The 60,948-nt window shown below is 39.1% G+C and overlaps 1 protein-coding gene across 2 annotated transcripts; it reads left to right on the top strand.

The window, feature by feature from the left end:
- The first annotated feature begins 18,398 nt into the window (after window positions 1–18,398).
- LOC137284660 (voltage-dependent calcium channel gamma-1 subunit-like) lies at window positions 18,399–57,893 on the top strand. 2 transcript variants are annotated; one of them, XM_067816557.1, is made up of 5 exons: window positions 18,526–18,997; window positions 49,250–49,330; window positions 50,930–50,956; window positions 52,879–53,016; window positions 53,589–57,893. In XM_067816557.1, exons 1-5 carry the CDS (start codon window positions 18,754–18,756, stop codon window positions 53,843–53,845), a joined length of 747 nt encoding a protein of 248 aa, XP_067672658.1. In that variant the 5' UTR covers window positions 18,526–18,753; the 3' UTR covers window positions 53,846–57,893. The 2 variants fall into 2 exon arrangements, with proteins under 2 accessions (XP_067672659.1, XP_067672658.1); XM_067816558.1 differs by lacking the exon at window positions 50,930–50,956 and having other exon boundaries at window positions 18,399–18,997.
- Window positions 57,894–60,948: the final 3,055 nt, after the last annotated feature.

The raw sequence follows: 60,948 nt of genomic DNA on the forward strand, positions 1-60,948 counted from the left end.
AATAAAAAAGACTTACACATATATACAGATATACGGATAAAACGATTTTGGGTTTACCCGTAGGTTTACATAAACCTACAAATATTCACAAAGACACACATATTTACTGACTAAAGTCTCCACACTTTAAACGTGGCGGGGCGATTGAGTAGCTTAGTGATTAAAGCGTTTGCTCATCACGCCGTGGACCTGGGTTCGATTCCTCTCATGGGCACACTCCGTGAAGCCTGATTTCTGGTGTTCCCCACAGTGATATTGCTTGAAGTTTTAGATAATTGTTAAAATAAAACGCTAAAATAAAAGTTAACTTAATTCAAACCTGACAGGCGGGTGATGAAGACCGCCGTGCAGAGTGAAGCACTACCGTCTCCTAACGTCTTTTGATAGAACGCGGAACCTCAGACCTATCGTTCACGGGCAGACTCGGTATCTACTACACCACGGAGAAAGAAAACAGCGCTTACAATGCAGAAGGACTTGCAAAGACGGTCAACGAATTTCAAAGATGTGTTAGGATAGCAGTGAGATGTAAGTTCAGTTTTAAGCCGCGTTCGTCAATATTCTAGTTATATGTAGGCGGTCTGTAAATAATCGCATCTGGACCAGACAACCCAGTGATTAACAGCATGAGCATCGGCCTACGAAACTGTAAACCGTCATGTTTCAAGCAAGTCAGCGAGCCTGACCACCCGATTCCGTTAGTTTTATGACAAGTGTGAGTTACTGAAATGTGTTTGGAAGCATAGACAGCTATGTCTGGATCATGTGATCTTAGGTTACGATTACTTGTGAGCAGGGTCACCGAGGTTGTAAGTGTGGGACGGTGCGGTAACCTTGATTTTTAGTGGTTAAAGCATTTGCCCGTCACGACCCAAATATGAACAATGCGTGAAGCCCATGTCTAGTGTCCCCCGCCGTGATATTACTGAAATATTGCTAAAATCGGCCCAACACTAAACTCACTCAGACGTGAATGTCAACAAGGAGAGTGTAAACGAAACGGGAAAACCGAAGGACGTACTACGCCACTTTAAGAGACATACCTGCAATATCACATAGGTTGACACTACAAACGGAATTCACTCACTGCACCCACGTGAGGATACAGACCTATGTACTATTTAACCCACACCGAAATGAGGCAACCACTCCAGGATCTAGCTGATATAAGAAAACTTTTCTAAGCGTCCATAATTCCATGTACGAAAGTGGCCGGTCACACTGTGTATTATCGATACTACGAAAATGTAAAGATTTAATGTGTTACTGCGAGTAACTCCATGTAATGTTATGTTATGCAATGTAACTGTACTTGTAATTCAGCTGTATTATCTTGCAGGGTGAGTTTGATATCTAGCACGGCTACAGTGTTACTCGGTATAAGCATAACCTCGTATAGGATGCTGGGGTAGTGTCGTGGTTTAAGCGCTCGATCACCACGTCCGAGATCCCGGAACTGTCTCTATTGTTAACGTATTTGTTCGATCGAATTGGTATCGGTGGCATTTTTGCCTTTCTTCGGGTGTAAACTTAAACATATATATTTTGTGTAAATTAGCTGGAATATATCAAAGAAGGGGTTTGAACATAAATTAAGACAAGATTAAAAGCGATTGTTCGGAGAAAGTTGTGTTTACAGGAGTAGGGGAGACAACTCATGAATGTCTATCGGTTTCAGGAAACGTTCAGCTGTTATAAGCATTTCCTAAGTTTTGATAGTTATTAGTTATTAGTCTCACAAACTTTCCCACACAAATACAAAATGTGTGTTTTACAACGGTTAATGACCAATTAATACCTGTCAAACTTATTTGTTTGTTGGCTTTTTTTCAAATCATTAATGTATGTATCATAAAGTTGTTTTTAGAGATATGATGACAAATTGAGTTGAGTTACAGCTGTTCTGATCTTAATGTAAAAGCAAAACATAACATAGCAGCATCGCTGTATGGGATGAAAATGTTAGTTGTAAGGTTGAATGTGTGGGGATTGTTTATTAATTACAGAGTAAGTCGTAATGAAGAATAAATAATAATAATAATAAGTAATAAATATATGAAAACATAAATAAATATGCCGATCTATCTGCATGCACCACTGGAGCCGGATGCGTTTTGTTTTCGCATTGACATATGACATTAATTCTTCAGCCGATTAAAACAATTCCGATCCTAGGAAAAGCGCACATAAAATGTTTACTACACCCTTCCATTGTTGAGGATCGATAAAAAGACGTTCTCACTATACAAATATTTAGAGCATTACAGAACAACGAATAAGTGCACTTTGTATATTTGTTCATGGACTGTGTTTTGAGCATTTGTTTATCAGTCGTGATATTTCTATTATCTTATCAACGTTACTCAATTACGTAGTTTTTAATGTATCAAAAGTTTGCAAAAACAATATTTACAGCTGGTAACCAGGTACGACGTGGCTGGGCTGATCAATACATTTTAGCTTGTACATGTAACTCTACCATGAATATACAGTATCAAAAGAAAGCACTGAGTATTGTGTGGATATACATATTTGTTCTAGCAAAATATGAAAAAACACATTAATATTTATTAATCCTTTTACGCTTGCAGATTACTGTAGATCGATATTACTGTAGAACTGTACTGTTAGCCACTTAAGATAAGAATAATTCTTCGTATGTCTGATATACTGTAACACTGTATTTTCAGGGTTTCGCATTAACGTTAGAATAATATACGATAAATTGAAGAGATCTGTTCCATGAAAATTTTGTGCGTAATGTTTTATTTTATTTCCTTAATTTTTATCCATCAGTTTTGACTTCAGGATTTAATTCAAGACCGCCTATGTAACATTTACGTTACTTTACATCATGGATTTACTATTTATAGAAGTATACTTATACTCTTCAAACGCACTCGAGACTATCCCGTGTAAGGGGGGTAACTCTTGTTGTCAAATATACCCGCCAACATACGCACAACATGGAACATGCAGTGATTCATTCCCAAATCCCTGAAAATGTAAGATTTCTTCTAAAACACCCGAGGCATGTGCTTACACACTCACTTACTGATGTTGCAGGAAACCCGCCATCTTTCAGAGATATCACAAATATCATTATCATGAAATCCATTCAATGTGATGCTGACAAGCCTTGCAACAAATGGCATCATAAGCGCGATCATTTGATTCTGACACAAGGGAGGTAACTCCGAGTATATGCCGGCGCACAGGACCACGTTTAGACACACAGAGAACATCTCCAAAGGGGTGTCCCTTTTGTAATATACTCAAGTGACTATGTGTTTCGAGGTAGTATGCACATTACTAAATGAACTTATTGACTATTACCTCTGTCAAAATGCCCAGTGTATTAACTGTATCGGTACTAATACATCAGTGGTGGTGCAATGGGGTAGTCTAGTGGTGAAGGCGTTCGCTCGCCACGAGAAAAACCGGGTTAGATTCCCAACATAGGTAAAATGAGTGTCACCCACAGTGATGTTGCTGTAATATTGCTAAAAGCGGCGTAAAACTAAACTCACTCACTATAATCAGTGATGTCTCTTTCGCATTTAGAACCGTTCAGGATGCTGTGCTATTGTCCTGATGAGAGTCAGTATTTCATTCAGGTCATGTGGTCAGCATTATGTGGGAGGTAAGCAGATGCAGACTGTCCACGCAAGAAACTTCAGTGAAATGCATGAGCACGGGTAGTGTATTGATCGATCAAAAAACATAACCGGACAACATTTGAAATCTGAGGAAATGACAGCTTTTCACCAGTGGATTTCTACAAAAATGCCAGCATTAGTCCTCGGACAGACTGCGCTCTGTGCGCCCCGTGACTGCCATAAGAAAACATAATAATTTAATGTTTTATGGTCAAAGAATCGATCGTTGGAATTTTAGATCCAGACGCCTTTGAATTATGCAACGGTGGATTTGCAAAGCGCCATTCGTGTCTCAGAAATGAGGGGACTAAGAAAAGGAAGGGTACTATGTGACATAATTGCCGGAGTTCATTACATCAGCCACGGGTTTGTCTGGCATGATGTCGTCCTGCTAGAGGACACAATACGGCGTAAAACAATATCCACTGATCCATGAATTCTGATATCATTCAGCGTCACGCTCTACAATAGTCTTATTGTATGCAGAATACTAATTAATCTGTTATCAAATATTTCGACTGCAACGCAATATTACAGAGATATGAATAATGCAGCCCCCAGCAAATGTCAGTTTCACCAACTAATGATATATTGACTGACAGGCGGATACACGGTGAATATGATACATGTCATGCATTTCATGCAGCAGTCAAAGGGATCAGGTTGCCACAGAAATCAATCACATTCCGGTTCTGCCTACTCACACAATACTTAACTACAGAGTACCTACGAATTAGATTCTCTTGTACATTTTCTGCAAATATTGACACCAAGTAACTCTATACGCACACTAATGTACTTCTATTGTCAACGTCCACTGCCGTAATCACACGATACAAACGGCTATATTGGGTTTCAGAAGAGACACGTTTCATGCGAACGTATCTGGTGTTTGCTCTGTTTCCTTGTTTGGTTGTTCTTTAGAGCCACGCTTAATATTAATCTAGCAATATGATGGTTGTTGTATATAGGCGTGTTTGGATTACACAAACCGGTGGTTGATATAATGAGCATCGATCTACATGAACACCCCCAAATCAGCAGCCTGTCCACCCTACTAATCGCACAGATTGCTCAAGGGGATCTTCACAGGTATATGGTGACTGTGAAACCCGTTGGCACCACGGCACACGTTATCTCTATGGATAGGGTTGAATATTTTGTCTGTTTGTTTGCTGCAGCAATATTCCAGCTATATGACAGCAGTCTGTAAATAATCGAATCTGGAACAGATACGTCAGTGATCTACAGCGTGAACGTCAGTGATCTACAGCGTGAACGCCAGTGATCTACAGCGTGAACGTCAGTGATCTATAGCGTGAACGTCAGTCTATGTTGTTGGGATACGATGTGAACTAAGTCGAAGTGTATGTCAACTCAAGTCTGTTTGTCGCTTCTTACAAGCATACGTAACCCACGACCAAGTCCTGATTCCAATTCTGACTGTCCGTCCGTCACAGCAATAGGACACACCCCAACATCCCTCTATCATCACAATCCAATTATTAATATAAACTAGCCAGTTGAAGGTTTACTCATCTGGCCCCTCCCTTCATAAAACTTTCGTAAGCCTAAGGTCTCGTACGTTTTCTCGTATCATTTCTACTTCCTATGTTACAGTGTAGCAGGTACGAATGTTACGAGAAAAGTTACGAGACCTTCGGCTTAAGAGAGCTTTGTGAAACGGGGCCCTGAACTACGTTTAAATAGAAATAATTTGCATATGCAGTGTGATGTAATACGTCAGTGACATCTGTATATAATATTTGTAGAACATAAAGCATTAACCTCGATGAATTATGATGTATGTAAATACTGTCAGAGATAGGCGTTGAAACTGTTAGGAAATTACAAAGAAATCGAAATTTGTACGTTTACCGTCACTTATTGCATTAATCAAAGACTAATTGTTCAAAACTTTTTAAAAATTGACAAACTTATCTCAGTCAGATATTTTTCAGCGCATCTGACGTTCCTGTTATTAACGGTATGTTTATTAAATGTTTATTTGTCCATGGCCGGCTGTACTCTGACTCAAGCGTATTTCTGTTTAGAATAACGAAATTACACATTGGACTCAATAATTATAGCTTTCCAGCCTCATGTATTGGATTTAATTGTCAGTAACAAGAATTGACTCAAACGTCATCGCGAGTACCTCCAAAGCATGTCATTATGTTACACGCCAAGGTAAATGAGTGGACTTTGACAAGGTCATCAGAAACGGATCAGTCAGCCAAGTCACCACGCCCATGTAGGAAGCTCAAGGGATTAACAATGATTCATATAATTCGACTGGATACTGTTCATGATTATCGCACATAGTCTCTTTAGTCTGCAGTGCAGTTTCTGAACACTTGCGTTCCGACTTTCAGTTTCTTCCTGTTTCTGACTGAGTGACCGTATTCTAACCGAATCAATGTTTAATACTTTTACATACATGTTTATAATCTTCATGAATTGCTTAATAATACAATTTGATATTTGTCTAATTTCAAAGTGTTTGATTACAACATAAACATGGCAACCTTGCATCTCATCGTTCCAGTCAGAACAATTTGCGTGTGTTTGTATTCGATTGTCACTGGCAGAGAGGGTCACGACTGAAATATATACATAAATATACTGAACAGCAAAAGAAACCCGATTTTTGAAAAACTGAACTCTCATAAAAGTAAGTGTTCATGTTTATGTCTTCTATTTAAATACTTGACAAAAAGCCAGGTTTGCTTTTCTTTTGCTGTTTAGTACAGCTATTCTACAGCTAGAACATAATATGTTTTTTTTTTAAATCTTACAAGGTCAAAGATTCTTATGACAGTAGAAGGCTTTGTCCCTTTCATTCATATGTTTAACCTGAAGATTCTTGTGGCTAGTGTCATTAATGCTGTGGCTGGTATTGAAACAGCTGCAGTCATCTCGACACAAGTAAATTACAGGGAAATAAATTACCCCCGCCAATGTCCTCGCTGTCTTGTACGTGCGAGTAATCTGTTTACAGTTACTTTCCCCATGCATAAATAACAATTACCTCTGAGACTTGTGTCAGAAACTCACACTCCCCAGTTACCTCGTACTGTTTTCAATTTGACCGCGGTAAATACGAGGTAAATATTGTATTTTCAGATGTTATATTTTTACCAGACGCTTACGGAAACTGTAAATAATTTGTTCAAATGTGAAAAATGTGTGCTCAACATATTTCCGACAACATATTTAGAAATATTTACTCAGGACTTCCATGTTGTCAAGAAACGTCTGGTCCTTGTTTGAAATCTTCAAGATAGTGGTCAAATTGGTAAACAGTAGCTACACATCTTTAAAGCGCTAGTTTGTAGCATACATGCGCATGTCAACTTGCAGTATAATGGGGACGTTAGTCGCTTGTACAAATTGTACAGGTTTTAGAGCAACTGCATTGAATGGTTAACCTGTTTATTTGATGTTTCTAAAAGCAACACACGTCTTGAAATACCCACATGCATTTATCACTATACACTGATCGATAAAATGGCTTCTTGAGACAGAGAAGGTGTTTGAAAGTAGGGGCTATGGATAGTTTAGATTGTGTGTAAATAAAGAATAGGGGGCAGATGGATTTTAGAATTAGCGTAGGTTTTAAAAAAATGTTGGGTTGCGATTCCATTTGTCAACCAGGTCAGCAAGCCTGACCGCCCAGTCCCGTCAGTCACCTACGCTATACATGGTTGGTGAAGATCATTATTAACCCTCATCTTCACGCGTACGATTCAGAAGAGAACCACGCATGATGATGTTGGGAAAATGGTGTAGTCTGCAATGAATGGAGATGCTCAGTATGGAGAAACTGAAAGACTTTAAAAGTGTCTGAATGTACAGATCAGGCAGTCTACGGCCATTTGCTCAAGGTTCATCACTTCGTTACAGACGGTGCACTTACAATACCTCATTGACTGAGATGTTGAGAAACGCATGCGTACAATATAAAGTCTAATGTCTGATATGAAACCTTTGATTACCCGAAAACAGTTTTTAGGAGTATTGTCGCATCGTGCACGTGGTTGTGCCTGTGACGATTAGGGAAGGGACTGATCTTCAGCAGCCCATGCCTGTCGTAAGAGAAGATTAATCCGATCAGCTGGTCGAGCTCGTTGACGTGGTTGGTGGAAGTCATCGTGACACAAATGAGTAGATCGATGTTCATTAAGTCAACCACTGGATTGTCTAGTGCTGACTCATTTACAAACGAAGTTAATAAAGAGGCGCTCGATTTCCTTCCAAACAACAAACAACATCCATCCTCATAATATACAAGTTCAACAATCCAACAAGGTTTATGAAGAAGGTATTAAACATGACTTGAGGCAAATGCTGAATGAGGATGACAGAAGATTCATACGTGATTCAGAAGAGAAGACAGGAAGTTTAGGGTCAACAGGAAAGCAGACGGAATGATTCAGAAATTAACTTGATCGTGTTAAGGCCAACGTATACAGAGGATGTGATGGGCTAATTGGGAAGGCATTAAGACATCTGAGGCTAATGTCAAATTAAGATGGTTGGAGTCCAGGTGTTCATGATAAAGAGACACCTCGAATCTATCTCAAGTCAGTGAAGTAAGTAGGTCGATTTAGAAATACCTGAACTGTTTAAACTACATTTTAGCGGTAGCAAGCACATGACTGACAAATACAGTAGCTGTGATATGAATGAGGTGCTGTCGGAGTTACAGTCGACGAATGCTAAGCCATAGTTCTTCGCACTGACCAACATATCTGTGACATTCCACTGGCTCGTTCTCGCTCGACTGTTGACAATCATTACTTGTACTTGACACATGACATACACATCAGGGGCAGTAGGATAGCCTAATGATTAAAGCGTTCGCTAGCCACGTTGAAGACCCGGGTTCGGTTTCCCACATTGGTACAATGTGTGAAACCCATTCCTGGTGTCAACTGTAGTGGTTTTGCTGGAATATATTGCTAGAAGTGGTGTAAAAGCATACTTATTCGCATACACATCAAATTCAAGGAAATCATTATTTTCATATGTTTCACGCACCGTGTTGTAAAGGCTACCTATGGTGTCTTGGAAACATGAAGACAAAGTTTGTGACCGTGGGGTCACTATGAAACGCTTTTCAAATATTTACGTAGTTTTTCTTGAGTGATCTGAAATCAGGTGGGAACGTTTTTTATTCATCATTTATGTTTGCATTTAAATGTTTTTCAATACCTATGGCTCAATCGCAGATAAACAGGAAGAGTGGAAATGGGACTTCAAGTTCACAGAGCTATAGCACACTGGCCTCTGATCACGATGCCATTGTAAACCTGAGCCATACAAACAGACAATGAAGCGTCCTGCAAACGAGCCATCGCGAACAAAATGTTTGCCTTAATTGATTCCGAGACAGAAATAGCCCCACAGCTAAAAGAGTGAGACCTGCTCCCTCGAAGGTGTCATTAAGGAGACGGTTCTGTAGAAATGCCAAAGGTCAAAATACGGTTTCAAAGTCACGTGACCCAAGGAAGCACCTGGCATGTCCTTTATGATAATCAGTCGATAATGAATGAATGGTCCTAAACGTCTACGATTCATTATTTCAAGAGACCGTAATGATTCATATGTTATCCCCATCCTCTCAAGCCATCAGATTGTGTATCAATCGGGTGATGTTACGATTAATTCAAATAATCAAAGATTGGTCGCAATATCTAAACGACAGAGCAATCGATCATGTTTTCTGATATTCGAACACACACAATTAGAACACCTGTTAGCTTTAACTATATTTTTTGCAAGGTTGGTTTTGTCTGTTACATTTCTATCCTAGGTAGCAGCCCGTTCCAGGTCAGGGTTGAGTTTTTGTTTGTTTGTTTGTTTGTTTATCTATTTATTTAACTAATAATAAATTATGGTATTTTAATCAATCCCCAACACTGGTGAACATGAACCCGCATGGACCCACATGTTCTTTTAATTGCCCTGAGGTATAACAGATGTATTGGAATCAATAGTAATCAGAAATAGTTATCTGGTAGTTCACCACTCTCCCTGGTCAGTCCTGGTCAATTACAATGTGCTATGCATATTTTTCATGAATGGTTTGCTTCAGAAACAGAATAGGCCGACTGATGCTGCTACTTTTGTCCTCTGACTCTGACCCGGTCCATGTTACGCAGTCATTTTGGCAGATTGTTGCACCATAATACAACATAAGTGTTACCGTCACAATAATTTTGCATTAATGACCCAAGATACTTTCCCCGTTTGGTGATCACCAGGCTAGCCATTCTCGGATCTCGGATCTCGGATCTCGGAACGGTCGTAGCCCAACTAACTTCTTAAACCCATTATTAAGGCATTGGCTGTGATCAAAGTTCTTAGGGTTACGAACGTTTCGAGAATGGCTAGCCTGGTGATCGACAAACGGGGAAGGAGACTACCGGCTGTGGTGTGACTGACCTATTCTATATGTTATCCTATGTATACAGAGGTTTGTCTGTATGTTACCATATGTATACAGAGGTTTGTCTTGACCCAAATTGAGTTTTATCACGGTGCGTCACAGTTTTGAGGGCATTTATAATGAAGAGTGAGTAAGTGCGTTTGGGGTCGCTTTTAACAATATTCCAGCAATATTGCGGTGGGGGACAACAGAAATGGGCTTCACATATTGTACCAATGTGGGGAATCGAACCCGGGTCTAGTGGGTGACGAGTGAACGCTTTAACCACTAGACTACCCTACCGCCCTTAATGATGAAGATGACAAATAGACCACAGTTGAGGTATATGGGAAGTTACACCACAATCAACGGACTGTGGCCAATGAATGATGAAACTACGTACTGTAACTGTAACCTTGACATGACATGAATTCTACTTTTTCCTCGTAAATAGAGCTTTCAAAATGGAAATGCATAATGGATGCCCATAAGTGATTTTAAGTGTCGTAAACATTAGATATGTACTTTATTAAATGTTAACTAACTGAAATTTAATGATCACTATAAATTCGGCATCTGTTTTACCACAGTAGTTGTTGGATTTATTTGACCGATTCTTAATAAACAACTGACATTGATCTTTTTACAATATAAACAACAGGCTGTATTGACGACCAAGCTAGAACATATCAGACTGGAACACTTAATTATCCAGAATGCCATATAACTGCTATGTATTCAGATATAACGACGTTGACGTTTTGAATAACGTCCTTGACTTTGTCAGCGGCGTTCTGTTCGTTCGCAGGAGGTCGACACTTAAGGGAAAATAATTAAGACTTTTGGGGCACATCATGTCAGTTCTTGTGACATATGTGTGGCATCTCGTCACTTACTGACTGTAAACTTTCAAACATTGAAAATGGCTTTTCATTGGCGGATGGTATTGTTTCCAGGTCGGAATCTGTGGTCACAAGAACAAAACGCCTACATCAACATAGGATTGTGCAGACATCATTCAATTGGATGTGATGAAATATACTGAAACTAACTGAGGTTCACCATTTACCAATATGTCTGACAATGGATATGACATTAGAGTGACCTCCCTTGGTTCCCAAGCGATGACCGCCATGCAGTCCACATGGAAAGGTTCAGAATTAAAGGGCATTAGTGTCCTGACAATGCGATCATTGTGTGGTGACGTTATTAAATTTTCTCTACGTGATTGTCATCGGCAGGGACTCCCCCTCACGTCAGGGAAACAGCCTGATTTTGAGTCCGCGTGAGTTCTCTGCCAGTGGTGAGAGCTGTGTGCGTTTGCCACATGTTTTTGAAAAGGTACCTTACAGCTGCTCTTAGCAGATATTTCTTATGGATTTAGAGGGTTGTGTCGTTTCTATTCTAATTATATTAAACCTTCTCTATCTAATCTTTGGATGTGGGATTAATTGTAGCCATGATCGTTTTGAAAGTCTAGACCTTGACTATTTCATCCAGGTATTAGCTGGTACGACATTTCGCTTTTGGAATGTAAGCGGAATAATGCATCTGTTGCCAGATGCTAAGAATGGCTCTATATCATTCGGTTATTAATCCATTCGCCAGCAAATGTCAGAAGTGATCATAATGATATATTGACTGACAAGCGGACAGGCGGTAAATACAGATATCAGATTAGATTCACATGTACCCTTACAGCAAATATCAATACCAAGCACATCTATCTATACACTGATGTAATAATATATTCCATTGTACTGTCCCTTCACAACATATCGCAGAATACGTTTGGTTACAGAAGGATAAATGTCCATGTGATGGCAACTGTAGACAAGGGCCATGTTTGGTTAGTTTTGGTCACGTGATGAAGTTTGTTTGTTTATTTGTTGTTTAGGTTATGTTCCAGTTTTATAACTGATGTCTCCAAATTGTAGCTTCAGAATCACACAAACCAGTGATTGACATCATGACCATCAATTTTTCTACTGGATTTCCGTGAAGACAAATGTACCAGATGTAACGAAAGATCAGGTGTTTTAGCACACACATCTGCAACTGGACTCTCTTATATATACTAGACAATCCATTTGTTTCTAGTTTATGTGCACCAAAGATGTACAAAAGCATAATAATCTCAACTACGTACAAACAAATGAAAACTGTGGCATAAACGGAAAAGTATGAATTTACAATATCTAACTCAACTATAATCTAAACGAAACCTGTAATAATTGTGAATGCACGCATTGCAAAATACTTGTGTTTCTCTGGTTCAAACAAACTTGTGATAGCACTAAATAAATTATACTTTGCACTCAACGATTACTAATACCACGCCTCATGTAGTGAATTTAGTTATGAATGAAAAAGACGGACTCAGACCTCATCCTTATCATGTTAAGTTCATGTCAGGTTGTAGGCCGGTTAACAAACTGAACGTGAAACTGTCGTCATCAGAAACGGATCAGTCAGTGAAGTCACCACGCCCATGTAGGAAGCTCAAGGGATTAACAATGATTCATAATTCACATGGCCATCAGAACAAACCTTACCAGCATAGACAAAACAATCAATAGACATCGTGGAACTACACAAACCTCATACTGTAGTCGCATTGTGGTTGATGTCAGTGAAATATTAACTACAGCTCTCGCCTGTACAAACCACGATTTATGCGGTGATCGATTAAACGCGATAGCTCCATTCGTGCTAACATTTAGAAATATTTGGAAGGTGGTTCTCCTGAATTAGACACTGTAACAGTAGTGTTCGCCATGTCATGTCATGTCATGTCATGTATAACATAAATCATGTATAACAAGTTATATGTCCTTCACAACTGCAACACTAATTATGTGTTCATTGATGTGAAGGAAACAGCACGAATCGTACTTATAACTAATTATACCAAGTTATGTGTACAGAAATACAATTCCGTTCAGAAAATATGTGAAAATATCTGTCTAAGTTACGAATTCCGGTAGAGGAAAAACCCCAAGCCATGTCCACACCTCACCACGCTGTGCTGCATTTCATATGTTTGGTTAACTATTGATGTATCACAAACAAACAGGAAGTGATGAAAATGGGATTCTGTGCAATTCTCAAAACTGGCCTCTGATCACGATGGCATTATTAACTTGGGCCACACAAACAGACAATGAAACGTCCTGCAAACGAGCCTTCGGAAACAAAATCTTCGTCTTAATTGATTTCGCAACAGAAATAGCCCCACAACTAGAATAGGACTTGCTTCCACGTGCCTGTCATTAAGGATACGGTTCTGCGGAAATGCCAAACGTCAAATTACGCTTTCAAAGTCATGTGACCTAAGGAGGCACCTGCCGTACCCTTGATGAAAATCGATCGATGATAAATGGATTGTGTTAAACGTCAACAATTCATTAATTTCCACCACTGCTCTGGATTCTCCATCATCTCATGACGTCACTGTGGGTAACATTCGAGTGAGCATGGATCCACATTTTGTCATGTTGTCCTCAGATATAACGGATGGACTGATCAATACAAATCTTCATCAGCTGTCTTCTAGAGAACTACTTCTCCCTGGTCGTCTTTGGAGCTCAATATTAGATTGATTCGAATAGTGTCATGCATGTTTCACAGAAATCACTGGTTGGCTGGTGCTCTAGTGCTATTTAATCTCTGTGTTACCAAAGGAACGATTTCTTGGAGACAGTAGTTCCGTTATCATGGAGTGTCTGGTGTGTTTGATGACATTCATGCAAATCAATGACAGATTTATTTCTCTGTCTGGAATTGGTTCATAATTAGGTTATCGGGGTATTTGAAGCATGACCAACAGATTCCTGGGCCTGAAGGGTGTAGCTCTGTGACACATTTATGTTGCCATCAACATGTCACGTCATCATAATGGTTGCTTACAATTCCGTACATAACGCTAGAGACCAGTACGTTCAAGCTTTCACGTGTTCTCGTACATTTGGAACTTGGAATAATTAAGGTAAATGCAGAATGATTTACCTTTAGATCAAATTAAATAGTAAAATCATCTGCACTAAGTAACTGCATGGTCAAATCCCCGTCAAGCCAATGACTATGAACTTACATTTGTTAACCAGGCAGATACTCCGATATTCCGACCTCCAAGTAGGAAGCCCCCCCTGTATATATACAGAAGGAAAAAAGTAACGGATCACACGAAAGGACAAATGTTCCTATTTTTCCAAGGTTTCATCACATGTATTGTATCGCACAGCTTCTGAGGAAACCAGGAACAAAATAAAGGAACACTTGTGCTTTCATGTGATCCCTCATTTTGTTCCCTCAGAATATATATTACATGTTGTCATCGACGTATTGTCACGTTTGGGATGACAATGAACATTCAAGGAAGGCTGTCTGAATGAAATATTTATGGTGATGTCATAAAAATATGACAAATTGAAAAATGATCAAGTCTTACCTTGTTGCTCCGAAACAATGTTTGTGTGTTCATTTATATATTTGTGTCTCTCTTCGATGTTTAACGCGCATATTGTTTTAGCCATATGACCACTATCTGTACTCATGGACTCTATCCAGAGATTCCTCTGATTGAAACCACGAGCATTAATTTATTAAAATGAGTATGACGCATGATATCATACACTAGCTATTGTAGACACGTCATTCAGTACATCACTTCCAAGGACAAGCATCGGTTAAAGAATGAAACAAGGTCCTTTAAGACTGCTAAACACTGCTTTATCTCTTTCGCACCAAGGCAGCGTGATATGGGAAGACACTCCAAAAAATTATAGGTTTGACTAACACCTTAAACCGTAGGGTGTGTAATGGTTAGAGGTGGAAGATATGTAGATAGTACCAATACGAATCACACTGTGATAATGTCTGGGAAATGTGTTCCGGAACCATGACTATTTTCTTTGGCATCAGTCTGATTTATTCACCACTTCACTAATATTCCCACTTTTCATCAGTGACATGTACCGGAACCTTCCCCGTGTTTCCATTCTTCCAGAAAGAAAAAACGTCAGACTGATGTTACCAATGACAGATATATGCAACGCCACATTAAGTTCTTTCCAGGACATATTACAAAATCGACACATGCCCACTAAGCACTACCATCGTGACGGGCGTTTCCATGGAGCCCCTTAGTCTTGTTTAGTGATCCCATAGGCATCGTCAATGTCCAGTCGTGACAAATCTACTGTCTGCCTAAATATGTGCACACCGTTTGTTTGGATTATATAAAATGGAAAAATCGATTCAGCCTCTGGAATGTCTCTTTGGTACAAAAATAGCTGTATCTTTATTTTCTCAAGGTTATCGCAGTGTTGTATACTTCCGATGGTGAAGGATCTGTCACATATGCTTATAAATATATATCCGTTAGACGTTTCGCTCCGCTTATAATTAAACTGTAATATATCTCCGACACAACTTTCTTTCAACCTGTTAAAAGAGACGAAATGTGAGCATGCGTTACTTCGTTGGCTACAGCACCGTGCAGGGATACGTCATTACGCCACGCCAGGTACTGCTGGCAGAGATTACCAACCCTATTATAAGGAAGAGTGAGTGATTTGGGTATAACGCCGCTTTGAACAGTATTCCAATAACATCCCTGCGTATCCCCTGCAGCTGTACTTGGGATGAAAGTCGAAATGACACATGGCGCTGTGATCGAGGAGAATAGGAATCGAACCAACGGTGATAGGTGTACGGGGTGCTAAAGGGAGACAACTGCAAAGAATATTGCGCTCCTTGGACGACTGGGCAAATCGTGTTCCCTGAAATGAGAAAAAGGAGGAGAAGAATTGTATTAAGAACGCATCTTTCCTGACAGTGTCTAGACTGCAGTCGCACTCGGACCAAATACACGTAACAGCATCAATATAAGTGCTGTTGCTACCTCTTTCTAGGACCCTTTGATTCATTGCTTGTCATATGAGATGTTGAGAAGATACATCATCGTAGGCTACAGATTTTCTGGCAGTGTCCAACTACTTCCGGGGTCCAAGACAAAACACGACGTCAAGTATCAAATAGCAGCGATCATGCAGATTTGTTGTTAAATGTTGAAGATAGTAATGTTGAAGAGAGTTGGGGTGTAAATTGACAGTAAACGTTTAAGGATGAAGGGATGTTGGCTGACATTTGCTGAATGTAATAAAAGAACATAGGATTTCAGTGCGTTCTATAAACCTAACAACTGGGTATATTCATGAAGCACGTTTTTCAGTGTAAATGTTGTTTCAACGGTCACAGTAGCAGAGTTAAAGAGTTAAAGTGTTAATCCTTGAGGAAAATAATTCATGTGACATCATGATACTTTCGAATTAGTTCACCATCAACCTATAACCTACGAACCTGTAATTCACTAAATATAGTTGCGACAGCAATCTAAAATCGACAGTTCGAATCCTAGATTTGCGTGATTCTATTTCACGCAACGGCAAAATCACACCGAGTGTGTTGGTTTAAACATGACAAACGCCCTGCATCATCTTCAGGTGTTTGTTTGTTTGTTCATTGTTTAACGCCGCATTCCACAATCGCCCAGCTATATGGCAGTGGTCCGAAAATAACCCAGTTTGGACTAGACAGGCCAGTGCATGAGCACTTGGATACGATGACATGTGTGCATAAGGTCTGCGCGTCTGACCACTCGATCCCGTTTAACCACTTCTTACGACATGCATTGCTGTAGACCAAGACCAGGATCTCATCACATCATTCTGTTGCGTTCCATTGCGTTCTATTGCGTCGTTGTTGTTGTTTTATTTATTTATTACATTTTGTTTATTTTTATTATTTTTTTCCATTTTTAATTTTTGTTATTTATTATCTGAGTTCTCAAACTGACCTCCCACATCTAACTGCATCATCTCAACCCAGACTAACTTCCTCATCCATGTTATTATGACAAATGCATCTCAAAATAGAAGACTATGTTCCCAATCCAGGGCATAACTCAATTTTCAAAACATTTATTTTTCATAAATACCTCAGCCCGACTCCCCTAATGGATGAGAAATTATTTTATCTGTTTCAGTTTTGAAGCCTACTTGGCGCTAATTTTTGCATCCCCAAGGAACAATCGTTTACACCAATAATTAAACTTTGCAACCTTCGATCCTAAAATAGAATCAAAACGATGCCGAAGATTGGCTGAGATCAATATGCTTCCCTCAAGCAGCGTTCCTCTAGGATCTGTGAGAAATCTAATCATACACGAGTTGTTGATGGAAAATAACATCAGAGGAAAAATTCAGTTATTCGCCTCAAAGAGGACCGACGTTTTCTTTTCCAAAAATATTTTAATTCGTATTTTTCGTGTCTGTTTGTCGTTCTAGCACCTGCGTTTCTTAATACGGAAATTGAAACAGGTCGTACTGAAAATATTATTATTAAATTTAGATACACAAAATTCAGTCTCCTTTCCCGAGCTGCGTCCTGTTTGTTTGTCCAGGAGGGAAGCGTGGTCGACAAAACCGGAAGATGTGATTCATCAATAAATAGAAAGTGATCAGTTAATGTTCAAGCCACACGTACGTATGTTTGAACTTATCAGAGTATATTTTTAAATACCAAATACCAAGCTTTTTTAAAGAAGAATGCGTAATTAAAAGGAAATATTTGCAGTAAGCGCAGTTTAATTGTACAATGCATTAATTGTGTAATGGGTGAGTGAGTGAGTGAGTGACTCGCCTGTTTCCAGCAAACACGTTAATTGTGCCCAAAGTGCACCAGAGGTTCTCCAATGATGCCACTCTTGTGTCAAATCTCTGCATGAAAAGTATCAGTGCTCCTCTCGGGAAAGAACTCAAAGCAGCGTACAAAATACTAGTCACTTTATAAAGGTGTCTTAATTTCAACCATACACAAGTCAGCAGAGACCATGTAATATAACATTATATGGTCTCTGATATCAGCGCAAGATTATATGTTTTCAATTTCCAATGATGGCAGCAGCTGCCATATTCAACATCGTCATGGCACTTTCAATCAACACACACGAACGATTTAATTAATCATTTACACTGACAATAATGTAGGACTCTTTCGGCTTTAACCCGCCTACTTATGTACCCCGACGTATGTTCATCCCACAGATACATATCAGTGTGCACTGAGGGCTTAGAGGGGCGGATCGATACCTTTAAATGGTGTATACCTGGAACCCACATGGTCTTAACGAGCGCTGGGCTGGTCATCGTTTGTCTTCTGCACGTGTGTCAGTTATATCACCACATCTGGTCAGTGGGGGTGCAAAGATGTAACCAGTCTGGAGAATGGAGGAATTTACCCTCCCAATGTTCACGTGAAGCAAATCAGGCAGCATATTTCCGGTGGACGAGCCCGATCGATGCACAGTAAACACATGAGCGACCATGCACTCGGACGACCGAACCAGGAACCCCAGCATTGACTTCCGATGAAAACCCAGCTCGGCGCTTAACTAGAAACGGCATATTTTCAAAAACATGAATTATAAGTTTTAAATGGATGACTGTCACTGGCAGCCGAGGAACCAAACTGGCCTTTGCATTCCCACAGCGTGCTTCCTACCGATTCTGGCCTAGCCGTGACTCTAAGCGGACGTATAGGGCAGACAAATCCTTTGTCGTCTGCTAACAGATCGGTTTACGCTGAGGATCTTACAAAATGGCGGCGCAGGCCTCGTTCGAGCGTAGAGCGCTCATAGTAGCCACTGTGTGTACCGTTGTAGGTTTTCTTTTTCAAATTGTGGCAATTTGCACGAATAACTGGCTAGTTATATCAATACCAGGAGGTGTATATCGCAATGCAAGCCGCAGGTACCTTGTTCAAGCTTTCTCCGGCCTCTGGCGAATCTGTCGGGTTGAAGTTTCGCGACTTGTGGCAGAAGGCAAAACTGTTGAGACGAGACGTGAGTACCAGTTTTCATCGCTACCCCCATATCTATAAGGCACTTTTACATCCCTGATAGCGAATTAATTCACACAGGGGGGCTGTATCGTTCTTATGTCCTCATTTGACTTCATGTTATTCACGTATTCCCTGTTACAAAAACAAAAACAATCTGATGTTGGTCTAATAATTTCAAGTTTACAACTTATTAATAGATCTCGTGCTGAAATAACCTATGACAATGCGTGTTCTGGTCAACAGTCGAAAAAGTAATTGTCTGTTACCTGTTTTGAAACTTATGACACAGTAGTTGTGTCATAAGTCCATTGAACTGATGAGTCTAATATGGGCTGTGGTAGGTATAGTCCCTCCTATCTTTTAACTCATTTACATGAAATTTCGCCAATCGTTAGACGGATTTCAGCGCTTGCAAATACATACTAATCATATACGACTATTGGCTGCATGTTTGACAGTGGGGACAGTGTGACACGTTGGTTTTAGGTTCCTATAGGTTTAATTATCTTTGCATTTCAACCAGGTTGTAATCACGTCTCCAGTCGATGTAAACAAACCTGTAGGCTTAATAAAATATTAACCATTTGTGCATTCCGTAACTCCCGCGACCGATATTTGTTTTGATCTTATCGGTACAATGCAACTAGGCACGAGCATCGTTCGAGCTCTGAACGTTGTAGTGTGTGCAGACGACCAGTTTATTGTTAGATATGTGAGAAGTTTCATTGCAGGATAGTCTAAACAGCTGTATTTACTATCAACCATACATAGCTTCAGAGGAGCATTGCTGATAGCCGGGAATTACTTTAAAAAGGGATATTGGTGATGATGTCATAGCATGTATTCCAGTGCGTTGTGACGTAACAAAAAGACTTGCCGCGTAGAAGAATCCAATTAACATAAAACCATTAACACCACCTTAAGATATTTACGGATCATGTCAAACTATCCTTGAAATTGCTATCATTAGACTGAGAGGAACAGAGAATGAAATAACATCCTAGAACGCCCCTTTCTTCCCATTAACGTCCCTGCTCTTAGCCCTGTCCATTCCTCTTGCTTCACCCAACACATAGGAAGTATCTATCAGTGTCCATGCGTCCATTACTGTGAGTAATTATATAAAAGGTACGCGGTGATATCCTTTAAAGAACTAGTTCCACTATCAGATGGACATAAATCAATAGAGACTGACGAAAGCTGAATGTAGACAGACGAAACTGAGCATTCATTGTCCAGATTCTTGTGGACTGCGACAGATGTGTGTGTCAGTGTGTCTCCCCATGGAACTACTGGTGTTATATCGGGTTACAGAACACGTGCGAGCGTGGTATGCAGCGTCTGAGGGATGCTTCAAGGAAGGGGATATGCGCTGGAGTGACGTGGGGAGGGGATGGGGCCCGCACGACGCATAACTTTGTTTTTTGCCTTAACATATCTTGCGAATATGCGTTACGTTATCGTAACCGATAACTTTCTTCTAGGAGATGTTTCAGTACGAACGGGTTTTAGAAATCTGAGTTCGCGGGTACAGTTGCATCACACGGCTCTCCCTCCCCCACCCTCTCATTCACACCATCTATCGCCTCTCCCTCCGTTCACTCCACTCCCCATCCCCCTCTCTCTCTCTCTCTCTCTCTCCCCCCTCTCTCTCTCTCCACAGACTTATCACAGAATTATCACATGTACAGTTCACACTCTTTTCTGCACCCCGCATCCCACCCCCCCACCCCCCCACCACCCCCATCCACACACACACACACACACACACACACACACACACACACACACACACACACACACACACACACACACACACACACACACCACGGCACCCTGTTCTTATTTGTCTCTTTCACCCCACGCAACTCAATACGCCCCTAAATTCTTCCTGGGACACTCCCCTCCCCTCCCCCCAACCCCCTTCCCCAACTTACTGACCCCACACCTCAATTTATGTCTCTCTTAATTATCGTCTCTAACACGTGGATGTTGATATCAAGTGAAATGTACCACACCACCTATTGCACGTAACAACATATGCACTCCATTAGATGATCACAGGAGATCATGAAGTTGTACATGTCTATTTCAGTGGTATCATATTACTAATGCACAAGAGGCAACATATGTTTATGAACCCTCACCACAATACTGCCTGATGAGTGATAGATGTGTAATCAATCGGGGGTGGTATATGTCATATGCATTTCATGACTGTTAAATGTCTGTCGTGCATTATAAATGACACTCGGTATTTCGTGCCTTAATGACGGGCGTTAACGTGTGGTATGTGGTATGACCCATTTACTGATTATCATGATTGCGACCATTTAGAGCCAAAGCGTACAACTTGTGGGGTAATTGTTCTGTAACACTTGACGTGGACAAACACTGACTTTTTTCAGCGCAACTTTAAAATCCCATGTCAGGCATAAAACCAGGTGAATACGTTAGCCATGAAGTATGTATTTCATTGCAACAAAATACGAGAAAGTAGATTCGGTTAATTTGTTAGTAAGCGAATTAGCATATGCATGTGATTAATGTATCAGAAACTAGATACTTGTACAAAAGTTTGGACAGTGTGTCAGAAACTAGATGTCAGGATAATTAAATAATGTATGATCCGCGAAGAACATGTACAGTATTACTTTTCATATACACGGCAACTACATCAGTACTGAGGGAAAGTAGCTCTCACTCACATGAGAACTGGTGCGTGGTCTTGTGAATATAACGCAGGTCACAAACTCAGCAGATTTCAGTACTGAGAGTCCTTGGGTGGAAGGCCAAGTATTTCATATTTCTTTTGTCGATTCCAGTTTAAAATGTCACAGCTGTGGGTCTCAGAACACAACCAAAAGTGACGTCATAATGCATATCTTGCGTATTTTCTTACGATAATGTATTTAATGTATATACAACCCACGTATCGTGTCAATCAGCCCAGTCATGTACGATAATGGCGGCAGTTTACTAGCTATTCCACACCACGTTCGCTCGCAGAAGTTGGTCACTTAATGTTAAATACACTCCTACCGTTAGAGCTTTAAACGTCGTTGTGGCTGTCGTGTTTGTTGAAGCAGAGATTCTAGGTGATTCTGATTATATTAATATCGTATCAAGCCTTTGTGAGAGATATAACATGTTCCATTAGGCTCGGTTCTACAGTCTGTTATATCCATGATACTCTTAACATGCAAGGTAATGAGCTTTTTCATGTACGTTTTGTATTATGTAACAAACAAGTATGTAGTTTTAACTGTTACACCTTCTCTTGCTCTCAAAATATATACATAACGATTATTGTGGATGTGGAAGTTCCATGAAGATGGGATTATACAATTGTAGCAGTTCCAGGGGATGGGTGGGGGGTGGTGGTATTTTTTAATTATATTGTTACGCAATTTCAGTTGTTCCCTATTTTAGATAATTTTGTCCGGAAATTCAGAAAATTATACAATACAACCTGTGAAATACAAACCAGTATAGACGTCGGGGGAGTTGAGTTGAAGGTATACGATGCATCTATTTCATCTCCAACAAAAAACATTGTCCGTTACACATTCTACCACACCATAGTATCTGTCATCGACCACCTATGGATTTGGCTGGCATTTTTTTAATGAACCGTTGTTAATCATTGTAATTTATGAGATAATTAGTTACCTATTACAGTCTGTCTGTACTAGGCTGTACAAATGTGCCTAGTAATGGTTTTACAACATTATCGTAAAACTGTACTCGTGTATGGGAGCTCAGACATGTCAATGGTGTCTCTCTGAATTAGATCAAATTATTTCAGTCATGATGACGAGCAAGACAGACTGCATCCCTAATTGTAGGAAGGTATTTTAGCTCAAAGCGACAATAATCTGTTCCAAATCACGTCAAGGGACATGTAAAGAGATATTATTGACAGTCACTAATATCTAACAATTCTGCAAATGCGTCTTGTAATTGCGCTTTGTGAATACTAGAAGATATTTCATATTGTGAAGATATTTCATATTATGAAGACTAGAAGATATTTCATATCGTGCATTTTTCAGTAGTCCGAATAACAAAACACTATTCATTCTGTTATTTTGTAGGCTTCACCAGAGGGAGTGAGTCAGTGAGTTGTGATTATATGCCGGCAGTATGTTAGCCCTTGTCCCGACGAGACAAAAACTTTCACCAGAATTATAAGATCCTTATAATTATAATTAAATAAGAAATATTGTTTCAAGGGCGTCCTCCCTATCTCGGCTTGGGCATTAGCGATTGTATCACAATGCAAATGGCACCTTAGGTGATCACAAGATCAGAATTTTAGATGACAATACTACATATTTAATCACCATCGATAAATGTCAGCTGAAATTTCTGTTGATACCAGAGTCACCTTCATGCTACTCTCTGAGTGCGTATTTTGTTTTCCCTAATATAACAATGATTGGTGAGTTTATAATGTCCATTTCATTTCTCCTTTATCTACTTTGTAAATGTCTTTGATGTGTATATAGACTTTTTGTCTACAGTTTGTGATTGTATGTTTCTTTACAGTAGTATTACCCGCCCTAATTAATCAAATTTAGGCACGTGCATTAGATTCCCATGTTAATTTTTTCTGTGTTGTATTTTATATCGAATTTGAATAAGACACTTCAGTGTGAAATCCAGTGATCAATCACTCTGGCGACTTGTAACTTTATTGTGTTCTTAATATGACGAACAGATGAAAGAATATTTGCAAATAGTTATGCAAATATTTAATCGAATTTCTCAAATGTATCTAAAATGCATTAGGTTTTAAATCGCTCCTTTAATTTGAATAATGTGTTTTAGGTTTTATAAAAGACGTTTAACCTTTGTAGAAAATTACTAGCAGAGTTTTAGCTGCTGTTTAAATTTAAAGGATACGTTTTTGCATATTGCGGTAAAAATCACAAGTTATTTGTGAAGCTGCAAGATTGAGTAGTTTAGTTTTCAGAATTTTGACTATTACTCCAGAGATCCCAAAATTATACAGCCTAAATTATGCAAAATTAACTGACATAAGAGCTTGAAATGAAAGTGAAATGAAGTTTGTCTTGTTTTTTGTTAAAGTGTTGTTTTATATAATATGTAGCCTAGAGAATCTTGGAGTCAAGCAATACTGGAAAACACAAAGTGTGACAGATTTGGTTAGGACTTTAAACACACTGAGAGTCGCCGTCGTTGAATCACATTATTTTCCTTACTGCCTTGCTCTACCTGTTAAGGTAAAGTCCGAAACGAAGTCTAGATTTGCTCAAGTAACTGGTTTATTTGTTACTAACAAAATAACATATGTTCAGAGATGAAACGATAGTCTAACGGCACAGTTGCACATTGAACTCCATATTAAAGCCTCTGTGCCAACACTGTGTCCAAAACATTTAGTGCAAATATTTCACATTTGAAAGGACCAATATTCTCCAAAGTATGCTACAAATAGAAAATTGCACTTTAGAGTGAGGAGTTGCTGTTTTCTGTCCTCAGAGTCCTCGAAATGACAATCAATTCTGCTGAGACTGTGTCGTCGCGAGCGAGGAACCTTGTTCCAGTTCATGTTGGCTCTGTGTATTTAACACGGTGACAATGTCTTTACTGGATATCTCGATACTACACTAACTCGGATGTCTCGAATGTGGAGTGGATCCATGTATCTGGATGCATGTTGTATTGCGAATGGCGATAGCTTCCAATGTCCCATCTCTTAGATAAGTTAACAAACATGACTAAAACCACAGACAGTTGTATAAACGAAAGAGGGCATGTAAAATTCAGGAAGACACCATTACCAGATTGTTAGCTCAAGTGAAGGCACTCCAATCTGAATATGTAATAAATGTATCTTGAAATAAAGTCACTATTGAAAGAAAGCTTATTTACTAACACAAAAGACATAATGTTCAATCTATGTTCTGAAACGGCAGAATTCACACCAACGCATTATGCCCACTAAATAGTGTCCATCACGTCATCTGATATGGCGGCTAGGCGTCCCAACTTGACGAGATGGCGTCCGTTCGTATGATGCTAAAACTGCGTCCCGGCACAGTAGCCATCCACCATCTTATACTCTGAGAGCTGCAGCAACAGGGGCCCTCTTCCCCCGAGCACCTAAATTACCACTTCATAAAACATACCCGCAGGTGGTATGCGTGTGGCCTCCGCGCAAGGGACGTTGGGAAATACAGTGTATAATGGACAATGCATATTTCATCGAGCTGTTACTCAATGTGTGCAGGCGCCCAGACCACGTGTTGTGTATACGATGTAATCCTAGATGGGTTAAATGTAATGCACATCATTGTAAATGTTGTCTTTGACGTCACAGGAACTGGATTTTCAGTAAGATCCTAATATCGATTAGTTTTTGAAAGGGGTCTTGTAGATCCCCGGTCAATCAAGTCGTGTTCATGTCTGTTTCCTATGAATCACATATATTCAAAGACTTGAAAAGACACTTCAGCTCCTTTGCATATAAATGTAAATATAAATGGCAAAATTGTGATGACACCACGTGTTCTCGAAAAGGATAAGCATTTCGACACATATATTGCGTGTTACTCCCATTGAACAGTACTACAGATATATCAGGACATGTCTGCTTAACCGGGGAAGAAATCCCGGAGTTACAGATGCGACTGATACATTAAGCCTTACAAGATATATATTGGTGGAACCCACAACACGGATATGGCGCTTACAAACCTAGAAACATAAATAATAAAACCACAATCACTGACTTTCCAAGAGGGACTCATGTTTGGGCCGTTCTACGGATAATCATTAATGATAAACCTGTACAAGGTAATTACAAATAATTTGTCTTCGAAGAGTAAAATGCATTCGAAGAGATAATGTTCCTCCATGCATTTCATACTTCAAGAAGCGAGGACTGTGAAGTGTTAGAATCAGTATGGATATTTTATACAGCAAATTAGAGAACTACTTAATGCCCAACATGTCAATATCATTGATGGACAAAGAGGTGTGTATCACGATTATACATTTTGTGCAGCAAGTCTGCAAGTGCCTAAGAGATTAAAGAATGTACAGTGTTGTCTATAGACTCGTAGCGTGACAGATACCCATAGTCTTGTGATCACGTACATGCAACCAGCGATTCACTTGAAACACCGAGTATATTGACAGAGCTTGGCTATGTGTCTTACATATCGGAAATAACAATGTCTGTTCTTGGTTTCATTGATGTCGTGATGCATTCGAGTAAATTATCATCTGTTAAGCACAGTCCCTTTTCATCAGTAATCTATAGCTCCACGTATAATGTTTCATTGGCTTTGATAACCTGAGGTTTATAGAAATACACACGTCCATGTGTGATATATTTCAAACTGTGCATGTCTATTTCAGAACCGAGTGGTGTTATAACAGGTTCGCGAGAGCAAAAACATGAGACGGTCAATTTTGCACTTGAGTGATCCATTTTGTGACCCAATGATTGGTGCGTGATGGGTTGACTTCGTACGCATGCACAGCTGACCAACGTGGTGTTAGTGTGACCAGACACCACGATCGTCAAGGGAAGTAATTATGGTTTCATCGGTTCCGACTGCAATTTAGCACGGTACATCTGACCATCTGGCGATGCATTAAATCACTGGTATTTCTCCGCTAAATTGACATTTGTTGAAGTGATTTAGCATTTCATTAAGTATAAGATTTTGGCGACAACGAAATACCAAATGTCTTTGTCGACCTTAACCATCCTATTAATGTCCTCTCTTTCTAGACATTTACTTAAGCAAGTTTGCATTCTGCCTTTTGACGAACACACCTGTTAAGCGTTCAATCACCTGCATGGCTAAAATGAGAAAACGCGGTTCAACGACTATGTTGATAATTTAAGATTAACAAGATATCGTGACATCTCTAACCTTTACTAAGACAGCTATATATTACCTTCGACAATATATTTAATGCAATGGTAATACTTTATTTAGACGGGTGTCTGTAGTTACTTTTATCGATTCGTCTTGTACATGTCCGGAAATCCAATATTTCATCGTCGTTGCATGTATGCGGACAGAAAAGTCTTCTCCTAGTATTCATTTGGTATATAGTTGGTATTCATAGCGGTGTCTATTCTATATTAACCCGAAGAATATTGTGAATGAATCATGCGGCAGGCTTTACATTTTCTTATTGTCTTACTATCTGACCACCTGGTCAGATGTTGTGACACACCAAGGGATGCAACTCTGCAACTGTGCCTTTTGACTATTAGCTCCCCTGCAAGGTACAGGAACAACTAATTATTCAGGTCACACCTCCCTGTCTGGTCTCAGGTGACGTTTACGAGAGAGTTAACCCGATTCCGTATTCTTCACGAATAAAAGTAGTGATCAGTGCCTTTCCTTTCATCCAAACGATCCCCAATTTAGATTTACCGAATCAAGGCTTGCTTCATGTTTATTTTTGAGAAGTCTGTGAGCAGTATTTGTCACGCCGCATTCTTCGTGTTTCATGTTGAACACTGTCAGCTTTCTGCGCTAAAGATGTTTTTTACACCTATTTCTCTCCCAGGAACAAAGTAGTGGCTAGGGGTATGATCCACGGATATGTTTTCCGACTGCGCATGTCGTAATCTGCTTTTGCGTGATGTGGCTCAAGAAATAGTCCCCAAGTGCCTCTCATTGAGAGTGCCAATGATATAGTGCGACATAACGCAGAAGCAGTTCACGCTTAACTCTAAAGTGTGATTTCTCAGGAGCCTTATTAAGGGAAGCCGATCTCCTCCAGCATCCGCAGCACAAACTACACAGACAAGTATTGCGCTTACAGGGATGAAGATGTCTCAATTTATTAGATGCAACAACTTTCAACGGAGAACAACATCGTCCTCAAATAACATGTAGTTATTTATGACTACACGTCAGATGATGATACGAATCATGATTAAAATTAAAATTTGGCGTGTTGTGATTTTGGCTAGAATTCATTTTAAGTGTCTCTCTATTACTATAAATTATAAAATGAAGTCGAATCATTTGGGAACCGTCTTGGCAAGGCAACTCGTTTCATGTACTTTCGACTCCAGGCCCAGTGCAAAGAAACTTGTGTCTACAGTTAACATTTACAGTCATACCTGTTATCCCTTTTCTATATAAAAAGATAACATTTCATGACTCGACAATTTATCTACATCGACAATGTTCAATAACCATTTACCAAATCAAATAGTCGAGGTTATGTCGTTGAGTCTGTTCAGATTCAATATGGTCCAAAACGCAAAACCTACGCCATAATACAATTGCCAACAACAGCTGAACATTTGCCAAAAGAAATACTATACGCTTCAAAAGTCATGCTGTATGTTCGGTGATGTCTTCTCGATGGCGGTAACTGGATCCGTGTTGTCATCAACATCTTCAATGTGGGATTAATCTAGTTCCTTGTAATATGAACTCTGCTCTCTCGGCGATTAGAAACTGATCCTTGCATCCAGCAATTGGAGGCATCTTTCAGCCTAGTCTTCCAGTTCTTGGAGAAATGCTCTATCATTACTTCTTGTCATGGTGAAGGTCATAAAGATAATTTGAAGATACTAAATCTGTCTATTCACCAATATCTGATCATGTTTTACAGACTTGCTGTCTGTCTGATGGAATTATGCATCTGTCGCGAAAAGATCAAACAGATGTATGTGATTACAATCGATGCGGAGTATTTGAACAGTGCACTCAGCAAATTCCCTACCATCAAACCGGCGAGCCTGCACATTCATCTGTGTTGGCTCTGTAGCGTTACCGTTCATTCATTGTCTCGTTATCACGAAATGGTCAAGTGAATGCGGTTTGTTTAGGTTTTGTGCGTTAATTAATCGTATTAATGCAATGCTTTTTATGCAGAGGAGACTTTTCAGTCGAAATGATGAGGCTGTATAACCTGATTTTCTCGATTACAAGTAAATATTGATGCAAATTGTCAGCACAGAATAACAACCGAAATAGATTCCGTTGGCCGTAACAGGCAATATGGCAAATATGTTTTCTAAAAATTAGCGCTAACACCAGGTGTTTTCTAGCTGTACCTGTATAAACAGCTTTCGATCATGTAACGAATTTCTTCATGCTGCCTTGGCGCGATGTGTTCATCACTTTAAGTCATTCATGCAGCTCACTGCGTCTCGACTGAGGTGCATACACTACTAGAAAATGTAACATGGACACCTTGGTTTATGGTTAATGAAGATCATGAAGATAAAACAAACGACAGTGGGTGTTTGGTGGTGATGCACTAGATACGGGTATCGCATGGGTATGCTGTATTAGGTCGAGTATCTTCAACCTTTGTATTTTTTTTTGAAAATATCCAATGCTGAACAGAATGATCTATTTGCCCTGTTGGTTGTCTTAGGAACACCTGGTGTAACTCAATGTCAAGGAGAAAATCTGAATACTTCATGTCAACGAGATGTATATAGCATGATTGATTGACATGTCCTTCAGCATGGTATCACACATGTATGTATATAACAATGTCCTTCTACATGTGACGAGGGATTCAGTTACCGCCTAGTGGGCCTAGCTATGCAAGTAAATACGTTCAGACCAACGCGGCGAATTGGCCAGTAAATTATTCAGGAAGCTCTGTGCTGTTCCGGGTGATGTCTGTTGATCAGCTGCAGTTGTAATTGACTTAGCCTTTCATGTGGTCTTGACGAACTGCCAGTCACTGTCACAGATCACTGAGATTCTCAGGGCCTTTACAAATAACAGCAGGCTTGTCATAACATAATTATTCCTTGACCTTAGCAGGTTCTTTGTGGTAATTAGAAACTCCACAGATGTTTCGATGCGGGTCTCTGCTTTGTTCTCTGTGTGTGTATCTTAAAATAACGTCTTCGCTATTGTGCTTATATAATGTACACACTCACACTGCACACATACATACAGAGGGTCTCATACAGAAAAATGCATGCATGGGTACACATACACAGGTACGTGTCTGCGTGCCTGCGTGCCTGCGTGCCTGCGTGCCTGCGTGTCTGCGTGTCTGCGTGCCTACAAACACACACTTACTGGACTAAGGCTTAGTCTTTTAATATACAATTTTTATAGTAACGCACTAACCCATACAAATTGAAAGGGAGCCCCAGGGAGATAAGAGGTTCAGAACCTGAACCTGAGGTAATATATAGACTTGCGTTATTTAGGGCTTTAGCATTGTAGAAAGGACTTGGCAGTAGGGAAAAATAATGTGGTTCGGAGCCTGCGATAGACTAACATGCATGCATACATACCTACATACATACGTACGTACGTATGTACGTACCTACCTACCTACGCACGCACGCACATCTGTTATTTTATGCTTGCATAATAGTAGCTGAAACGAAGGCTCACCTGCTGTCTCCCTTCCGCCACTATGGTATTTATGTATAAATTCCTGTATGTGTGACACACCCCATTACTTAGCCATGTCCCTGAATGGGCACCCTTTCGACCTTATTATCAACCAACATCGACCGGTCCATCACTCCTGAACATGAAAATAGTCTCCCCTCTCTTCTGACCAACCATTCCCGACTTTCACAAACACGTCTACCTACCCACCTACTTGAATGTTCATAACGCTATCTGTCACGAATTCACAAAACCTCAGTACAAGTGAGCAAGTAAGTTTAGTTTTGCACCGCTTTAGCAATGTTCCAGCAAATATCACAGTGGGGGACAGCAGAAATGAGCTTCACGCACTGTACCATGTTGGAACCCGGGTCTCGAGCTTACGCTTGAACCACAAGGCTACACTACCACCTCACCTCAGTACGATGTGTAGATACGAGATCCCAAATTCTGATTTCAATATCACTAGAAATAAGTCATATATTTTAATATATTTTGATGACATACATGTGTATAGTTTAAATATTGAACACATGCTGCGAATAGAACCCGTAGTTTGTATACAACACACTCGACATTATCTCGAAGCTGGTTTACTCCAGAATCATTTACAAAAATACAAGTTGACTTGTCACGTGCGCCCTGATTTAACTGCCTCCGCGGGGTACCTATGGAAACCAGAATCATGAATTCCATTTAGACATGTAACAGACACTGAGTGTATTACAGTACGTAACCGGATATGAGTACTGGCTTCCTTAGGTAATCCAATACAGGTTACGTTGTTGTCGACATTCCTAGCAGCACGTACCATCTCTCAATGCCATGTTACAACGACTGGTCTCGGGTACATGTCGGACCCTTTAGATTGTGCGGTTTCGTAATGAAACTCATCAAATTTGTGGAGAATAACTAACTTTATTACTGCAAATCACAGATGATTACAGTCATCTGCTGTCTGGACCCGTTTTTGTGATGCTTCAGCGTGTCTGGCTGGTGGAATACTTCTAGTAAAAAACACATGAAGTCGGTACTTGTACGAGTTCATTCTAGATTAAAAATCTCGTCCCCCAGACTCAGGAGAATAAATTAACTATGAGGTTTGGCAAGTCTAGATTGCCTCAGCATCTGGATATTAATTATTTTTCTATAGCCTTCGTTTGGAGGCCATCATGATAATAACTGACTAAATATGAGTCTGGATATATACAACAGCCTTTCTCCAGCTTAGACAAGATACAGGCAATCATGTATGGATTTAAATAAAAACTCTTCTAGAGGTTAGACAGCATACACGTAACCATGTATAAATTTCAATAACAGTCCTTTAACAGGTGTGACAAGATACAAGCAATCATACATCTTACGAGAGTGTATTTTCTGTAAATTGTTTTATTGATTGGGTGATAATTATTATTTGGGTCACAATGTTTAATGTCTTGAGTGATAATTATTATTTGGGTCACAATGTTTAATGTCTTGAGTGATAATTATTATTGGTCACATTTCGTACCATAAATGTTCAGTACTTTTCGTAGTTTGGCAGCAGACTTTACGGAAGTGCTCTAGAGTTGCCTCCCTTGATGAATTGTTTACTTCCGGTAGAGAATTCTACATTAATGGCGATGGTTGTATGTTCTCGAAAATTCTAGAACAGGTGACTTTGTATATAAAGGCTGGTAGTCGTGTTGACACGGGACGCACACACAGATTAACTGGAGTAACATCAAACTGCCTTCGTCAACGCTTTACCTACATAACCGCTGCCTGACAGCTCGCTGTGTTGCATTCAACAAACAAAACCTGTTTCTCACTTTCACACCAAGACTTGGGTGAGCTGACATTATATTTGTGACCCATTACTTTAGAACTGACCCAATTACATTGAACATGAAACCTGTCTTGTGAATCTTTTGCGTATTGCCTTTGTTTTTTATGAATATAAATCAGTGAAAATTTCAGACATCTCAGTGTTGTATATAACTAGTTCTGAGGGGATTTCTTACAACTTTTGTCACGTCAAATGTTAACTGTAACAGTATAAATTTCAATAACAACCCTTCTCCAGGTTAGACAAGATACAAGCAATCATATATAAATTTCAGACAACCCTTCTCCAGGTTAGACAAGATACAAGCAATCATAAATAAATTTCAGACAACCCTTCTCCAGGTTAGACAAGATACAAGCAATCATATATAAATTTCAGACAACCCTCCTCCAGGTTAAACAAGATACAAGCAATCATACATAATTTTCATAGCTTAAGGTCCAGCCCGTCAATATGCATATCCATATGCATTACAAGATTATTGATTCAGTTGGTTTTATATCAGATTGTGATTCAGATGGTTTATAACCTAACTAAACTGTAGGTGTTGTCCTGTTAAGTAGGTTTGGGTGGTATGCCTGACGAGGTTGTTGTAGTAACCTAGTAAGGGCCAAGCTGAATTCTTATTTTTTTGCCGATATTACCTACTTCCATTCGTGAAGTGTTTTGTATTAAGACTGGTTAGTGTTCTGTGTTTTCGGTTCATCGAGGATGGTACATTTCATTATGCCAATCTGTACGGGCTTTTATGTGTGTGATCTGAGCGTAACAAATTATGATCTTTCAACAATCTGGGTGTTTTAAACAGCAAGGTAAACATTTCAGTTATCTGTTAGCAAGATTACCACCTCTCAAGACAATAATTCTTTTTTTTCTGATTACAAGATTGCGTTGAAATCTGTGTAATACATATGCATCTTTTAACTGGTAATGTGTATATGTAGGCTACACAAGACATTTTTCAAAATATCATGAGGAATAGATAACTCTTACTTAAAGAGTTTACGAATGCACAATTACGAAATTGTCATTTTGCGAAATTTGGGAAAATATGTATCGAATTATTTTTAAAATTATGTCTAATTATTTATTTGAACAATATGTCTACACGTAAATATTTTATTGGAGGCAATAAATATTTGTGTGGAATAAGTAACTGAGTAAACAGTTAAGCAGGAATCAACACATCAGACTTAACATGATGTGGACACTACTACGTTAAGAAGAGCTTGTGTCATCTGGGAGTGTTGAACGTTAATCATCAAGATACAGAAAGAGAGAATCTCATCACACTCAAGTGTTTGACTGAGTAGTCGAGGTAAGAAGCAATACTATATGTACCTCATTCCCCAACACGTGGTGAAGAGCGAGCGGACTTAGTTCAAGGAAGGGTCTGTATTCAGTTCACGGTGACTGCATCATGTTTGTTCCTCCAGGCTCCAAACACCCGTGTTCTAATGAGCTCCAGTCTCCCCGTTACCTTTTCACCTTATGGTTCAACTCCCTTTGCCCCGGACCCCCAAAGCGCCATATTCCTGTACAAAGCCTACCCAGGTAACACCTAAATGTCAGAACGTATCTCAAGGAACCTTTATCTCCTTCTGTGTGGGTGAACATGCTTGATACACTCACGTCAAGAACCTATGCTGATATTCCTTTCAGTGAGGTGTATGAGGTGTTACATCGAGATAACAAGTCCTCATGAATTTATTGACAGTAGCAAATTATATCAGGTGATATGTATAGGGTATATACAAGATAACCTTTGTTCAAGAGACTATCTTAAGAAACAGACTCCATTTGGTGCGGAGGGTAAAATAACTGTAAAATGTGTATGAATGGACATTGAACACCAGTGATGACACCTGGTGTTATCGGAAAGAGTAAGCATGTTTTGCCATACCGGCAGCCGTCATTCAAACAATCTGCCTTAAGAAGTAAGTATTAATTTTTGGAAAGATACGGCACGTTAAATCTCCTAATCATCATCATCGTCGTCACCATCATCATCATCATCATCATCAAAGATACGGCTGCTTGTTGAAAGGCTGCTATGATGCCTTCATATAGTAAAACAAAAATAGTTGTGACACTACTCACCAAATACATACTCATGATAGACATAGAGAATTGTCTGGTTTTCATCTTCTTTTTAATCTTAAAACAGAAAAGAATGAACTTTATTCCTTAACAAGAATCAACAGAAAATGAAACCCAGAAAATTCTCTGTGTTCATCACATGGCATCTTCTAAAATACCACCAATTGTACAGTCGACTCTATGCCAGATATTTCTAATGAATGTGGAAAGGTTTTTGTCGCTTCTATTTACCAGCTCTTGTTATAGTTAAGGATTGACTGTGACGAACGATGTAAGAAATCCCCTTGTGAACCTGCAAAACAGAACGTCATAAACTTTCAAATTATGTATTATTATGCAACGAGAGCAAGGTATACAAAGTCACAAGTCAATTTCACAATGCTGATTACAAATACAATTCAAGAGAGACTAAGTCAATGGGTCACAAAATATTACATAGCAAACTCACCAAAGTGCGAGAATCAGCTATGCAGAATGTAAACACAGCGATCGGTCTGACAGCGGATGATGTAGATAAGGCGTTGATGATTGTTGGCGATGTAACTCCAGCAAATATGAATGAGTGTCACCCTCAACACGGCAACCAGCCTTTTTATATATACTAAGTCATTCCCCGAAAGTTCGGGCACTTACGAACATCGTCAACACTGTAGAATGCCCTGAATACATCTCCCGGAAGTAAACACATAGATAACTAGGAGCAGATAAATTCCGGAAAACCAGAATCCTAAAAGTGTTGACCATCTATTAAAACGAAATGTGACCCATCATAATTATTATTCAAAACACTAAATTTTGCGACCCAATAATAATTATTACTTAATATACAGAAAATACACACTCGTAACACTCTACATGTGTGACATAAACCACTGTCGAAACAGTTTCAAATAACGCGGTAGATTGTGGTATAGGTGTGGAAACATTATCAAATGAAGGAAAGGCATTAGGGTCTCTTGGCAATCAATGATGAATGTGCGAGGCATTGATCAGGATTTCTCCATGGATCAGCAGTGCAAATGACATTAGTTTGGGCATGATATATGAGAGGATAATGTATAGGTCATATCATGAAAAGTAGTGAGAGACAGATTTCTCTAGCTTGTAGAATGTTTATGCTTCCTTTCGGTTTTTAAACCTAATCTATAACCATATAGGGCTTATAGCCTGATAAAACCATTGCACTATAGCAAAATATATATCAAAGTTGAATTATTAATTCGCCATAACAACGATGGTTTAAAAATAGAACATCTCATCTTTGGCTTGTATAGATTACGTCACCCACGTTTGTTTCTCTCTAAAACAAAAATATTACGTATTTACGTTTTTATAAACGTTACCATGTACTTATCGTAAAGATGCATATTTACTTCAAAATATTTATACATATATATATATATATATATATATATATATATATATATATATATATATATATATATATATATATATATATATATATACACACACACACACACACACACACACACATATACATATACATATATATATATACATATATATATATATATATATATATATATATATATATATATATATATATATATATATATATATATATATATATATATATATATATATATATATATATATATATAAATTGCAATGAATGGTCATATAAATATTGCATATAGTGCATAAAGGTTGTTTTGTGGAAGGTATAAGTATATGACTGGTTTCACTGTGTCTGCCTCTCGACTTGGATATGCTAATCGATCGGTATCTCAAGAATATCTATGTTTCATCCTTGTCGCATGTTACAAAGATGTACTATATGCGTGTAACTGTTATCTATGTCCATATATCACCAGCTTGAAAGGTAAATCTATCAAGAGGATGGATTTATTAATACAGTACTCAGGTCGGGGAAATGTATCTTTTGTTGCTTCGGAAAAGAAATTATTGATTCTTTCGGAGGAATTGGACTTAAGACGTCTGAAGAAAGTAATATGAGATGAAATAATTTTGATTATAGATCCTGTTTTTTTCTCAGCATGACTTACGGCAATTAAGTTGAATTGGATTAAACATTGGTTTAAGAAACTTTTCCGATAACGATTAATTTCTTACTTGAAGAAATAATAAGTTTTAAATGGCGTTCGTTTTAATTTGTTTCATTTTAGTGTTTGTATTGTTGTTATCTTTTTAATCTGTGTTTTGTTACTCCAATACCGTACGAATTGTAGTTTCCATAACAATGTTAGTTTTGACTTTCCATGTTCAATGTAAATTTCGACCACTGATGCAATGATTTTGAACCATCAAGACTGAAAGTGAGGACTGAGCAAGTTGCTGCTTGAAATGTCATCATGACCATACGCATACTGAACAGGAAAGGAAACGCAACTTTTTCTTTTTTTTCTTTGTTTTTTGGTCCATTAATACTGAATTAATTTGTGTTTGATAGATGAGTCATTGAACGTGTTTTGAACCCAAAATTAGAGGATACTTAGAGGAGTTATTCATGTTGTGAGTCACGGGATTGTCTTGTGCAGACCGGATTATATAACAGCCTTTGCGAGTAGTTTGCTTAAAACAGCATCCATTTGTCACCGGTTTGTCCACATACGACATCAGACGTATGTACGTACTAGTCTACTCTACCGCATATTAATTTATTGCACAGCATGTCAGTGTAACCAGTCTAGTGACAGAGATGATGTTGTGAAATTACCTTCTGGCCGTATCGCATACAGGTCAGGCTAACATTTACCTTGATAATCATATCAACAGCTGTGTAATATGTTCTGGAAGAGGATGCATTGTATCACTCGTGCATCACCTTTGGATATCACTGATGATATCAGCGCAGATTGTTGACAGTTGATTACATCACGCTTGTTGCAAATGTTTGGGGAAATCAGCATGAAGCTTATTTACTGCGTTTCGGGACGTTTTGACTTGTAAATGTTTGACATGTATTCTAACAATAATTATCGACCTGTAACTCGTGTCACCTTACATTATGCAGAATTTCCATGTTTTGATGTGATTTAGCGAGTATGTTAAATGGACTCAGATCGCATTACCAATATGGCCTCTATTGTAATATATTTTCGTCTTGAAGATATCAATTACCATCACATGACAGATGACAAATTGAAGGTTCAATATTGAATAATTCAGGAGTTTTTTCATGATATATTGATTGTTTGTGCATGTTGAAAATGTAATACAATACTGCCTTGAATCATTGGATATTTGATATGACGAAATGAATGTTATCTCTTGAACAACGTTTGCATTTTTCAATGTAAACAATTGTCGTATCTGATAATATGATGATATCTGTCTTTTGAAAAAAATGAACATACGTCTAACCTTTTTTTTATCAAACATACCTGTATACTTTCTTTTGTCCGTCAGTATAGCTTTGTCGAGTGTATTTGTTTCTCATCAAACGTTCTGGCATTTTAGTGGAAATGTCTCGATGCGCGTTACTATGGTGAACTAGGTTTTGTGTGTTGAGAGAGCTACCCCCTGCATACAACAACCTTCTGTGTATTTCTTCAGCGACGTGAAACAAAGTAGTTCCACCTGGTCCTTTCTTGCTTCTGGTGTTATTTCCGCACTGCCATGTGTCTTTCATGAGAGTTAAACCGTGATGCACTTGTGTTACATATGACGAAGTGTGTAGTTACCGTTTACACTTTGAAAAGGATCCCTTTTTACTGTAACGTTGTTGGATGAAAGAAAGGTGTAAGAGTGAATTTCAAAGTCAAAACTGAAAACATCTGTATGTGCCATCAACTGGAGAATGATAGTCATGGGACCCTGTCATATTGCCGTGGTGCCTTTTCTACTCTCAGCCCTCCCATGAACAGTTAGAAGGTGTAAAGCTCGTAAATTACGAGCTGATACTAACGGGTACCCATTTGCGACGCGAGTATTTCGAGGAGTTGGGGATTTATTGATTGTTAGTGAACCATGATTATTTTCTCAGTGATACCATTAGCAATGAGTGTTTCTGATAAAGACATATCTTCATGATATCATCGTACGCCTGTCTATCCTAGTAGGGGTGATCTATTTGATTGACTTCCGGCTTGTCATGTATTAATGACAGAACAGGATCCGCGATACACTGAGTATATGGTAAGGGTGGACTAGTAATTGCATTGTCACAATTTCTGATGAGCGCTGTACCTCGTCTAGATACAGCTGTGTAGGGAATGAATGTCTTACTATCGATATGTCACACTAACACTATCGTTTGGCCTGTTGCCTGTTCGCCACGTCAAGGTGGGTTCGCTTACACATGGCCTATGGAAGGACGGGTGACGAAAACGTACCCAGAGTAATATTTATGTCAGTATTCACTACCCATCACAAGTTTAGATGCAATAATTTAATAGATTTTGCAAAATATTCCATACTGTTTAAAGGTACTTTTTTCACGTGAACTGATGTATTGTAACACGAATTCGAAACGGTGAAAAGATTGAGTTGCACTTGAGATTCTTCAAAGACATTTAGAAGTTGGTATGGTAACACAAGACAAATCTTGTGGATAAGAAAGTCTTGATTTATTTTTCACAACGTTTCTGGGCTAGTTCTTACCCCTTCCACAGGTGGATAAAGAACTAGCACAGAGACGTTGTGAAAAATAAATCAAGAAGTTGTTCTCCATAAGATTGTCTTCTATGAGTTGCACTTGGTTCCCCCACGTTAGTGGAGAAATCAATCACTGATGTAGCCATATATCAAACACCGCACAACATATGGTAAGTGTTTAAGTGAGTCTAAACTTTTGAGTATATACGTGAGTGAAGTGAGTAGATGCGCTTTGTGTAATTCCGCAGTCAGCAATATCCTTGACCATCCGCGTCAAACATAGTATCGTTAATGACCAATACCATCCGTGGACATCCATCTTGCTATGTCATCGGAGCCACGTTATTCTCTTTCTCGTGTTTCAAGAAGTTGAGATTGTTGGAACCTATGCTGCGTGGAACCTCGAGACGCAGGGTGCGTGTCCTAGGTTATTTCTGGCACTAGTCGTTCCCCTAGCTTGTTGGCACCAGCACAACACTTACAGGCGCAGGTTAATCGTGACGGTGTATATTACTACTGTTGTTTATAAATATCAGGAAATAATAACCATCTGTGGTTTTAGCGTCATCTCAAGTGGTGTCTTAACTTGACGCAGCATGGGAATAGTTTCAGACAACACTCTGTAGATTTAAGTGTCATGTCAATTAGATATTCATTTGCCAGCATCTTCATAAAGCATACCTACACTTATTGATGTGAGCGGCACATCCGTGTGGCGTAAAACTCAGAGAAAACGATTATATATTTTACCATATGTCATTAGCAGGCATTCATCACTGATACTTAAGAGGATATAAGGTTCATTATATGTTTGTCAGGAAGTGGTATGAAATTTAAAACAGGGTTGGAAATGAAAGGTGTAATTGGTCTAAAGAGGTGTTAAAGGATAAAGTGGCTGTAATCTGCATGAACGTCTCTACAACGTCATTGGTGATGCATGTAGCATGGCTGTGTGTACATACTCTGAAGAACATTCCTCAGAGGTATGTATCACCATGGTGCGTACATCATCACGCAAAAACAATTCTGTTGACTCATCATGCTCAATGTTGGAAATACTCGTACAGTTCGTAGTGATATCGTGGGCTTTGATATACGATAAGATAAGAAACTTTATCTTACCTCACACATATATGCCGTTTTCTGACTCGCTGAGCGATGGTCTGTTCTGGGCCTCTTCGGGCCCAGGGATTATAAAGAAACGTCGAGGGTATATCAACCCATGGTCCCCACGTGACCAGTGAACAACTTATAATGCTCAAACTGGATCCAACAGTCATAGAGGGGTAAATAGATGACAATCACTTAAATTTCTCCTGGCAAAACAATGTCAGTCAGTTGCACGCAAGGGAGTCATCAAGTGAGTCGAGTTACCGATGACTCGTGAACCCCATGCAGAACTTGTCTACGCACCTGATAGGGATATGGCACTGTCGTAAGGTACCGATATATTCAAATTGATGTCAGAAAAATGAAAACCTGTTTCCAATTCGTGCCTACAGAGTAAGGTACCATCACACGAATTACAGATACGCCAACAACCGGATCTCGTTTTCAGTGTGACAGGCTGAATGTTAAATATGCATTGTATAACTTATCTATTATGATTTATGATACCTGTGGTTCGTATGCTTTATATGTATGTTTATTTGTGTTGATAATGCAAAACTAATTTCATTGTTTTCATATGAATATTCCATTACAGTTGCAGACAGAGGAGAACGCATTTCTCTCAGTTCTGATAATTTGCATCCAGAATATGGACCAACGGAACTAATATACAAACGTCTTTTTAACCGTTGTGTAATCCTGTAAGACGTATTGCATAAGTCAACAGACATGACAAGCCAGAACTTAGACATCCTCCAGTATGTTTATTTGACGTGACGACAAAGATAAACACGTGAAGACCATCAATTACTTCTTCGTTTCTGGTCAGAAAGTGTTTACTCCACCTCCATGTCTCACGGCGGGCCATCCAGCAATATTTACGTAAAGTAAGCCTGCCTTCACAGTTAAGAAAACAAGCTTAATCCCCATTGCCAACGTAAAGGAGGTCCTGCGGTGTACGCTAGTGAGACTAGAAGACATGCCACTTACAAAATACCTTCACACAAAGTTCAAACTAGTTGATGTGGTGAAGATAAATACTCCCTCACCCAACCACAGAAACAGATAGATTATTCCCAAGTGATAAACCTGTTCCAGTAACGCGTGTTATACAGATCTGGGTTAAAAGGTTTTACTGTCAACTGGTTGGAGAATAGTTAAGGAAAGAATCCCAATGGTTCAAGGTCATGTCCACATACCTGCAGTGCAATGTGGTGTGTTTATTACTGTGGTGTTGTTAGGGTGTTCTTCATGCCCTGCGGAAGAGCAAGTCATTCGATCGTTTATTGTTGTTGAAGTTAGAGGTTAACCATATTGCATTGGCTAATCGTAATGTATAAACTTGGTCATCTGACTTAACATTTGTACAGGTATATGTTTATAATATGTACCTCGAGACCACAAATGGTTTCACTTAGCTTTGAAGTTTGTTCCATAGTGGATAACATGTGGGTCGCTCTTTGTACAATCCTGGTATGATTCCGGTTGTATAATTGTAGCTTATTGAGATATATACCTAGTCTGTCGTACAGGCCCTGAAACAAATGTATGAGATACCATGCAACTGTTTAACACCGATACCCCACTCAGACACACTATACAGACTCCGCCCCTACCGGTCCTTGGTTGGTTTGTTTAATGCCAAGTGCATGCAGGGTAACAAGAAGGTACCACCTCTTAACGCCCGTTTACTACAATAAGAGCTACTTTCAGTCCTTAATAAGGTATTTTCAAAAGGACTGGCCATTTCAGAAAACGTAATTGCTTTTTGACATGAATATTGATGCAATAGTGTTATAATAAGATAATACGACAATGGTTGGATACAGGTTAATGTTTCATGTATTGTGTTCGAGAAAATGTTTGGAAAATGTCGTGAGAGACAATTTTCAGTTTTCAACAAATAATGCACAGTAGCCTATTCTTTCATAAACACCCTAAAGACGACCTGATACATCTGACACACTAAAGACCACTTGATGTATCTGACACACTAGGGACCACCTGATATATATCTGGAGGCGACTCCATTTGTAGGTTTGGTCGTAACATTCATGCTAGCCAGCAGAGTGAGTATAGTTTTACGATGCCACCTTTACCAAGAACCCTGCAATGTCCTTGCGACGGCAGAGATTCAGATATTGGCTCCACATGTAAGGAATCGAACCCGAGTTTTCAACATGATGAGCGAATGCTATAACAAGCATCTATTGTCGCCTTGTCAAAACCTGATAGGATAAATGATGTCACATTACAATATCCTATAGTAATTAAGGCCCTGTGACATGTGACCAACCCACGTCGTTTACGACGGCAGAATAATGCAATGTTTGCAATACCGTTGGAGGGGAGTGGAAGTACTGATGGACGGCGCGGTTATGTATAAGTGTGGTACAGTAGCATCATCACTATCACCACACGAAGGCCGTGGAGCTCTCCTGATAATTACAGTGATGGACTACAATCAACCCGCCTTAATACAGAGGGCGAAACAGCTATGTCTATTTCCGCCTACGTGCCTGATGTATGTGTTTTAGCGTTACGGTTACTGCTCAGGAAAGCCCAGCTTTGAGTTAACACGTGCATGTCCACCAATCAATACAATAAATAGTGTTTAGGATAGAACGCAAAAAGGACATTGTTCTGTCATCAGATGCCTTCTGATATATGTCAAATATAGTTACTTTATGAATGAGTGAAGCTTCCATTACGCCGCGTTCTCTAATAATGCCGTGGTACCAGTCCAAGATTGTTGAATCTGTGTTAAACACACCAGTTGTTGATATACTGAACAGCGGACAATGACGTTATGAACGGATAAATGTTAGGACTACGTTGATATCTTGAAGAAACTGTACAGTGTGTTCAGTAAACACGCTGGTGTAGTAGGGTTCTGTTTTAGCGGAGATTTTTTATGAATCTGTGGAGGATTTTATGGCGTTAATTCAAAGCAAAGAGTTCCTCGAAACTGACCTGAATCTCGTACAGGCACCCTACCCCACAACAATCAACACACAAGTATCCATATACACCACAACACAGGAAACCCCCCTCATCCACGTCCGCGAATACCCACCACCGGACCACACTTCCATACCGACATCCCACTCGTTAACCACCAACCCACAGATATCGCTGTACACCCCGACTCCAGCCCCCACCCCTACCCCCATATGTCCCCGGATTCTCTCTCCCTCCTCCCAGACTCCCCCCACACTGATTTTCACAATCAATACACGTCCAGTGAAAGCATTTTATCCAATTATCCGCTTCTAAATGGACTGAAGTGTATCACCACTTTGATTGATATTGAAAAACCTTGGTTTGCCTACACACATAAACCATCCACGCTGTTTCGCTCACGTGAAGTTCAAATTAAGGTTGTGCGTGATTAATCCGTCGCCGTGGTGTCTGTCTATCGTGGTGATCATGGAATCACCCAGCTAACGTAGTTTGTTACCAGTGGATAGTTTCGTTCTGACGAGGTCTTTCAACAATAATATGACAGCCTAGAAATAGCCAGGCGACGGGTTCCTCTATCAAGGTTGCCTATTTTAAGCAAATGGTGAGAGGATTTCATGACCGCGAAGGGATGCCATTGTCCGTGATTGACAATAACGATGACACTGTACAGGAAATTATTAATTATATTTTCTGTTTCCAATTTAGACACTAAGTGCATGGTGTTTTATGAGACACAACGACGGTGGTAGTATGACCGTGTAGTCTGTAGAGTAATGGTGTTCGCCATTGTGCTGTTATTTCAATTATCGGTTTTCTGTATTTAATGATCATCCGACAATTACGGAGTACATCAAACATTATTGTTCTTTCACAATCGTACTATTAGACGAATACATTTCCAAAGTGATAAGGAAAGCATGTTTTCATTGTGCGATCTCGACTGTGTTAACATCATGTGTTTATGAATAACTATAAAGATGTGATGAGAGCGTATCCCGCCCCGCTGGTTGCACTCGTTACAATCACATACAACGGCAAGTGAGTGAGTGAGCGTAGTTTTACACTGCACTCGGCAACATTCCAGCTATATCGCGGCGTGCAACAATAGGACAATGGCTCCTGAACCAAACGAGGGAACATATGATACAAATTGGGAATTGTATTAGGAAACATTCTTGTCACAGATTGTCACATTTTGAGACGCTGCTTACATGCCCTTAAAAGCAACGTTTACAACACTCCTCGTTGACATCAACAAAGGCTCATTCCGATAATTACGTTCCATGTCTTTCTCGTGTATGAAAGGATGCACATGTAAATGTATGCGCACGTGCGTGTGTGTGCATGCGTAGTATGGTGTACGTCCACTTTATGAGCACATTTACAGCGGAACTATCTGCCAATCCAGTGATGACCACCCCAACACGTTTGTACTTTGGGAGTATTGTTTCTGCTGCTGAGAACAAGAACCAAATCAACTCTGAAAATGCATATTGTTTAATGTCCATATCAACATATAATTCACATTTCTCATGGTTCCAAATGTCTCTGCAACCCATGCCGCCGTAAGAGACTTTACTATGATATACAACCTTCCACAGCCATGATGGTTAGTCAGGATGCTGTGACAGTGCTGCTTTGATGTTATCTGGCTGTTTATGGGCTGAATCGTCAATATTAATGAAGAAGATTTAATAATTTGTGCTGCGTAGAAAAGTTTATACATTATTGATTTTTTTTTCATTTTGCACACGTTTCCTTATGTTATTAGGAAAGAGAAGCTTTGGCAAAATATCAAATTTCTTCGATTGCAGAATAATAACACGATCTTAATAAAAACCAATAATTCTGAAATATTTATGACTTGAGTTGGATAGACATTTTTTCTGTGGCCGATCTGTGATCTGTATCAAACTATTTAGGATGACTTTGGGAGATGTTCTCTTAAGAACATTTCATCTTAACAATCGACGCTGTGTCAACGTTGTTATGAGAGTACGCTTGAACCAGACAAATATCACACCTCACGGCACATACCACACACCACCACACATCACCACACACCACACACCACACACCACACACCACACACCACACACCACACACCACACCACCACACATCACCACACACCACACACCACATACTACACACATCACCACACACCACCACACCACCACACATCACCACACACCACATACCACATACTACACACATCACCACACACCACCACACCACCACACATCACCACACACCACATACCACATACTACACACATCACCACACACCACCACACCAACTATAGCCATGATGGTCCTGCTACACACTGAAGGATGGTCACAGGTTTTATCTTAAAAGCCCGTTATGTATACCCAGATTCATATACAGAATACCATTTTCGTTAATTGAACGAAATGTGATGGAGCTGCTGTTGTATTTTGATTACTGTTGTGTTGTAAATTTCTCGCTAAATGCAGCTACGAGTGTGTGAAAACCTTAAGTTGAATCTATCTACCACCACTGCATCGCTGCATTGCAAACACAAAGCGATAAATGCATGAAGAGTATGTCTCTACGTTATTTATATCAATGGTATGAAGAGGGTTTCATTTTTCCGGGATGAAAGTCGTTGATGTCTGTAGATGGATACTTGCCCACACTGTTGATATATGTTGACATCTGTCAAAAAAGCAACGATACTCTGGGAATCCCTAGAAGAATATGTACATTCCGTGTATGATGTTTTTGTATTTTCACTGGGGCTCACCTTTTTCAATCTTAAGGAAATAGGTACAAAGTGCTCTTAGCGCTACTACGTTCTCCAAAACTATGGAGTTACGATTGGCCGTATCGTTACAAACGCTCTGCGAATCGGTGTCAGAGATCAGTACTGGGGTGTTTTAAGGCGTTGCCGTCCATATCGTTTTCGACACTAGTTTACCTTTCACGTTACATTTCGAACGTAACATTTGTTTTGTACAGAAACATGTTTTACATTACCTCAGATGTTATCCTTACCAGTTTAATTCGCAAACGCATACATATTTCCATACATATTATTTCCGCCACTATTTTGCTTTTACGTATCATATCCAGAGACGTATTTGGCATCATCTCGATTGCTCACATTAGTTCCATTTGACACCCGGTGTCAGCACTGTTGTATCCCCCACTAGCTTCCATTACATATCCGTACATAATGTATAGCACAGACAGTAACATGTTTAGCATCTTCTCGGGGCTCACGTTTTGAGTTTCATGCGCAAACACTTGGCGTCATCTCTGTTAATTTCAGTTTTCCATTCATATTATATCCACATTATTTACGTTAAAATGTGTTTGATAGATGACAGACACTCTGTTCTCTGGCTTTGACGTTATACGTTACCTCGCGGACCAATGTCTTTGATAAAGAAGACTCTACGTCTTTAACACCAACACCTCACCCTTCATTGGCACCGCATGTAAATGAAACAGCTTTTGCCATAACATGCTTCTCTCTGGTTAGAAGCCAATATACTGTTTAACTTATATCAACGTGCGTGTCATGAGCCTGTGATAACATCTGATAGACATTAGGAAGGGAAATATAACCGCTTGATGTTTACGTCACTATATAACTTCCGACATCATGTCTGTCAATGACTATCCATGCATTCTGGTGTGAATATAAGATTGAAATCTCATCATCAGGTTCTTTCATAAGTACGTTATTGCTTACATAGTATGTTTGGTTTCAATTTGTAAAATAAATGCTTGGATAAATGAAGACATTTAGACGTTACCGCATGTGCAGAAAGCGATAGCTGTGCCTTATGTATATCTTTGGTGTAAATTCGGTTAGATTTAATTGGCTGTTTCATCGATGGTGTTCACTGCATGGCAGTGTGTATGCTTAATTTGTACATCAATACCCACACATGATGAAGACGTGGGATTAGTATATGTGACTGATTTCTGAGCCAAACAAATTATATGTAAACATTCATCGAAATGATTTTCTGGATTTGATTGCGTCCTTCATCGGTACCTTGTGCACATGGGTTTCTGGGTGCACTGTGATGGTTCTAATCAATTTGTGTGATCAATACCCCGCAATACCCGGTACTCTCAGTGTAATGGACAGTTATCCTTGCGGCCTGGGTAATTAGGAGTGAGAGAGATCAAATCAAACAGTCAATCAAATATCAGCACATAAGAGTCACTTAAGTGACAGTGACATCAGGTGTTGGTCCAGGTCCTACATGACCTCCTGCCATCTGATTCCTATTTTGTTCACTTGGTGAAGGGGGACGCCAACATCCGAAACGTCGTGTTATGTGAAGATTAAAATAAATAATAAAATAAATTTTAATAAAATAAATAATACAATAAATAATACAATAAAGCAGATACGTGAGTGAGTTTACGCCATGTTTAGCCATCAATATTGCGACAAGGGACACCACCAGAAATTGGCTTCACACATTGCACCCAATGTCGAACATGGGCCTTTGGCGTGACGAGCGAACGCTTCGACCACTTGGCTAACCTATCACTTCTATATAACAGATGAAGTTAATATTAATAATATTTAGTGCTTGTACACAAGACAATTCAAAATGGGATTTCTGAATACCTGAAATATTTCAACATTTTCAAAAGGTCACCTAAACACTGCAGACAATAGGTCCAAAGAACAATTATGCCTGCATGGATAACATTATTGAATTTCCATCTGTTGTTTGTTTAATGTTCAGTCACCCTTCAACGCGGGAGTAGATATCCTACCCATCAAACGTTTCGAGTCACTTGTGTAATTATAAATGTAGCCACTTGCTTCAGTCAACTGTTCTAAACTAGCTTTTGCAGTATGTTCCACACTGTTTATAGGTTTACACTGTTTCTAGGTTTACACTGTTTATAGGTTTACACTGTTTATAGGTTTACACATATCCTGATGCATGGTAATACAAACTCGTAACATTGAAAACATTACTGTCATGAGTTCAATAAATACTGGAAATCAGCTAAAATTGGCGAATTCTTAAGAAAACTCACATCAAAACGCAACTGTTCACGCGCACCACATATGCACCTGCTTTTCGGCAGTTCGATGCATGATCCCCGAGTAGTTTATCTACATAAGGTTTGCTGTCGGCTCCCCGAAGTTAGTGGAGGAAGTCACCTTCAATGTTACCATATACATATACATAAGTGGGTGCTCTAACTGAGTCTAACCTTTTGACGGGTAGTATTGATGAAATAGATGTCACAATTTAGGTTCTTCGCCGTAACATATCATGGTAAATCTGAGGCATTCTCTGCTGTAGAAGCTAACAGCACAGCATTGCAGTTCCTCAATAAAAGAAGACTATGGTTTCCAAAATTGAATCAGAACAAGTTGTGTGTCAGTAACAGGAATCCGTGGCTTGTGTTACTGTAATCAGCCTCACCTACTTACATGCCAGCAACATGTACCGGGATCTAGTCTTCTGTATCTAAGGTGCCGAAATCCCATCTCCTCTGAATAGAAAATCTATAATATGTCCAGCGGGAACCGAAATCTCTTTACAGTTGTTATCTCGTGTTATCATTATGCCTTATCATGCCACTGTCTGTTCTCAAGTACAATGGCCTGTTTGTCTCTTTGACATGCCCAGTTGGTTATGGACAATCGTTTGATTAACCATCAGCAAAGCTTCTAGCTAATGCTAATTGCTGGCAAATTGCCTCCCGTAGGGCTGGTCGGCAGTTTACTTATCTAAATATAGGTCAAGTGGCTTTATAGACGTGTTCCTCGTGTTAAACTGTAACGTTATTGCCTGTTTTAATTGTAATAGTCCCGTCTTTTTAATCTCAGGTTGGTTTTAGAATATGTTCTAGTGCTTCGCACTTACATACCTCGCATGCAAGCATATATGACGTGTAGCACAGACAGGCTGAGGAACCCATTACATGTCTTTATTCTTTCGGATGTGTGCTGTGATGAATATTGCAGATAAGGCAAGGTACAAATGGAATTGCGGTGTGCAGTGGGTCGAAAACAAAACTAAAGAAAATCTTAGATAGCTCACTCAATCAAATAAACATCATAACTCTGTAATATTCAGATTTTGTTTCACGATGTCTCGACATGTGATTTCATTTTGTAAAAAGGGTGTTGCCTGTTTCATAAATAATATTTTAGAAACAACTAAATAGTAGATTTATGAGCTGCTGCTTTTTTAGGTTTAAATAACAATTTGAACATATGTAAAACGTTTAGCTTATGTTTCCTAAATATGAACTTTGTTTCCTTTTCAGACGATGAGTGTGAATCTCACAACCTGTTTCCTACAGAGGAGGAAATACGACAAAACAAGGCGATAGACAGCCACTATTTAGGTAAGCAGGAACGTCTAGTTATAGTAATCTACCTGTATATATGCTGAATTTTACAATAATAAGATAAGCAGATGTATATTATCCCATTATAATCTGATACACTTGTTATATCGTGAAGTGGATCGTATATAATCTCATACTCTTGTTTATATCATATATTGGATCGCATATAATCTGATACACTTGTTTATATCATATAGTGGATCGCATATAATCTCATACTCTTGTCATATCATGAAGTGGATCGTATATAATCTCATACTCTTGTTTATATCATATATTGGATCGCATATAATCTGATACACTTGTTATATCATGAAGTGGATCGTATATAATCTCATACTCTTGTTTATATCGTATATTGGATCGCATATAATCTGATACACTTGTTTATATCATATAGTGGATCGCATATAATCTGATACACTTGTTTATATCATATAGTGGATCGCATATAATCTGATACACTTGTTTATATCATATAGTGGATCACATATAATCTGACACACTTGTTTATATCATATAGTGGATCGTATATTTACACGTGAGACCCTCACTCATACTGGCGTCATATTATTGTTGAAAATAACCAACCTATACCAACATACTCAGAGTAACATTTCGTCAAAGATATATATTTCTTAAACAATTAAACTGTTATGGTAGTAAATATGATAATTGTGATTTTTGATTAACAGGAGGTTACTAAATAATTACATTGGGGTGTAATGAATAAAACATGACGTTCTTCTGAGGAACCATTCTCCCTAGAACAATATCGAATTAAATGCAAGCGCCATAATGGGTTTGGTCTGACGTATCATGGGAATACGCGGCAGTCATCCATATTTGCTCAGTCAATAAATCACTTTGACAGTTGTAGTAATAAATTTTGTGTATAAATCCGCCTGGGTAAGATATTTCAAATATACATGACAGTGCTATTAGTAAGTCCTGTAGGCTGATATCCCCTGGTGCCATGACAGTGATGTTTTCATGAGATGAATTTCATCCATCTGTCCACTACTCTGTGTGATGAGCATGTACACGTTCGTGAAAGTTATCTGCAAATATCCATAGTAATTTTTATCATGAAATAAATATTTGAGTGTGAAGAAAAAGTACTCTATTGTAAGCCAGGATATGTGGATCACTGTATCACTGGGATCAATAACAGGTAATGTTTGCATATCTGTACCAAATGTGTCATGGTTGACGTGACGTTAGTCTACATTGGAATAATGTGAGTATCGTTCTGTAGGGATCAAGTTATTCTCTGTATGAGGCTTTGTGACAACCGGCCACAACACTGATCATTTGTTCATGTATCAAACTAACTTCTCGGTACATTTCCAATATGTCCCTGACCTTGTTAGTGACTCTAGTGGAGTGAGCCAGTGACACCCGTAGACAATAGAATCTTCCTGAAACTGTCATTGCCATGCTCACCATATGGCTATAAACACTGGCATAAGACTTAATATCAGGGGGATACTTTAACATGAATTCATTTGTGTCATTATTTTGACGATGATTAACGGAATAGCATCAGGGGCAAATATTCACTGTTTTCAAATATGTTTAAACATTATTGTTCAGATGGGCCTAACGAACTGATAAAGATTGGTATGTACCCTTCACAATAATGCTTCGTGTTTTCTTGGTTGTTTAAATTGGCTTCTTCATGCTTCCCGTAGCTTCAGACGTAAAAGTATACAAAAAGCATCAGCTTCATTATATTGTGCATGGAATTTAATTACAATTCTGATTGAGACTGTGCATGAGATTAACACAAAATACTTGTGTTGACTGTTGTTTGTAGATTTTTTTATCTTTTTTTACATACTGAGCATTTAACAAGTCGCTTCAGAACCAACCTTTGTTTCACTTTGTTGTAGGATTATCCATTTTATCTCAATTGTACTATAATATTAAAGTTGCATGGTATGTCATAGATTATATTTTTGTTCTATTATTGATGTGTCATCACAACAATAATGCATTTAATTCTGCATACTGCTTTATATATTATTGATGTTCATAGCGATCCTGCATAATTTAGGAACTTAAAGCCAAGGGAAACGACTATAAAGTCGTTTTGTTGCATCTGCGGTCATCATCTTTGAGATGATTATTGCTTCCATGTTGTTTAAGCTGTTTTTATTGTGCATTTCAATATTTTCTGCATCTGTTTTGATATGATGCTTCACAGTAACCCCTCGCTTTTGTACCCCTTGAACTGCGTTGAGGAAGATTTTATCTGATTTTCAGTATTGTGCGGCATTGCTTCAAGTGAAATGGCTAATGCTAATCACTACCGTTAAAGTTTGACTCACAATAATGTGCTTCAAAGCGTACGTAAAACCGAACTGAAACACGATGACGTATGTTTTACCCTTAAAACATTAACATATATATGTCACCTTAACGACCAGGTGAACCAATTTTATTGGTTGGTTACAAGGTTTTTAGAAGCAACTTGTCCGTATATTTAGAATACCTTCCATGGAACAAGGAGCTTCGATACGCGATAACTAAAAAGACATCTTGCCTTTGCTGACAGTTTTAAATTCGACGCTTAAAGACGTATCTGAATATTAAAGTAATTGGTACTGCGAATAGATGGGTAGTTTAGTTTAGTTTAGTTTAGATCATCCTTGCCATTTGAAGTTGGTAGTAATTTTAATATATATTATAGGATATTTAGATATATTCTACTACATTATTATCCAGACAATTATGTTGAATATAATATGGTCCGAATACCGATGCATTGTTCCCTTGTTGTTGTTTTTTTTCAAATATCGAGTTTCTGATGCATCACCTACATCATTTTATATCATTTTGAAAACGTTGTAAACACGTGTTACGTATAGGGTAATGAAGCGGTTCTACCATAACAGTTTTATCAGGAATCTGTAGTTTCAGCAGTTTTAAACGGCATTCCAGAAGTAGGCCCGGCTGCACAAATCGATCTTAGCGGAAAAACCTATCTCAAATTGTGAGTTACTAATACCGTATGACTAAGATCACTTTGTGCAACTGGGCTCTGATGGATTGTCGGGGTAACATGCTGAACATAAAATAGTTCACCATATATTTGACAAGGTAAGTGGGTTGAAAATATTTCTCCTGGATTCGTCTTTCATCAAAACGTACTTCTTGACGTGTAGTGAGTACAAAGTCCATTTTTGTTATATTTTCAGCAGAAACACATTTTTTACCGGCGTAGAATAGGCCTTTTGCAACTTAAGCTTGTAACCAGAGGCGACTTTTCTTGTCGTAAGAGGCGACTAAAGGGATCGGGTGGTTAGGCTCGCTGACTTGGTTGACACATGTCATCGGTTCCCAGTTGCGCAGATCGATGCTCATGCTGTTGATCACTGGATTGTCATTATTTACAGACCACCGCCACTTAACTGGAATATTGCTGAGTGCGACGTAAAGCAAAAGTCACTCACTCACTCACTCATTTCACACATTTCCCTCGTATTCCTCTATCCTCTTCATCCTCGAGATGTCATGCAAGAATTCCCGTTGTATTGCAGACTACACCAGAACAGCGATTGCCTTCACGATCATCGCCCTTCTGTTGATGGTGATAGGTCACATGTTTGCCGTGTACACTTTGAGGCGACCTCGATACATCATCAAGAGACTGACTGCCCTACTGCATCTCATGACGGGTAAGGCGTATATAGCGTTATCTGCTGGTCTGACTACCAAATTGTTCTGGGGACATGGTAAATATCGAAAGGTCTTCTGAACATTGACTAGTAGCCTTGGTGGTTGGGTTATAATATGAGCCGGTTCTCAAGCAGCATATTTCAAAATTCCTGAACCGTATTATGCACCAACACTGTCTGTCACTGCCTGTCCTCGTAACGCTCTAAATGAAGCGAATTTAGATTTACCCAGGTCCGAACTCTTCGTCTCTGGGCTCCTTTTGAATTTTAACATAAAAGGCAACCTCATCAAAATATTTCCAGCATTTTATTTTCGTGTAGACACCAAATCCAAAGGCAGTCATCGTTGAGTAAAACATGTATCTCAATAACTATGATACTATAGTAGAAGTTAAAGGTTAAAAGAACGTTTGGATGTATATAAATCATCACATGGTTATCCACTTATGACATGCTGATTAATCATCATTGTAAACATTGTTATAATGTCAACTGAGTAATATTGTGCAAGGATCGCATAATGCTCTTTGAAATCTACTAAATATGTTTACATCAGTTAATATTTGTTCCAGCGGCCTGTATTCTTGTCCTGAACGAAGTGTTTTCCAGAAGTGTGGAACATGGTTTGGAGAATCTTCCCGAGAAGTATCCTCAAGGAGTGGAATCATCCTATGGCTTCTCCTACGTCTTCTCCTGGCTTGTGTTCGTTGTGTTTGTCGCTGCAGGACTCCTGTTTTTATTCTTATCACACAAAAGGAAAGCAGACATGGCAGACACAGTTGATGTCATGGCAGAGCAGGATGAGCCAATGCAGCTGGGAAGAGTTTGAAATGTTCCCGACGTCATTTATGTATGCGCATGTGCAAGAAAGTGGCAGTAGAGTTCCGGTTCCCCCGGAAGTAGAAATGTGCCTCTGACCACGGTTTGGTTGAACGATTGTGGACTTAAAGGGCATTTTAAGTCGAATAGCTAATAATGCTGATGACACATTGAGCCACGACACAACTCGCTAGCATTGTGTTGATTGCAAGCAAACTGAAACGAACCAACTCAGGAAGATCAGTTTCGCATATTCCGACAGTGGTTGGCCACCTTACATTATGCAATGCATGCAAATGATTCTGTGAATATTATGACGTATTATGACTACCAACCGATACGCATGGCGATGCAGTGATGACAGTGTGCTTTACGTGGATTGGAAAGCCAGACAGCTCCAGCACCTTGATTTATTCTTTCTCATCGATCCTTGTGAACCGATGTGAACAACATGGCCTTGACCTTCATTAATCATCGATTAATTTGGATATGATGACAGAGAAATTCCCGTATGTCGAATGGTGCTTTCCCTTGTGATATTGGTAATGATGAAAACCGCTCGTTCGTGTTCCCTTTAAGAAGATGTTTCACCATTATTTTTCAACCTTGATTAGTAACTGTGTCGTGTGATTTCCACTCCAAGTGGCTTCCATTACTTCTGACACGTCGTTCTTCACTCAAATATATGTCTGGATGTACACATTGTGGTTTATTTCCCCCACGTTTTTCATTTATGCATAAAGATTCCATAATACAATACTACTCTTAGCGTACATAACCATTGTGTAATTTATTATGATATGAACCTAGCTATGAGAAATGGATGATCAGATAGTTAATACGTACATGCAGTTTTAAACAACAGTGAATTTCAAAGGTGCCATATTCATGTCTACTTGATTTTGTGTTTGCAATATTATACAAAATGCAGTATTCCTTGACGTTTTGATGATAAACCATTGAACCAAAAATTGTCTATGTAAAGGGTATGATGATGTTACTCTGCTCAATATGTGAAGTAATATGTTATCTTTAATGCAATCTTCATACTGGTGCACATCCTTCCATGTTGTCTGTTGACTTTTTATGCATGTAAATACCATGTTTTGTCAACATGCACAATCCTATCTAATTAACACGGCAGGGAACCTATATATAATATTATGTGCACTGATTTTCCGACTTGAAGCTTTTCAACAACCCTATCGTCCATGCGTGATAGAGTTTCCATTGCTTATAGACACCAATTCTTCAGTCCTGATCAGTGGCGTGCTTGTTGTCAGCCAATGAGTATCAACCTTCATACTTTTAGTCAGTATCGCGCATTGATTTTTGTTTCTATTTTGCTGTTTCATTTATTTACAAATAAGTCCAAAGATCATGTATCCAGACTGTTTAATTGAACCTCGTTTGAAAATTCACAGGTATACTGGAGAGTTATTGACAGTTTTGTACAGGGTGATTTTACCTTCCACCTCCTGTGTTAGAAAATGTATATAAAACTGCATGTGCCATGTTGCATTTGATGACGATAAACACGAAAAATATTATAATGATGATAAGTGGTCTTATATATGTTTTTACGGCAGACCTGAATTTGGGTGAAAGAGTACAGTTATAAGCTATTGTATATTTCCAGACATATTCTCATATTTTATAGTCATGCTTTTAGGCTGTCTTAATATCCAATACCGAAACAAATAGAAATAACTTCAAATCGACATTACTTCTTGTATGTTAGGTTGTTCGGAAATGCACAGCTAATATTCTGGATGTATTTCCGGAAATACGATCTGCAAATCAACATTTGCCCGGAAGGTAAAATAGCTAGAGTGTTGATCAATAACTTTTAACGAATAGATTCGGAAAAGGTCTTGACTTAGTCGATGGAATGCGGAACTGATGAAGACCCGATGATCTGTATTTAGAATGGTCATAATCCCAAGACGAGATGAGCAAAGGAAAAACATGGCAGTGAGTTTGCTTGATCTCAGAAACGATTCTCAAATTACTTTTCACCATTCTGGAGAAAAACGGCGAAAAAGACTTGTCGTCAATTCAAACTCCATAACAGTATCAGATGTATCCAAGATCCAGTTTAATCATTCAGCGTAGTAGGTTTATAGAGTTTATTTAAGTAGAATAAATCAAATCCCTGTTCATAGTGGATTAACATTTAAACTTCCTAAATTATTATTTCTTTGGGCACAAGATTCTTCAGAAATACCTGAAGCACTTGGAAACTGACATGCTTTAAACAGTTAACCTATCTTTGTGATCCTTAATATGTTAGCTCTGTTTCGCCGTGTTAATTCTTTCTGAGGTCATGCAGAAAGTTAAAGTGATAGGAAACCCCAGCTCAATGATGTAAGTAGTCACAATTATAATCTATCTCATTTATCTCATAATTTTAACTGATTCCACTTCGTTCAGAAAAACAAAATAGTGGAAAAAGTTTTACGACGGACTACAGACAATTATTGGAGACTCTCTAATGCTATACAAATGTATCAACAACGTTTCTTTTGCCATTTTAACTGTCATCAGTTATTTTGTGATTTTGTTTGTTTATGTGTGTTTATTTTCAAATCTTATAATATGTAAGCCATTTGTATGCCATTTGAATTGTTCTCGCGTTTTGTGATCGCTATGCTCCTATTGCACCTACGTAAACAATACCTCTGAAATTCTTTTCCTCTTTTAATTGTATATATATATCCGCACATTTTCATTTTTGATATGCACATTACATATGCGTATTTAGTGAGATACATTTGGAATTTAGGTAGGTTAGCTCATTTTGTGAGTGGAAAACCTCAGTTTTGTACTCTCGGATCACAGGTCCCAGTGAGTTGATATGATTGCATATTGTCTGTCCAGTCTGTAGGGGGGTGGCTCTAATACTGTTGCGATAGTTAAAAATATGTCCGACTGAACTGAAAACGTTTCTTGCAAGATTTGGGATTTTGGGGTTTTTTTTATTATGATTAGGAACTTTCCAAAAACGCGACAGAGGAGTAACTGTGATCATGACGGCATATCGACAGTCGGCTTTTGCTGTTGTAAACGATATTGCTAAAACAACATTGAATTACGTCTTTTAAAAAATATAATTGGCTTTTGCGTCGCGCACACAGCACAAAAACATGGGTTCTCCATTTCTGGAAACATGATCATTTTGAACCGGAAGGTTTCGGGCCAGACACCTAAAATACTGTTAAAAAATTCAGAAGTTCTAATTGTTTTAAAAAATCTTAATCAAAACTTCGGTCACTGATTTTTGAACAGTAAAGTCTGAGAAGCTTTTTTTGAAACATGTCCGGAAGGTTTTCGGAAAACGTGAGATGTTTATCCATGTTGTGGCGTCGTTTTCCTGACTGACTTCTCCCTCATACCGACATCCCGTGTTACACATGTCCATGGCATCTCAGCATTAAAACCAACCACACATTCTCTATCAATGAACCATCGCTGCTAGTTAGAACCAACGTCGGGGCCTTGGATGGCACCGCAGTAGGTTATGCAGAGTTCTGTCGTGTGGGTGAGTCGGGAGCCGGTGACTCTTGGTTCGAATTTAGGTGTCAGGTTCGTCACCAAAACCGAGATGTTGAGTCTCAACAAACAGATACATGCTTAACTCCTGAATCGATTTGCCCCCCTTGCACTATTACTGGAACACAGTCTACAGCGGCGTCACTCACTACAAACCAACATATACATATCGATGCATCGATCACTCTTAGCATGAGCTGCAGTACCTTGGTGTTGTGTTTACAAGTTTTCCGTATTTTTGAGTTGTGTTAGAGCCTTATCAATGCCCACTGATCTCACGATCATATTGTAAGAGTCTTGTCGATCTGATCACATCTGATCGTTGTAACACCAATCGGTCTGTGTTACCGGATCGAAAGACCCTAATTTAGCATATGCACTTTTTTACGATTGTCCCTGATCTAATATGGCACGACCCATCTCCGTGAAAGAGATCTCTATTTTGTTACAGTTTGATATTTATTGTTCTGTCCTTTACACATCGAATAAACGACGAACACCCTTAATGTACTCTTGTTGTAATATTTTCTACAACCTTCTGAAATGGTATGCACATCGGACATAAACTGGACATTTAGAATTGTTCTCCAACAAGCGACCTAAGAGGTGACGACCTGAAGCGGTCGGTCAGGCACACGTCATCGGATGCCGATAGATCGATGCCCAAACTTGTCTGGACCAGACTTGATTATTTACTGACCGCTGCCATACAGATGGACTATTGTTGAGTGCGGCATTAAAAACAAACAAACAAAACATGACACGATATAGATATGACGCAGCAATATGGCTGACCGTGTAGCCTTTGAAGGAGATGTTAAATAAACTCTTACCCTCACCTAATCTATTAGTAAAATATAAATAAAAGTTTGATCTTTGCCATTTTGGGAAGTAGTTAAGTCTTACCTTGGCCTTTGAGATAGTGCTGCAAAACCATTTAGCCGCAAGGAGAAAAGGAGCATATAGAAATTTAAGTATTTTCAAAGAACCTTGTTACATTTTTTACATAATTCATTGCAAGTGGGCACAAAATGCTATCTATTTTCTGAGTGGGTTGTAAATGTCTCGCAGTTCACAAACAAACGTGTCCTCTACCCTGGTTGAACAAAGATGAAATTACCAGATGATAAATATTGTAAATACTTAATGATTCAACGCTAGTTGTCTTCTATTACACTCACACTAAACGACAGTAATCTCGTGACCTCCCGCCTTCCATTCCACAGATCCAAATTCTATCTGAATGACGATAGCAGTAACCACTGTTCTGGATACAAGTTTCTCCAGAAAGCTGCTTCCGAAATTATTCTGGTTCTGTGCCAACAGAACCGCCACCGTGGCTGGCAAGCGCTCATCCTCATCAGCTGTCTGTCTGTTTTCATCTGGGGGAGCTACCATAGCTCCACTTGGGCGGGGGCTGGGGATCTAGTGTGGTAAACGTCTCTGGGAGGTGTGTATTTTTATTTACTATCTCTGGATGAACTGTGTTTAAATACGATATCGCGGTATGGTTTTCTGCTGGTGATTAAGCTCTAATTGGGTGTAGCCGTTAAGTGTTGTTTTGCGAAAAGACATTTTTTCACACTGTTTATTTCATTACAGCTTCAAAAATAGTACTATATTATGTTCCTTTTCGGGGTCTTAATGCATAGCTTTATCTCTAAAACGAATCAAGTCTAGATTTTCCTCAGGATCAGAGTTTGTCGTCACGAGTCAATAGCACTGGTTCCTTTTCAAATAGATTGACTTAACTGTTTCTGTCAAACGTCTTATATTCTCAGCTTGAGTTTAAAGACACTTTCGCGCAGATCTTACCGTTCACGTCTGCTATACTGATGCAGTCCCATGTCTAGTGAGGTAACACCTGGCCTGTTTCTCTAACTTTTTAGACAAACCGATATCCTGAATGGCTCCATGGTGGAGCGATAATCCCATAACATTGTGACGTCCTAAAGCGAAATACCGTTCAAACAAAACTCACTCACTCTGAAAAAGGCGCCAAACACTGTTATAGATTCTCATTATCTAAGTTACTTACAGCAGAATGGGCTGATTTGGTCAACCATCTTTTGTCGACTCTCACAACATACGCATTAATATCATATTCATATATAAGCCTGCATTTCCTTTTATTCAGGAGCATATGGGTAGTTAAATGGTTAGAGCTTATGCTGGTCACGCTCACGACCAGGTTCGATTGCCCATGTTCCTACACTTTGAACATATTTTTTGTGGTGTAGCTGTAATATTGCTAAAAGGTGCGTAAAGCCCCCCTACTCGCTCACTCACTCACTTCCACTATCAGATCTGTGTACATGGAAATATGTAAGCATTATTGAATTATCAGATCAATTATCAGATAAACCGTGTCAACATATATTCCTTTTGCTGAACCGATGTCCCCTAATTTCAACCGATCTGTTTTATATTTTCGTATCGATATCTTTCTTCCAACCTGCGTGACTGATCTAACAGGATGATTCTAGCGTTCAGCCCAGCTCATCAATCATGCCCCGGGCAAAGACCGTTTGTCGTTTCAGAACTGTCTAAAAAGCCTTTCAGGAACACTGTGGTATGTTCTTTAGTCTCTTAGATGTACCTTCTTCTAAAATCAATGATTTCTATTTTGAGATATATTTGGGGGATAAGGATTAACTTCTTTGAAAGGAGCTGCGGCTTGGTGTTCATGAACTCTGGGAGTCTGAGCTGAGAAACTTAGAAGGCCCGCTCGCTGAAGTGTTAGTACTCATTATGGAAGCGTTAGGATCCAGTAGCCATTTGTCTGAAAGAATTTATTGATTTGAAGGGATTTAAAGTGTGTTTAGCATGCTTGTGAGAGCATAACGAAATCGCAAATAACTGAAACTCAAATGGTGTTGTTAACGACTAGTTATTGACTGGATTGTTGTTCGTCAAGATTATGTTTCTAGATCTGTGAGCACCATACCTGTGCTCGTGCCTTTCGTCAACGTCGCCGACGGAGCCAACGTATACGACTCGCATTGCATTCGGGGTCCTCCTCCAAATGTGGGGTGACACATCGTGACTGGGACAGCGTTCAAAGTGACGTTAAAGCAATCTCGCTCATTCACTCACTCACAGTTCATATGACCATACAGCAGAAGTTTTTATTGTGAATAATGTTTGAAGGGACATATCATACTTCCGTAAAAGTATGGTAATTCTAACTGAAGAAAAGCCGTCAACGACACGTTTTGATGAACACATTCAGCATGTCAAAGCATTAACTGGATCGTTGTGAGGTGAATCATGCACATTCTGGCACAGATATGGGACGCAACTCTGCAAACATCGTTCTGCCTTTTAACATGTCGGCCCGGTTTAAACACTTGAGATAATCAGAATCTTCATCAACAATGACTAATCTCTGCTCATATCCTTCTACGACATACCACTTGTCAGCATTCCACATGACAGCATTCCACATGACAACATACCAGATGACAACACATCACATGACAGCATACCACATGACAGCATACTACATGAGCACAGATCATATGACAGCATTGCACATGGCGGCATACCACATGACAACAT

This window comes from Haliotis asinina, chromosome 5 (genome assembly GCF_037392515.1).
Source record: "Haliotis asinina isolate JCU_RB_2024 chromosome 5, JCU_Hal_asi_v2, whole genome shotgun sequence".
NCBI classification, from domain to species: Eukaryota; Metazoa; Mollusca; class Gastropoda; order Lepetellida; family Haliotidae; genus Haliotis; species Haliotis asinina.

Coding starts and splice junctions, on each gene's coding strand:
- LOC137284660 (XM_067816557.1), top strand. CDS start 18,754: ATGGCGGCGCAGGCCTCGTTCGAGCGTAGAGCGCTCATAGTAGCCACT. Junction 50,957..52,878: donor TAACGAACTGATAAAGATTG/GTATGTACCCTT, acceptor GTTGTATTGCAG/ACTACACCAGAACAGCGATT. Junction 53,017..53,588: donor CCTACTGCATCTCATGACGG/GTAAGGCGTATA, acceptor TATTTGTTCCAG/CGGCCTGTATTCTTGTCCTG.